At 38.8% G+C, this 55,897-nt stretch overlaps 5 protein-coding genes across 7 annotated transcripts; 1 reads left to right on the top strand and 4 right to left on the bottom strand.

The window, feature by feature from the left end:
• The first annotated feature begins 14,727 nt into the window (after positions 1-14,727).
• LOC115747935 (phosphatidate phosphatase PAH2-like) lies at positions 14,728-24,934 on the top strand. Of its 3 annotated transcripts, XM_048275179.1 has the most exons (15): positions 14,728-15,006; positions 15,105-15,127; positions 15,205-16,121; positions 16,370-16,542; positions 16,953-17,697; positions 18,098-18,390; positions 18,505-18,578; positions 19,472-19,556; positions 19,863-19,949; positions 20,102-20,174; positions 21,150-21,193; positions 21,662-21,790; positions 21,866-21,973; positions 24,181-24,588; positions 24,710-24,934. In XM_048275179.1, exons 3-14 carry the CDS (start codon positions 15,269-15,271, stop codon positions 24,235-24,237), a joined length of 2,721 nt encoding a protein of 906 aa, XP_048131136.1. In that variant the 5' UTR covers positions 14,728-15,006; positions 15,105-15,127; positions 15,205-15,268; the 3' UTR covers positions 24,238-24,588; positions 24,710-24,934. The 3 variants fall into 3 exon arrangements, with proteins under 3 accessions (XP_048131136.1, XP_048131137.1, XP_048131135.1); XM_048275180.1 differs by having other exon boundaries at positions 14,728-16,121; positions 16,965-17,697; XM_048275178.1 differs by having other exon boundaries at positions 14,728-16,121.
• On the bottom strand, positions 24,754-25,882 carry LOC125313657 (calmodulin-like protein 5). Its single transcript, XM_048273463.1, has 2 exons — positions 25,514-25,882; positions 24,754-24,873 (listed from the first exon to the last, which is right to left on the bottom strand). The coding sequence occupies exons 1-2, from the start codon at positions 25,880-25,882 to the stop codon at positions 24,754-24,756; spliced, it is 489 nt and encodes a 162-aa protein (XP_048129420.1).
• A 5,623-nt stretch (positions 25,883-31,505) lies between these two features.
• LOC125313656 (calmodulin-like protein 5) lies at positions 31,506-31,982 on the bottom strand. The gene has a single exon (XM_048273462.1). It carries the CDS (start codon positions 31,980-31,982, stop codon positions 31,506-31,508), a length of 477 nt encoding a protein of 158 aa, XP_048129419.1.
• A 5,529-nt stretch (positions 31,983-37,511) lies between these two features.
• On the bottom strand, positions 37,512-37,988 carry LOC125313655 (calmodulin-like protein 5). The gene has a single exon (XM_048273461.1). It carries the CDS (start codon positions 37,986-37,988, stop codon positions 37,512-37,514), a length of 477 nt encoding a protein of 158 aa, XP_048129418.1.
• Positions 37,989-43,498: 5,510 nt separating this feature from the next.
• Positions 43,499-44,023, bottom strand: LOC125313854 (calmodulin-like protein 5). The gene has a single exon (XM_048274605.1). The coding sequence runs from the start codon at positions 43,949-43,951 to the stop codon at positions 43,670-43,672; it is 282 nt and encodes a 93-aa protein (XP_048130562.1). The 5' UTR covers positions 43,952-44,023; the 3' UTR covers positions 43,499-43,669.
• Between the last annotated feature and the right edge of the window lie 11,874 nt (positions 44,024-55,897).

Raw genomic sequence — 55,897 nt, 5'->3', positions numbered from 1 at the left:
ATACATAATTCTTATAGACAGGCAGAATCAAGTAAATATTTTAATATCATCCCTAACATATACAAATCAATACATAAACTCCATTCGAATAATGAACTTTAAGCATTAGAAGTGCTAAGTTAAATAGAATTGAATTGCCTTGGCCTTTTTTTTTTCCCTAACTTTACAAGTGTTCTTCATAATAGTCATTTTCTTCGATTACCAGCAAAAGAAAAATAAGAAATTAATAAAATTATTTTTACTTACCTTTTTTAAAGTACTTTAGTTCTTGTACCCAAAAGAAAATTAATGTCTATGAATAAGCAAGAGAGACAACGGCCCATGAACTTTTGGCACGATATGATCCTGAACTTTTAATTTATTTAGTGAAGTCCTTAAATTTTATTTTAATGTGTATTATCATCCCCGAACATTTGATTGTTGAATATGATCCTTAAACTTCTGGTTTATGTTCAATCTAGTCATTGAACTACATGGAAATTTTGTTCAAGGACTAAACTAACATGAACCAAAAATTTGGGGACTACATTGAGCAATTTAAAGTTTAGGGACAAATTGCGCATTGGGCTATAATTTGGGAACCATATTGAATAAATTAAAAATTCAGTAACTACATTGAGCATTAAGGTAAAATTTAAGAACTATTTTAGCAATATATTCCTAAAATTAAATGAAAAGAAAATGACATCACCAGTTAACTTCATGACACGTACCTCCATTGTTTTGATTTGAAAAATGCACACAAAAACACGTTTATTTGGAAAAACAAAAAATATCAACAAAGTGATAAACTGAAAAAATAAAAATAAACATTCAAAAACTAAAAAGAAAATAAAAAGAATTAGGCTAGGCTTTGGACTCGAGTAAATGTAATCAATGTCAGCCTCTAGGGTTCGTCACATTAGGCACTCTTCTTCTCCTTCGACGCGGCAATCTTCTCCGACCTTCAGTCCTAAACGCACAATGAAGAAGACGATGACGATGACAAAAGGTAAGTATGAGAGATGAACGAACGAAAATTTCTCCATGGTTCTACCAATTTCGAGATAGCAACAAATTCGAGGAACAATAAGCGTGCATGTGTACGTTAGGTTGAGACTGCATCATCGAAGTAGCTCAGCGAAATGCCGTGGCTTGAGACCCTATTGTCGAATATGGTCCGACCCATATTGACCTCTGTAATCCATTTTGACCCATTTTCATTATGTACAATTTAACGGTCCATACTCGACCCAACTCATACCCGACCTATATTACTTAAACACTTCTATAGATAAACAAATCATGCAACATTTATTTACTATAATTTATTAGGAAAAAAATTATCAATAAAAATTTAGTGAATTTTTTAAATATTTTTCTAAAAAATATTTATTATTTTTAATAATAAATTTTAAATAAAATTTTAGAGAAAGTATATATTTATTTTTTTTGGCTATTGGCGACCAGCGGTGGACAGTGTTAGTGGCGGTTGGCTGCCGCGTTCCACCTCTTGAAAAAAAAAAAAAACTACTTTAACTTTTTGGACTCATTTTTGAGCCATCTGATTCAACTTTAATTGTTTGGATCCATTTTCACTTAGCCCTTTAAAAACTTCCAACCCATCCACAACTCATTTGTACAAAATATAACGTCAATTAATGGCTCTACAACCCCTGAGGAGACGGCGCGGAGGGTAAAGAGGGCAAGACATTTGACTCTCGGAGACGTCCTCTCTCTTCTCTTCGGGTTTGGAGTTTTCTTCGAATGGCTCAAACAACATAAAATCATACGGCCAAAAGGGTCAGACATTTTGAAGGGGCAAAAGTGGAATTAAGTTTTTTTTTCTTCCTCTTTTTTGGCTCACAAAATGGTGAGAAATAATCTTAAATCAAGGCGAGATAATGTAGTTGATTAAATGTGATAGAGAGTGTGGGGAACCGATAAGAGGTGAAAATAGTGTGAGCCTATGTTTTTATGTGATTTGAGTCCTCCAATATTTTTGATACGCCTAATCAAATTCCCTAATTTATTTGATTTGTGTAGTCGGGCCCTTCCTAATTCATAATTTTTGATGTTTGTAAACAAATTTTTAATTTATCCGATATGTGCAATCAATCCTTCCTAATTCATAATTTGTGATGTTTATAAACAAATACTTAATTTGTACCATTTCTGCAATCAATTCTTCTTAATTTACTAATTGGGGATAATCGAATTTCCTAATTTTAATCTTGTTTGTGCAATCTTATCCTTCCTAATTTATTAATTGGAATGTGGATAATCAAGTTTCCTGGATTTATATGATTAGTGTAATCAAATCCTTCCTAATTAGAATGTCCAAAAAAATTTCTTTTTCCATTTTCTTTTGTCAAAACGTTTTTAAATGATCTAAGCCCTCCAATTTACTTGATTGGCATAAATAATCAAATTTCCTACTTTTTACGATCGTGAAATCAGACCCTTCCTAATTTACTAATTAGAATGCCCAAACATTTTTTTTTTCCTTTTCCTTTGCTAAAAATGCTTTGACACGATCTAGGTCCTCCAACTTACTTGACTCGCATAATCAGGTTGTCTACTTATACATAATTGGGTGTATCAAATCCTTCCTAATTTATTAATATGAATGTGTACAATCAAATTTCCTAATTTATCCTATTTGTTCAATCCAATCCTTCCTAATTTATTAATTAGCATGTGTATCATCAAATTTCCTAAATTATTTTGATTTGTGCAATCCACTCCTTTCTAGTTTATCAACTAGCCTGTGTATAATCAGATTTCCTAATCCAATAATTAGAATGCCCAAGCAAATAGTGATACAGAATTCAAATGATTCACAAGAGGAAATAGATCGCACATTGTTTTCTTTTTGCGAACAATGACCGGCATAGAAGGCTTGATTTCGGGTCATCGGAACGGATTTAATGCGACTGTCATCCAGATGCTTAATTCCACAAAGCCAGCCGAAAAAGTTAAATAAAACCCTAACGGGAGAATTAGTACCAGTCGGATCATATCCTACTAATCAAAAAGAGGTCGGACGTCCGATATGCATAATGCTCCATTAGAATTGCGAACTTTCAGCATCATAAGTGCTAAGTTAAATAGAATTGAAAGAGTCTTGGCCTTTTCCCTTCAATTACTTTGCAGGCTTTCTGCATAAATAGTCTTCTATTACGGTTACCAGCAAAAGGAAACTCAGAAGCTAGTCAAATTATTTTTTGCTTTTCTTTTTTATGATTGCTTCTAGGGTTCGTCGCATCAAGCACCCCTCTGCTCCTCTTTCGCCGCAATCTTCACCGACCTTTGATCCCAAACACACAAAGAAGACGAGACGACAACAATAAGAAAAGTTAAAGATCAAAACCGAACAAACGAACATTTCACGATGGACCGACTAATTCCGAGAAAGCAACAAATTCGAGGAACAAGAAGTGTGCAGGTGTAGCTGAGGCTCAGGCTAAGACTGTGTTGTCGAAGCAGCCCCGCGAGATCCTGGTTCGGGGTGCGCGGTTGAAGAGACGGTGGCGAAGTAGACGGCGAAGAGGGCCAAGAAGGCAAGACATTTGACTTTGGAGACATCTTCTCTCTCTTCTTTGTGTTTCGAGGTTTCTTCAAAATTAAAAACTAATTTAATGGTACACTTTAAATTAATGTAAAGTGAAATTTCTCATGTTATCTAGAAATGTGTTAAAAGTAGAAACACAAATTATCATGAGAAACATGTTTTACGGTGCGTAATGTATATAAATTAATCTAATCTATATCTATAAACAGGTCAACCTATCGTGTTGTATCGATAGTCACTATGATGACTCATTTGATAATCGTGTTAATCATGTGACTTGCTTTATCGAGATTATTGTATTCATGTTGAGCGCTTATTGAACATGTTGTGTTTAGGTTAGACATATTCATGTTATATTCTTGTATGAACATTACTCGATTAACACGACATGGCACGATTTGCTAGTGTATGTTTATGGCAACAACTTATTGCTCTCGCTTATGAGAAAAAAAAAAAAAAACAGTGAAATAACGGGGTAATGTGTTGGTTGCAATTCTTCAATTAGGAAGAATTAACGATGGAAAGGTGAAAAAATCAATCGAATAGCGTCAACTATTAACGAAACTGTTTCGCCGGGGACTGACAGACAACAAAATACCTTCACCAAATATAGATCTTTGATTTTTCTTATTGAAATTGGGTGCAATGAACATCAAATAATTCGTGGAGCAGACAGTGATAACTAGATCTGGAGTAAAGTAAAGTGCAAGTACAAGGAATTGATAAACTGATAATTCGATAATCTAGAATCGAAAAGATAACATGGCTCTTATATAGCATATTACGAAGTGTAGCCGTTTACAAACTGTCAACACTCTCATTGTACAACCGCGCTTCATGGTTTTAGGTTTCACAATCGTTCTCTTGGATCATGCATTGTCCTTATTCACGTCTCTTGACCATCGACAACTCACCGATACTGATCTTGTGTCAGCATCGTATCGATTGCCAACAATCGTGTCTATCGATTTCGTCGTCAACGATTCAACATTGAGCTTCATATCAACGTCATGCCGATTTCGGGGACTTGGTTATTTTTTATTAACTACTTAATTATTTTTAATATCGATAAAGCGCAAGCTATCACCGTTTAATGGTTCAAATAAAATGCTAGTTACAACTTATATTTATGCTCTCAATGTGGTATCGATGGTCGATAGAACGTTTCAATGGCCTACCCAATTTAGGTGTCATCAAAATAAAATGGTTAGTTAAGTATTCCTTAACTCGATCGAAGGCAAAATGCTAATTTTCTCTCCAAATAATTTTTTTTCTTCATTTTTTAATTTAAGTAGAGGAGAAAACACTTCTCTTTTGCTAGCCAAGTTAGCAATTACGGGTCGGAAGCTATTAATCTTTCCTATCACCAATTGTAACTATTTTTTACTCGTCGGTGTTGGCTTTTCTAGAATGGCTTTGGTGTATCAATTTCAATTCCTCTTTGATTTATCAAAAACCCAAGAAAATTATCTGTTTTTTTACTCCAAAAACTCATTTAAGAGGATTTATCTTCAATTGATATCTTTCCATCCTAATAAATGCTAATTCAAGATAGTTAAGATGACTTACCTTATCATATTTGATGATGATTACATCGATGTAGACTCTCATAAACTTGCCGATCATCCTATGGAAGACAAAACTCATTGTCCTTTGATAGGTAGCTTCAGCATACTTCAATCCAAAATGCAACACTTGTTGAGGTTGATGTCTTGTATTATGTTATCCAAGAGATTATGAGGTGGTTCCAAAAGGCCCCCTAACGATTGGATAGCACGGGAGTCCCGCTACTCGATGAGCGGGCGGGGGTCCGGGGGGGCCGCCACGATGGTGGTCTCGGGGGCAGCGCGCCCGAGCCCCCAGATGCATTTTATGTTCAATCATAGAAGGATTTATATGAGAAAGTTAAATATTTTAGGCTATGTGGGCAATTCTGTAATTTGTGCCATGTAGGGTTTATTTGTATATATTTAAGGCGAAACAGGTCTCTAAAGATAGAGAGGGTGTGAGAAAGAGCGGCTGTACACTTTTCTACGTTATTAGTGAAACAGATCTCATCTCCTCGTGGACGTAGGTAGGCGGAACATCTCCCCTACTGAATCACGTAAATTCTTATATTGTGCGAATTTTCATTACTTTCTTGCATCGTTGATAGGATCGATTTCAGAAATTCGACAATACTATCCATTTGAACATATCAATTACTCCTAGGCACCTGAAAGTTGTCTTAGGCACATTTGACTCGGCTATGAAAATTTTGATTGTACCTTGAATGACCACTATTAAGGATAACATCTCATTTCCTAATGTTGAATCGACCAACATATTGGTTATCGGCATCTCATACTCGTTCTCTGGGGCTGCTGCATTAAAGCTTCTACGGTCGATGCAGACTCTCAAATTTTCTTTATTCTTTTTCACGTTGACTATTTTAGATAGCCATTCAACATGACGAGTAGTTTTTGTAAACCCTACGTCGAGCAGACACTCAATTTCTTCCTTCACCTTTGAAATCGACTCCGGATTAAAACATGTTGGATCTTGCTTATGCGGTTCGAATCCCTTTTTAATTGGGAGTTTTATGTTCCACGATATCCCTTCATAAACCTGGCATTTCATGATAATCCATGCAAGACAACATTTTATACCTTTATATTAAGTTAACTGAACTGGATTTGATGTCTTCATCCAACAATACGCTAACATAAATTGGTCAATGCTACTCTGTCGTTGATGTCGACTTCGATCAAAGGATCCTCAGCTTCGACTATTTTGTTGTTTTCGTTTAGAGGATATTCATCGAAATTGTTACATGGAACCAAGCGATCGAACAATAAATAGATAGAACAAGAAAATAAATCGGACACTAGATGTACGTGGTTCGGTTGTAGAGACCTACGTCTATGAAGAGAGCATCAACGAATTTCACTATAGAACGAGCGATACGCGGAGATTACAGATCACAGCCGAGTTACTCAAACGCTCACAGTGTTTCCCACGCCCCAATTACATCCAAGAACGCATACAATGTTTAGCCCCTAATTCCTAACGAAATATTCTCTCAATCTCGCAAAGGAATTACACAAATCTAACCTTAAAATTTAATCGGCTTCGACACTTAAATTATTGATGCAATTCTGCGAACAAAAACTTCACAAGTCGGATGAACAGCACGAAGACATGCACAAGCACTCACATACGCGGCACTTCAGCGATACTCAGTGACCAAGTTATCGCTTGCTATTATATATGCAACCTGGGCATATGTGGAAAAGAAAACCACTTCTGTAGGGATTAATTTGTGTCTTCAATTTGCTCTTATCTTTTATTGGCCAAGTCAACCAAGCAAGTCCAGCTAGGATTATCTCTTTTCCTGATCAACGCTATCATGAGAAAAGAAGTCCACGTCCAGCACGCAATGTAATTCTTCCAATCGCAATCCAAGCTTCCTCCCTTTTGTTTATAAGCCGACGATTACTCGGAAATTAGATTTCCGTAGTCTACAAAATCTGGACTTATCTTGAGTAATCAAACATAATCCAACTATTTACTTTGGCTTCTTGTGGAACAGAAAATATAATTCCTACATATATCATCCACACATATTTAATTCAAAATATTTACAATTTCGTTTCGAGCTCAAAACTCGAGACATATTTTAACAATCTCCACATTGACTCGACGTTTGAGCTAAATCATAATCGCTTCGCTAAAATCTGAACACCATTGCTACTACTCTCCCATCGCCCCCAATGGGCTCAACCGCCATAGATATCATCCAAGTCCAAGCTGCGGTTGAACTTCGCCATAACCGTGGACCTCATTAGAACACCAACTCCACATGTATTTTTAACTGCTCCACAAGAACTTTCTGATACAAGCTCCTTAATCGTAGATAAAGCAAAACCACCATTACATTCATATATGTCAAGAGATCGAACACGTACCTCATCAATATCAGCAGCTACAGCAACCGTTGACTCTATAGGCTCCACCTCGCTACAAGCACCATCTGTGTCGATTACTTCACTATTTCCCACTACCTCGGGAGTTTCTGTTTGCAACTCCACCTCAAGCTGAACACCGTCCGGATCCGTATGAACACCGCTACAATTACTCCTAGCCCGAAGTACTGGAGACTCGTCGAAGGTAACTTTTCTACTGCGAATAGGTGAATTTATATTCGAGCACCACAACCGATAACCCCACTTACCTTGTGCATAGCCATGGAATATGCACGTTGCCCTCATATCGAGCTTACTATCACTTACTCGATAATAACATGGGCAACCAAACATTCTAAAAATAGAATAATTAGCAACGTTACTCGACCACACTTCTTTGGGAATCCGAAATTCGATCGCGATCGATGGAGATCTGTTCATCAAGTAGCTCACCATACTAAGCGTATCCGCTAGAACTCTTCTAGCCATACCAGCACTAGAGATTATTTTACGGGCTGTCTCTAGTAATGTTCTACTCATTAATTCTGCAAACTGTTGTGATCTACCGGCACTAGTGCGGTATTTCACTATGCCCTTTGTCATGCAGAATTTATTTACCAGCTTCAAGCAGAACTCCATGTTACTGTCAATTTGCACATGCTTGATCGACTTACCGGTCTTTGTCTCAATAAAAGCTCTCGATCGCATATTCCCGACAATAACATCAACTTGTGCTTCGGCACAGATACCCAGGTCTTCCTCGAGCAGTCATTAGACTCTCGAACGGATGCTGATGTCTCCAGAGCGAAATCTCTCAATGTCTCACCTTGAAGTTTATACAGACCACCATGCTTGATTCTTTTCATCATCACAAGAGCACCTCGAACAACCTTCGGAACTCCACCTTGTGAAGAATACCCGCATCCAAATGAATCTAGGGCACCTAAGGAAATTAAGTTCTTTTTCAATTCTGGAACGTGTCTTACTCCGATCAATGTCCTCACAATACCATCATGCATCTTGATTTTAACATCACCAACACCCACAACATCGCATTCGGTGTTGTTCCCCAACTGCACTTTACTACTATCCGTGCACTGATAAGTAGCAAACCAGTTCCTGTTTGGTGTAGCATGAAAAGAACAACCATAATCCATAATCCATATGTCAAATGACGAATTCTCGGTGACGAAAAAAGCCCTATCGACATCATCGGAATCATCGGCTACAGCTGCAACATCATCTGCAGATTCAACTCTAATTCCTTTGCCTGTTTCCTTTTTCAACTTAAAACAATTCCTTTTAAGATGCCCCCTCTTGCCACGGTTCCAACAGACAAGACCGCTTGTCCTAGATTGACTGCGTCTATTCGAGTTCATACTACTTCTACTATCACGAGTATCGGTTCTTCCTCTATTTTCACCTACTAAAGCGGTAGATACATATTTACCGCATTCTTTTCTATGGATGTCCTCACTTAAAATTAAATCTCGAATCCCATCAAAAGTTAAACTGGTTGATCCAGAGGAATTACTAACAGCGAGTAATGTAGTATTTCAGCTATCAAGCAATGAGGATAATAGAATCAAAGCACATACCTCATCTTCAAAGTCAATATCAACTGAACTCAATTGACTAAACGATCACATTGAATTCATTGATATGATTAGTAACAGACGCACCTTCGCTCATCTTCAAATTAAACAAACGTCGCATCGGATGGACCTTGTTGATCGCAGAGGGCTTCTCGTACATATCCGACGGGGCTTTCATCAAACCCGCAGTGGTCTTCTCTTTGATGATATTAAACGGGTCGTTACGAGCCAACGTCGCTTCGAATAACACCCGGTGCTCGTCTATCTAGCAATTCCCAATCAGCTTGCTTTATCATCTCTGGTTTCTCCCCGGACGGGGGCAAGTGCAGCTTCATCCGATATAGATAGTCTTCAATCTACATCTTCCAGAAATCAAAGTCCTTCCCCTCAAATCTATCGATTTTCACTTTTGCTTCTTCTATCGCCATCGATTCGCTTCAACTTGACAAACCTGGCTCAGATACCAATTGTTGCGCGGAATCAAGTGATCGAACAATAAATAGACAGAACAAGAAAATAAATCGGACACCGGATGTACGTGGTTCGGTCGTAGAGACCTACGTCCACAGAGAGAGCAGCAACGAATTTTACTATAGAACAAGCGATACGCGGAGATTACAGATCACACTCTAGTTACTCAAACGCTCATAGTGTTTCCCAAGCCCCAATTACACCCAAGAACGCATACAGTGTTTAGCCCTCAATTCCTAACGAAATAATCTCTCAATCTCGCAAAGGAATTACACAAATCTAACCTTAAGATTTAATCGGCTTCGACACTTGAATTCTTGATGCAATTCTGCGAACAAAAACTTCACAAGTCGGATGAACAGCACGAAGCCACGCACAAGCACTCACATACGTGGCACTTCAGCGATACTCAACGACCAAGTTATCGCTTGCTATTATATATGCAACCTGGGCACATGTGGAAAAGAAAACCACTTCTGTAGGGATTAATTTGTGTCTTCAATTTGCTCTTATCTTTTATTGGCCAAGTCAACCAAGCAAGTCCAGCTAGGATTATCTCTTTTCCTGATCAACGCCATCATGAGAAAAGAAGTCCACGTCCAGCACGCAATGTAATTCTTCCAATTGCAATCCAAGCTTCCTCCCTTTTGTTTATAAGCCGACGACTACTCGGAAATTAGATTTCCGTAGTCTACAAAATATGGACTTATCTTGAGTAATCAAACATAATCCAAATATTTACTTTGGCTTCTTGTGGAATAGAAAATATAATTCCTACATATATCATCCACAAATATTTAATTCAGAATATTCACAATTTCGCTTCGGGCTCAAAATTCGAGACATATTTTAATAGAAATAGTCTATACAATTGCCAAACTCCAAGGATTGTCCCATTTCTTTTGCCAGATAGCAAGAATGCCTTTCAGCTATATCTTCCAATAATGTGTCGTATTTCGTACAAAAGATCAAATTACCGAGTCACTAGCCTTCTCTTTTTGAAAATCCATTCAACAGAAACTAATAATACTCAGCTGGCCCTAATGGTCTATATATGTACATGCGATGGCGTAACTGCACTGTGCTAATCATTTCTTTAATCAAGATGAGATGACTTTGTCAAGAGTGAGTTGAGGGGAAAATTACTAAAAAAATCCTAAACTTATTGAACTTATGCCAATTTAGTCCTAAATCTTTTGAGGATTTACCAATTATTTTCTTCACCTATTGTACCAATTTAGTCTAAACCTTTGTACGATTTACCAATTTAGTTCTAAATATTTTGATGATTTGCCAATTTGATCATTCTAATCAATTTTAGCCAAAAGTCCCCGACGAGGTATTCTAGTTAGTATCGACTACCTATGTGACAAGGCCAAGACCGACGTGAAATTTTTTTTTTTTATGCATTTTTTACTCTTTTGTACATTTTGAATTTTTTATTCTTTTTTTTTTCCAACTCTTGATTGTTGAGGTTGCTAACCGATACTCACCAGCCAGAGGCGAGGGTCGGCAACAGCTGCGCCCTCTGCCGCCAAGAGTTGGAAAAAAGGGGAAAGAAAAAAGAGAAAAAGAAAAAAAAAAGGAAAGGAAAAAAGAATAGAATTTCAGAAAATTTCAAAAAATACAAAATATTGTATGGTCAACATTTTACTGCAAAAATTGGTTGGAAGGATCAAATTGACAAATTGTCAAAAAGGCTTAGGACTACATTGATCAATCATCACAATGTTTAGAACTAAATTAGCATAATTATAAAGTTTGTGATTGAGCTTTTATTTTATTTATTTTTAGGTTCATCGACCGCTGATCCCAACTAGCTTGGGATAAAGGTGATGTTGATGTTGATAAAGTTTGTGATTGAATTGGAAAATTGTGAAAAAGATTTAGAGCTAAATTGGCCAAATTAAAAGGTTTGGAATTGAATTGGCACAAACACAATAGGTTTAAGTTTTTTTGGTAATTTTTCCATGAATTGATTCTATCATTTATTTAGCAGACCTGTTTAACCATAATGAAAAAGCACGCCAGATTAATGATACCCTTTTCTTTTTTTTTCCATGTAGTTAGTTTAAGCGAACTCAAAGTAAAAAGCAGTAAGTTTTCCAATTTTGGTTACATTTTGGATCGACAGAAGCCGAACAGAATCATTCTATACTCCAACTTTCCTTGCACGAAATGGAACCAACTAATGGAGAAATCAAGACATGTCAAATTTCTCTAGCTCGGTTTGGTCTGCGATTTCTGCGAACATCTATGCAGTAGGTACGCTGAGGTTTTGTTTGGCAAAATCGAAATGTAGCTGCTGAAATTTAAGTACGAAAAGTTGTCTAACTAGTTCTAAACATATTGTATGATTGTCGATTCAATCTTAAATTTTTTTATTTGGCCAATTTAATTCTAAACTTTTGCTTGGAATTCCAACGTAGTCCTTTCGTCCAAGTTTCGTCGAAATTGTTGACATGAGGGTTCCCACGTAGATGACCGGTGATGACCATTCTTACGCGGCACACCACCACATGAGTAATTTCCGGCGAAACTTGACCAAAAGGATTACGGTTGAATTTTGCGGAAAGGTTTAACACTAAATTGGCAAAACAAATAAGTTTATGACTAAATTGGCATCTGTACAATAGATTTAGGACTGATCGGTAATTTTTCAATTTAAGTACTAAGGCTAAAATGTTTTTCGGAATTCCGACATTCAGTCCACGAAAAATAAATTAGTCTATGAAAATATTTTCCGTCAATGGAAAAAACATCATAAAAATGGGAAAAATGATTTCCTCTTTTTGAAGAGATGAATCATTTTGCCTCATCTTTTCTCCCTCCACTTCTTTAGGGTGAGCAAATCGAATCGATCGAATCGGAAGCCTCCCGGATTGAACCAGACCGGCGGTACGGTTCTTGATTCTAGAGAATGGTGGTCTGGTTCCCAAACCTTAAAATTGGAATAGGTGGCTAGGTGGTCTGGTTCCCGGTTCCAAGATTACAAAACTGGATCGGATTGAACTGCCCGATCCGCATTGGTAGATTTTTTTTTTTTTGAATTTTATAAATAAAATATTAAATCTAATGTTTCCCTTCTTTCTTTCTAAACTTTCTTCCTGTGGCCTCTCACACGTCTCACGAGGTTACCGGTCCCACTGGACTCAAATGGCATAGTTCAATTTGTTTGAGTAGTTTGTCCTCTAGTTCTCATCCCATTTGCTATTTCACACCGGGCCGAGAAAATTCATCTGTTTTCTTCCTTTTCAGTTTCTTTGCTTCTTTTGACGGTCTGGATTGATGGGGTCTCACCCGAAAGAGACCGACGAGTCTTGTTTCGTACTGGGTTAGTTTCGTACCCGTTTATGTAGGGTGTGAGTTCGGTGTGAAGACGAGCTTCGTCTTGTTTTATGTTTTTGTGTTGGTGGATTCTTGGATGATAGATATGTTTTTGTAGATGTAGTTTGTTTGATTTTGAAGGGCTCTCTCGGTTGCATTAGCTTTGCTCTTTGCGGAGCGAATTTCTCTCTTTTGGATGATAGATATGTTCATTTTCTTTTTGGTTCTTTGCTTTGCAGTTTGATGAGTTCTTGCTTTGCCCTTAGTTGTATCTTTCGTGGGGACTTGCCAGTTGAGTTTGAGAATTTTTCTTAAGCATCGAGTTTCCGTTTCTGTGGATGTTTGTTTGAGTAATGAGGCTGCTTAAGTTATGGATCTAGAATGAATTTTCCTTAAGCATCGAGTTTCCATTGTTCACAGTATTTGATTGTCTCTTGAGATTACTGGTCCCATTGGACTTCCAGGGAACAAGACCGATCCAGTCCACAATTCCTAAAATTAGGAATAGGGACCACCGGTTATGTTCCGGATCTTGAGGAGAACCAGACCGGACCAGAAACCGATCACCTCTACACTTCTTCACCTTTCTTTTTCTTTTTAATTTAAAAAAATTCTAATTTTATTTATTTTTTAAATAATTTTAATTTTTCATAATTTTTTTTTATTTTTATTTTTATTTTAATTATTTTTTATTTGTCTTTTCTTTTTTTTTTTCTTCTTTTTTTCCTTCTTCCTCGACCAGGTGTTGGCTATAGCGAAGGCCAGTTCGGCAAACCTCGAGCTTGCCAACAACCATCGGTGGCCGATCACGGTGGAGGAAGGAGAAAAAAGAAATAGAAAGAAAGAAAAAAGAAAAGAGAAAAGGAAAAAGAAAAACATTTAAAATTTACTTTTTTTTAAAAATGACTAGAAAAATTAGAAAAAGGAAATAAAGAAAACAAAAAAGGAAAGAAAAAAAAAGAAATTATTAAAAGGAGTGCACGGATGAAAATCAAATTCGATTTTCATACCCATCGACGGAAAGTATTTTTCAGTTCATTTTCGGGTTTCAAATGAACACTAGAACATATTGTCATTTTCTTGAAAAATGATTCCCTAGAAAATATTTTCCAGAAATACCTCATTTTTCGCAAAATTGACGGAGCCTAAATTCTAAATCTTGATAATTTTAAGAGCTGAAAATAGAATTAGAAGTATCTGTAACCCTTTCGGTACTCGGAAGAAGAAGCGTCGTCCTTTTCTCTGTCACTGTGAGCAGATATGATGCTAGAGTTGGAAATTCATAGGTGGCGTTTCGATAGCATTTTGCCGCTATTGTAAGAAAAACACCTCGTGCAAAATTTTTTTTTTTTTGGGTCAAATTTTGGTGCTATGCTTTATCTTCTTCGTGTTTTTTCCCAATAGATGGACGGACACTTTTACCTTGCGATGAAAATTTTACTTATCCATATCTATTGTCATGCAATTTTTCTAGTCAAGTCTTTAAATTTGGCCAATTAAACTAATCATGTTCCTCCGGCTACAATTTTATTTAATTAGAGCTGCCTTAACTTTAAAATCTCGAGTGCAGCATTCATATCGGGGAATCTTATTGCTTGATGTTGGGTTACGATCTTCATCTTCGAGAATTTTTTCTGTTTGCATAGTGGCAAAAACGAAAAAGAAAAAAATTTGAGGCCAAACTCATTGTGGGCTCGGATGGACATCTCGGCTTCAATTAATAAGATTTGAAGCCGGATGCCGTAAATTAAAAGTTTAGGGACTTGATCGACGAAAGTTTCGTAAGTTTTGGGCCAAACACTACCGACCATTTTAGGATACGTGTGTCCCGTACACAAGTTTATCCCTGAAACCCCGCCATTTTCTAAGACCTTGAGCTCGCCGGGTCGCAAGAAAACCGTTAGAGAGGTGAACGGTCCAGCACGAATCGAATTCTCTCACTGCCTGCGTATGTGCTCGTGCACCTCCCAATGGTGTAGGCTGGTGAAGAACGCCCCCCTCTTTTCTGGGGAAAGTTTCTTCATCTCTCCCCCTGGATCAACCCGCAAAATTCATCCGGTGCCTCTCTTATCATCTTGATTCGAGCGTGTGATTTGTCTGGCTTTTTTAAATAGAGGTGCATTATCTGTTTGATTCCTTGTGGACGGTTTCCCGGTTCGGGGCTGACATTAGAAACTTACTCACGCGGGTTTCGCAAATCCTTTTGCCAATGGGGTGATGAAGAGTTTTGTTAGCTGTAGTCAGTGATTTGGATATGCATGCACAAGGCCATTGTCCTGAAGGAAATGAAGTCTCAGGGTCACCTATAGTTGGTTAGTTGGTACCGAGATTCGAAGTTCAATATGATCGATTGAATAGCAAGATATAAGAGCTTGGAGATGCAAGCCGTGGAGACGATAGGCAGGTACATATCGCAAGGTGTGTACATTGTTTCCGGCCCCTTCCATCCATTCGGTGGAGCAGTAGACATTATCGTAGTTGAACAGCCTGATGGTACTTTCAAATCCTCTCCTTGGTACGTCTGCTTCGGGAAATTCCAGGGGGTTTTGAAGACAAAAGAGAAGATTGTCAAAATATGCGTCAATGGGGTCAAGGCGGACTTCCACATGTATCTTAACCATAAAGGGCAAGCCTACTTCCTCAAGGAAGCGGATGAAGAAGAAGGGGAATCATACGAGAAATTTCCTTCGGGTGGAGAGAGAGGAGGGCATTCCTGGGTGATGTCGGGAAGTCGCAGTTTTGATTCTAAAGGGTCTACTCTGCGTGACGCAGGAAATGAGAACATTATGGCCAGAAGTCGTTCTTGCCAATCACGAGCTTCTGGGCTTGTTTCAGAATGCAGATCGATGGGGACTGATGGTCCCAGGCAACAAGAGGTTGGCGTTGGTGTCATAAGGAGAGGTCCATTAGAGAGCGCAGAGATTGCAGCTGAACTTCTGGAGTTGAATTGGTCCATCTCTTTCAAGTTCAGGAAAAGATTATCTCCTGCATTTGCTCCTGCTACTTTTGACAGTAAAATTGTTAATGTGGATGAGAAGCCAAGTTGCAAGGAGTCCCTCGTCCACAGTAACCCAGAAAGCAGTTTAACGGATGGCCCATCGCATGAGGAAGCTGCTTCCTGCAACATGAGTGTGCAGTCTGTTGAAAATACGGACTTCACTGTCCAGTGTGCTAATGGAAAACTTTCATATTTGAATGGCATTGCAGAGGGCATTGCTACATCCACTGGAGGTAAGACGAAAGACTGCGTACTTTGGATGAACGCTGTGATGTAATATTGAGAACTGGCTCAAAATGTCAAAGGACATTGGGTGGTTGGCGCTAATGCTGCAAGCATGGCTGTAACTGTTGAATCCTTTTCCCCTTTTTGCCTTTTTTGGTCTTATGTACTTAGTATTTGAAGTAAAGTTTAAACGCGAAGTAAGTGACTAGTAGAGTTTGGATCAAGTTGTCTTAAAGAAAGTATGTTAATCAACCAGGCAGTCATATATTGAAGGAGCAAACATATGGAGTTCATTCCTTCACTGTTGAAACTTCGGAGAACTTATGTGCCTCTAGCAAGCGATCCAATCAAATATTGCACCATGATAGCACAGAAACCAGGGATGTCCATCCGGAAGCAGTACTGATAAATAACAATAGCATTGCTGAGGTAACTTTCTTCTGAAGTTTTTTTATTTGTTATTTTTATAAACGGAGTTTAGTCCATAAATGATTCTTGGATACGATATTCTCCATAACGTCAATGAATGTAAGGATACTGCCGCGAGCTCCAGGGAAAACAATTTTGTGGTATTACTAGACTAATGATGCTTGTCTTCCAAATTCTGTCAGCTCCATTCTATAGTTTGGTTGATTTTGGCTGATCATATTTGAGATACTTGTTTTCTTTGAATTTAGTATCTGAAGCTGCAATCAGAACTTTTGTTAGACCAAGAACTCAACATAATTCTCACACATGCATAAGTGCAATTTTGAGTTCAATTTGAAATTAATCCACTGTATATTGCATGATTGGGTAGTTCAAGAGAACATCTAGAAAAATGCTCTAGCTGTGTCTAATCCTGTATGCAGGAATTTATGGAGATGCGCCACGGAGATACAATCACAATACTGGAAACTTTTGATCCAGTTGACACCAGCATCACATATGGTTCCGTCAAGCAAACAGAATCGCCAAGCATCTGTAGCGTCTCCATTTTCAGTGGCAGGATTAGCCAAGCAGGTCAAAACAGTTCTACTGATGAAACAAGCAAGTTCCAACTCAGTTCAGAGACTGACAATAACAATGGGTCATATTGTGGTTTTCTTCTGACAAAAAAACCCAGTTTTCCGACAGAAGATAATTCAACTGGAGAATTTCCTTTGGGTGGCCTTGATGAGTCCAAAGTCAGTGAGGTCACTCCAGGGGAAGATATAACATTGGTTCCTGTTGACAAAGAAAGAAATCTCTCATTGAATCCACAGTGCTTCTTTGAGACGGCAGGCATGTTAATTTATGTGAAGAATGAGTTGCTTGTTATATCAGACAACTTTGACCGATCAATTGATGCTGAATATGCAGACGAAAGGTCAAGAACCATTTCAGTTTCCACTGAGATTGCCAGAAGTGGTAAGACCGATGAGACGCAACTCGGACATGAAGCACAATCCTTGCCTAACATGAAGTCCGAATTCGACAATTTGGATGCACATGGCTGGCATTATCCCCTAAGCCACTCTTTGGATTTGGATTCTGAGTTTGAGAATCTGCCATTGCCGAACAGAGAGGACTCTGACATCAGGAATACTGGTGTCCGCAATGAAGATAAATTACCTTTAGAACTGTGTCATATTGAGGATTCCCAGGATTTAGGTGGGAGCACCAACGTAGCTGCTGTTCCTGAAGTTGGTAAGACAATTGGCATTACTCTCAAGTGTTGTCATAAGCCAGTAGTTTGTGAAACTACATTCAAAGTCAAAATTAAAGGAGGCCTTGTTACTTCTCTCTCTCAACACTGATTTAAATGGGTGTTCAGCCAATTATATCCGGTTTATTTCATCAAGTGTGGTTCTCCTGCTAATAAGTACTTCCTTGTGGATGTACTTGCTTTATTACTGCATGAGTTGCTTCTAAAATGTTGATCTGGCTATTCAAGAAAAGCATCTATCAAATTCCCCGTAACTTTAAAATTGGATGGAAGTCACCAATGATATGTTGTTTGCAGAAGCACCTGTTTCCAAGCAGATACAGGAACAGATGGGTGCTGATGCTGCTTCTCCTTTCCCTAATGGCCAATTAGCCGATGATGAATCTAGTTCACTTAGGCTTGATCCTGAGCATGCTTCAAAGAGTGTTGATGGTACGGATAGAGATCAAACTTCACCAAAGCCGAAGTATAGGAAAAAGATGTTCAGGGTGAATACCCCGACATCTGAACAGGTGGCATCACTGAACTTGAGGGAAGGGAGTAACACGATTACCTTCACCTTCTCCACAGCAATGCTGGGGGAGCAGCAGGTCACTTTTGCACCTTGACACTTCTGAACACGAGGCCTAGAGAATTCTTTCAATTCCTTATTCAGGAAGAAAGCAATATCACTCCATCAGAATTAACAATGGACAATTGAACAGGTTGATTGCAAAATCTATCTATGGAAATGGAGTGATCGTGTTATTATTTCCGATGTCGATGGCACCATTACCAAGTAAGGCCACTACAACGTTATATCAAGCAAGGGCTATGTGGGCTAATTATTTTTTCAGATTTCTTAGGTTCGTCTGCAATCATGAAACTAAGCCGAATATTCTGGTGCTGTTTCCTAGTTTTAGGGGACAATATAACTGTTAATTGAATTAATGTTGGACGAGTGATAAGACTATTTGCATAAATTCCACAATCACGCTTCCAAAGATATGTATTAAATTCTTGTGTTGTTAGTTTGGTTTGGGACTTGAACATACCCAGATGCAAGCCAACGCGCTTTTACAATTAGACCATTGTCTTATGTCCACCATTCACCATTTGGGTAGTATTGCTTATGCTCTTTACATTGTCTCCTGGACCAACAGGAACCTATATCATCTTGCTTTTCTGGAGAATGCATTTAGTCAGGTGTCATCACATAAGTCAGTCTCATTAGTTTGGCAACTAGCCTCTTTTGCCCGTCAAAAAGACGATCTCCGACTTATCGGTGCCATAATACTTGAGCAATAGAACATCTTTGATTATTGTCACCATAATTGTAGTTCCAAACTGTGATCAAAGTAAATGAGAGTGCTTTCGCCCGATTAATTTGTCTTGGAGCATGGACTGCCTTCTTAGAATGATTGAGATCACTTGACTAAAAGTTATATGTGCTGGAGCTTAAATATATTTGTCAATGCTTTTCTTGTTCATAACCAAGTTCGGCAGATTAAGTTTTGGGTCTTGACTTGTGGCCGATGCCTCAGCTCTCGCAACATTATAACATATTTTCGTACCAGTACTTATCTCAAAATTTTTGTTTCTTTCGATTTCCCCTCCAATCATCCCTTCTTGAAGTAGACATTTTTTCAAGGGTGATCTTATCTCACTGGTGGTAATTTTCAATTTTAACAGGTCTGACGTTTTAGGACAGTTCATGCCTTTGGTTGGGGTAGATTGGTCACATACAGGTGTTGCACGTCTCTTTTCGGCTATTAAGGTTTGCTGCATTTTTTACCCTTTCTTGTGAATTAGGTTTTACTTTCAGGAAGCTATGGAGTTGCTTCTATCTTATAATTTTGGAAGTCAAAATAGTTCTCAGAATGTCGGGCAGCATCTTTAGTCCAGAATTTTGACATGATGCCACTGTTCTTGAAAAGTTCATTTCAAAGCATAAGCTTGATCCCGTGAATAACTGATTATGACAGCAATCAGGCCTAGATACCAAGGATTAGACCTATATTTTGTATGGATTATAAGTCGTCCAATATTACCTTTCACGTACCAACCTTGTTCTTCCTTTCAGGAAAATGGATATCAATTGCTTTTCCTTAGTGCGCGTTCCATAACTCAGGCTTATCTGACTAGGCAATTTCTATTCAACCTTAAACAGGTATTTCAATGTAATTTTGTTCCTAACTTTCCACTCAAGGTTGATCTGTCGAACATATTTGTCACTAAGTTTCTCTTCCACCTGACCACTGTGGCACCTCTTCTTCTCTCGCTAGTTATGTCTTCCTTAAATTTGAGTTCTTTCTTTTTCAGGATGGCAATGCCTTGCCAGATGGACCTGTTGTAATATCTCCTGATGGAATTTTTCCTTCTTTATTTCGAGAAGGTATCTCACTCCTATGCATAATTATGGTTAATTGCTGAAATAGATGTGCGCTCTCGAGGTTGCTTTATGGCGTATGGCAAAACTTGCGTTACATGCAAAACCAGTGAAACAGAAAGAGGCAAGACAAGTTAAGATTTGTGGAAAGTAGAGAAACGACATACCAATTTTTGTGTTTCGACCACCAGAAGACGTCCACATCCAAAGGAGGATAAAAATTCATTGTACCAAATTGAATCACATGAAGTAAAAGAACTCTTTTCGACCAAAAAAAAAAAAGTAATAGAATTCTCGCAAAAACTTGGCTTTGAAAATGCAGCCTTTTGCTCGTGCTTCATATAACAGAAACAGTTAAAGAGAGACCTCTAACAAAGACCTAACTAGAGCATTCAAATAACCTAACTAAGATAAATGTCAAACTATGCAACAATTTGGGCGGAGGTCCACCAATTATCAAGTCATAACATAAACATCTCCACTTCAACTTGAACTTCATCAAATTCCCAAAAAAACGAACTCACTCGACCTTCTCCACACACCATAAAGGCATTACGCAGCACAGCACAAGCCAATCAAGTCCAAGACATGCTTGAGCTTAGGCGAGAGGAAGAGGATTCATTCCCATGGATTATTTGCAGTACCAATTTTTCTTCTTTGGTTATCTCTTTTAAGAAATAATTCCACAAACACAATGTCATCTGATGTTGATTTGCTTTGATCTCTCTTATGGAACCACCTGATTCTTTGATGCATAGCATTCTAGCTATCACCAGCACAATTGTTTATTAACAATCCAAGCAAAGACAGTCCTGCAACATGGCCTTCCAGATGTGCGACTGTTAACAATGAACACATTCCCAGTTATCTCCTCCTGTCGAGATCACGAGCATAACTGATCTGAATGATGCTCACCTGTCATTATCATATTTACTATCTGCTTCCTGTTTCCTAATTCACCTGATTTCACTGTTTTTTCAGTTGTGAGGAGATGTCCTCATGAATTTAAGATAGCATGCTTAGAGGTTAGTTCCTCCCAGTCTCATGTTGAAATATACAATTTACTTGTCCAAAATGCTTTGATGCTATACTCTGTTCTATGCATTTGAAACTGTTCTGTCACTAGCCCGTTCAGAAGTTCGACACGTTATCATGCTTCCTCTCTCTGTGCATTTGGCATGTGCATGTGCGCACGTGCAAGCATGTGATATCTCGTAATTATGGTTCTTTTTGTGAACTTTATGTGGCGTAAAAACAATGTACACACTCAGGAGGGTCTTTCTTCATTCTTCCTTCAGCATACAAAATGAGTTCTATGAGGAATCTTTCTTCATTCTTCCTTTAACATGTAGTTATCCGAACACTTATCTGTGACTTCCCATAAACCAGTAACTAGAAAAAGGCAGATCCTTTGCTTGAGCGAGAAAAGAGCTGATTTTCTATCAGTCTATTCTGACTCTGTGCTTCATTGCTTTTCTTCCAATACTTTCTAGGATATCAAGTCATTGTTTCCCTCAGATTGCAATCCATTCTATGCTGGTTTTGGAAACAGAGACACAGATGAAATCAGCTACCTCAAAGTTGGAATACCAAAAGGAAAAATTTTCATAATCAACCCCAAGGTGATTTAATGACTTCGCTTAATTGGAATCTCATGGCAGTACAGCATTAATTTCTTCGATGAATCTGATTTGCAGGGTGAGGTTGCCGTGAACCATCATGTTAACACAAAGTCATATACATCTATTCATGCTCTCGTTAATGACATGTTTCCGGCGATGACTTCACGGTCCTCACCGGAGCAGGTTTGCTTCTGTAACTTAAATATCTTTACTTATAATTTCAGACTCTATAAACCAGCAGCTGAAAGGAGAAGAGCTTCAGTTAGCTTACCCTTTCGAGCACTACGTAAACACAGCTTCACCATAGATAGTTATCCACAGTTTTTTCCTGTTTAACTTATATATGTTACAATTTGCAAAGTTAAGTGCATAAGGAAAAGATTTTGGGCACAAAACATACATAGATGTAGAATATTAGATTGATTGCCCTTTGATGTCCAACCAGAACACATTTGCACTTCTTGTTTCAATTGAACACTGAAACTCTGACTGAAGGAAAATGAGATCGACCATTGCCTGGTTAGTCAACTGGAGTTCAAAATTTAGTAAAGAGATCCATGCTTTGAAAACACAGACATGATTTTGGTGAAATACCACAAGGCTACATCCCACGAGGAATCTTTAAAGATGGAGAAGACAAACAGTTTAGCCTCCAAAACCTTTTTGTGAACCAAGAATTTCCTATCTTTGGCCAAAAAGACCAAATTACTGGTATGAATATTCCTCTTAATTCGTACTTTGGTTCCAATTATTAAAGTGAACCGAGCCTACAATCTGTACATTCTATGTAATTAAATTTTCCTTTGCCCAACTTTCTCCTTTCATAAGTTAATTTATTTTCCTATTTGGTAATAAATTTTATTTATACCCTGGAGAGGGAAAACAACATCCCTTCCAATCCCAGGCCAACAAAGACAACTTTGTTCTGCTCAACCAGTTATAAGGCCTAAAGAAACATTGCACAAAATTACCGGTCCAGCTTCTGAGACCAGCAGAAGTGAAATTTGAAAATCTAGACTAACTTCTAATGACTGAGATGAATCCCACAGAGCTCAATGCATAACAACTCTCCAAGTTGTACAGATGTCCACTACTTCAGTAGACAGCTGCTCCTGCTTCTTGCCATCATGCAACAAAATTCAAGATTATTTCAAACTGCGAAAAGTGAAATCCACCATGACTTGATCAAAACAGGGATTAACTTGCTCATGCAAAGCTCGATTCCTCTCCATCCAAACATTGTAGATTGAAGCCTTCCATTCCAATTTGAGAAGTATCACCTTCAGATGTCTTCCTTTTATTTCCTTCAAAGGCCAAGGGTACTCCACATTCCAATTAGCTGATGCCTATTTTATTCAACAGTTTCAAAACTTGCTCCCAAACTTGACTAGAAATTGAACACTGGAAAAACCAACATTACCTGGACTCTGCCTTTCTTTTGGCATTAGACACATACTCTTATCAATATCACACTTCTTCAACCTATCAAATGTTTGAAGTCTATTCAACAGAGTGAACCATACTGTAAAGCCATGCTTAGGTATGCTTGATTTAAACCAAACAAGCCTGTGCCAATGTACTTTACTTCCAAGTTGCCTAATTAGATTCCAAGCCTCAAGATTATTGAATTTCCCATCTTTAGATCCCAGGAAAAGAACTTTATTTGAAGCATCAGGGTTTGGGAACAACACTCCGCATATAGCAACTTGCATACCAATAAGTGCCTCCCTTCTTGCAGCTGGCCAACGCAGCTCTCTTCCATTTACAACATCCGCAACTTTAGCTGACTTTTGGAGGGAAGGATCACAGATAGTTCTAGCTGAGTATATATCCATTAGAGCTCCAAATGGATACCATCTATCAAACCAGAAAGAGATAGATTTCCCATCTCACACAATATATTTCATATGAGATTTAAGGATACTCTCGGTTATCGTATCTTTCTCCAGGCATAGCTGCAATTAGGTTGAGCCTCCCCTTGCTATATACTTCCTTTAATCAGGAGATGACTATGTATCCAAGCAATCCATTGGGAACCTGATTTAAGCAGCAAGCTGCAAAGCATCTCAAGACTGCATGCTTGATTCCAAAAAATGAAGATTTCGAAGCCCCAACCCCCCCTTGCACTCAGGAGTACACAGAACAGACCAAGCAACCTTTGCACCACGCAGATTAGCATCCTTCCCTTTCCACGATATAACAGAGCATTTACTCTCAACACCTTTAATGTGTTTTTTTAGGAAGAATGACCATTTGACACCAAAACTTGACTAGACTTATACTCCACAGATCCTATTGGCTTAAGTCTGCGAAGGTAGTTAACCATTTAATATAATCTTTGTTGTTCCTCTGGTGTGACTCGTCATATTTCCATTTTGTTTTGCTTCCAGGAAGACTATAACTCATGGAACTTTTGGAAACTGCCTTCTCCTGCTATTGACATATGAAGTGGTGTTCCATGCATTTTAGAGGCAGACCCATTTGATGTTAGCCATCTCATTGTTGAAATCTAGCAATTGTTATCTCAGATACTACGGTGGAAGTTCAGGTTGTTCTCTGACGTTTAACCCTGTGATATATGGAATCATGGATGATACTGGTTCTTATTCAGTCTGAACATTTTCAACAATTTCAGTATCATAAGAAATGGGAAATCAAGAATCAACCAGGAATGTCAGTTAGAAGATGAATCACCAGAGAAGATCAGTTTAAAGGAAGATGGGGCACCCTATCTGGCAGTTAACTGTATTGTATACTCGAGTCTCAGAGCCTTCGGCTTCGCTCATGTAAATAATCATGTAAGTTTTTTCACGCCCCTCTCTAGACACAGACTTAAGACGGTGGAGTGGGTTTTAACTCTGAATTTGGATTGGTATATTAGCAATAGTCACGTTTCGGTTTGTATTTTGAGATCTGCAGGATACACGCTTCAAAAGCTGCTGGAAAAGAGCTGCAGGTCTCTGTTACATGCAGCCATTCACGGATTTATCATCTTGATCAATAGCTGCTTTCGCCTGCCTGAGATTCATTTCTTCTGGTGAAGATATCTTCTCTTCATTGTCATAGACTTTTATATGACGTACCTGTTGTAATCATGTACAAGAAATTAAGTCTTTTTGAGATTCTCAGCATTCCATTCCAGCACGCTCGGGATGACCTTCTGTCAGAAGGTAAGCCTCATCTGGTTTAACATCCACGTTTCGCCCAATCGTTTTTGAGATCTGCAAATATGAGCACTTAAAAGTTGTAAGTTCTGCGTAAGACAATTTCTTCTATGTGCAAGAGCATTGATATCGTACTGCTTTCGATTTAAACAATCCAAGAATGCCTTTCGAACTTTACTGGGGTTGAACGCTGACTGAACGAGCCAAGAATTTCTAATGGCTAGTTTTGTTCAAGGCTATCAATCTTTCGGCTGGCTTCTCGTGACTCAAATTTAATCAGTTCCGCCAAAATTTTGGGATCTGAATTGGATGGGGCGGTTAAAATGTTAAGAACATAGTTAGTCTTCTCTTTGCTTTATTCCAAACTTTTCGCAACCATAGTGGTTACTCATAAAGGATGTCTCATTAGAGTTGGTACAGACACAAGTACAACTGCCATATACTCAAAGTAACTAGACTTAAGCATACAAGCTTCTATATCAAACAAGAGAGCTCAACCCTTTCAGATATTATTGCATCAGCCTTCAAGCAGAGGACTTAGAGGCTACACAATTTTCACGTTAAGATGTTTCTCTGCATAGTCCACAAGGGTGTTCATCTCATTCTCGTCGATGAAACCATCACCGTTGGTGTCTGCTGCATGCACTGCCTTGTGGGCCTTCAACCAAGGGAACCATGCACCGGTGGCCCGGATGGCATGCCGGAGCTCCTCCTTGCTAAATCTCCCGTCCTTGTTGGCGTCAAATGTTGCCAGCCACTTCTTGAACTCTTCGTTGCTCATCTTACGCCCATGTGTGATCGCCATTGTCGAAGCAGCAAAGTGTTTCTGGTCTTTGTGAGCTGCGTTCGAGGGATGACAAAGTGTTACAGTGTGAAGGAGCTGCGCAGGCTTCTTATAGTCGTATTGCCAGTCGCGTTCAACCACCATAAGCAAAAGCATAGGAATCTCTTTCAAAGTGGAACGTGTTTGGGTTGATGGGCTTGAATGTAGCATAAAGCCAATGAAATTATCTCGCTTCATGATCAACAAATGAAAAGGCTAACCCTTAAAAGGAAAAAAAAAAAAAAAACCTTTTCTGATGGAAGGTGGTTGGCATCAAAATCATAATCAATCGATTTGTCCGTAATTTGATCCACAGGGAATTAATTCAGTCATTGTTCGAACTGTGTCCGGATTCTTCCTTACTTGTGACGACTCTTTTCATGAGAATCACAAGTAGGTATTTTATCCATAGTGAATTTGATATGCCGAGAATATATATCAAGGATGTATATCAAAGTTTTAACTGTTGATTCATAAATATGTCCTTGTTTCCTCAAGAATATAGGCAATTGGTCAGATTGTGAGAACGCCTGTCTGAGTTCGATGCGTTCTGATTCGGTTCAATGGGTCATGACCAACTTGTTTTAGATGGGTCGAGATTTGATCTACCAATCCTTGACGATGGCCCTACCGCTCACGTGAAGTGTGTTAGGGCAGGCTGAAAGCACCCAATAAAAGCTCCTAGCTAACCTAGTTACTGACCTTCTTTACCGGTTATTTTCGATGAATTAAGGATTCTTCCATTTACAGTATGCAGAGTTTTCTTACAACAAATACACTCCTCCGGACGAATAAATAAAAGAATCACTCATGTCAAGTGTGATAGCTCTTGAATAACTTCAAATACTTCAACCATCACAACAAGTCAATATTTTAGCGACAGAAGTAAGCGAAAAAACGGTTCAAAAATGTGGAAGGGAACAGAATCAAGCCATTTTTGTAACATTTGCCTTATTTTGACTTGGTCAAAAGTGGCCACTTTAAAAAAGAGAACCGCCGAGATAAAAGGGAAGAAAGAGGAAGGTGCACTTCGTCCCATGAACGTGGAGAAAAGAGAGGAAAGAAGAAGAAGAAGAAAGGAAGAAAGAAAAGAGGAATCGCATCATAGCCCTCGCCAAGTCGGATTTACTTCGATTCGCGAAGTCCGGTAAGTGTTCGCACTCTTGGCTCTTCTAATTGGAGTAATTTTTGAAATTAGATCTCAAATTCAAAAGCATGTGAAATTTAAGTTGCGAAGTTCGATTTTGGAATTGTTAAGTTGTGGAATTTCATGGAAATGAAGGATTACGGCGTTGTGGAGCCGTGGGGCTTGGCGGGAGTCGATGTGAGGTAACAATTTAGTCGGATTGAAATTTTAGAGTTTCGCGTGCGAGCTCCGCGTCCGGACAACTTTGAATAATCGCTTTGGATGAGCGATTTGATAGTGCATATGAATTGTTTCATTAAAAAGTGAGCTAGGTTTAGCCGATTCATATTTTAGGTAGCTTAGTACTCGATTTGGACGCTGTTTCTCACTTATTTGATAGGATTGCGAGTTCGGTTGTTCTAATAATGTTCATTGTTTGGATTTGGGCATTTTCAGGTGAGTAGTGTTATCTCTTCCATGGGTTGTGTTTTGGATTTACTATATTATGAGTTATGACATAACATTTTTATTCCATAAAATCTGGACCGGACATTTAATGTTGTTTAGTTATTTGAGAATTGTTTGAGAAACGTATTATAGAAGGTGTTGTAAAAGTTATATACATATTTCTTCCTTTGCGAACTAACTGACGAAATGAGTTCTGAAATGACTTCAGAAATGCCTTGCGAAATGTATTATGTTTGATGAACGGAGTTGAGAAAGATTATGCCTTTTGTTTTGTGAAATTAATTGGTGATATTGATTTTGTATTCGAATTCTGGTATAGGATGACGTTGGTGTGTTGCTCAATATAGCTGTGAATAGGGTTATGGAGTTTATGGGTATTCATATTGATATAAGGATATTTTGTAGGCCCGTCGGCAACAAATAGGTGGAGATCTAGCCAAGAGAGGAATCTTGATCACCTTGTCTCGGGACGTGCGATCATAGCTAGATATTTGATCAGGAGTTTGGTCTTTGGTCAATGGTATGGACCATTGACGTCTAATATTTTTATTATGAATATTGTTGGGAGCACGTAGCGAAAGTCTGATACCTTTTGTCTTGGGAGATCGCCAAAAGGGGGCCCAAGTTCAAGTCTGTCAACATATCCAGTTGGATCCACCTACACTCAAAAGAGAGCTCAAGTTCGAGCCTGTCAACATATTCGATTGAATTCACCTAAACTCAAAAGCTTGAGCAATATCCGAGAAGATCGCTAAGAGGGAGCTCAAGTTCGAGCATGTCAACATATTTAGTTGGATTCACCTATACTCAAAAGCGTGAGCAATATTCGGGACGATCGCTAAGAGGGAGTTCAAGTTCGAGCCTCTCAACATATCCTGTTGAATTCACCTATACTCAAAAGCTTGATTAACTAGGATGTATTAGCTGATCAACACCATATCAATTCTCTGCAATTATGATATATTAATTGCTTAATGCCACACCAATTCTTCACTCTAGTATTAATTTGTCACCAACTTCCAGATCAACTACCATGGCAATTTCCATAGTTTGTCAAGCGTCGAAACCACGATAGCAATTTCCATAGTTTGTCACGCAATTTCCATACGAACCGTGATAACAATTTTCACCTAAAACAAGCGTCGATCATCGGTTCCGATATGATTTATTGGGAGCACATAACAGAAGTCCGGGGAGCTCAAGTCCGAGCCTATCAATATATTCAGTTGGACTCACCTCCATTTAAAAGCTTAAGCGTATGAGTTATGGGTCAAGTAAGATATATTAACTGTTCAAGATCATACCAATCATCCAATGTGGAACTTCTCTTGCGCATCCCAACAAATATAGTTATGTTGAAATATATATAACTCATTCTCTTCTTGTAAGTTTATTATGGTAGATGCTCGATCTATTTAGAAAAGATATTCTACTTATTGAGTTGTAGTTGCTGATCCTATTCCTAATGCCAATGGAGCAAGAGCGATGTCTTCGGGGACTTTTGAGAGTTGGATTTTGGGTGGTTTGAGGCTGCATCCTTCGCGTGGAAAGACGGCCATGTCATGCCCTTTTCTACTAGGAAATCGGCGTGTGACATTTTTCAAGGAGTGTTTCGAACTAATTTTATAGGCTACCATAGCGAGCTTTCTTTGCCATAGATTCGTCGCCTTTGCCCCGCCGCGCTAGACCAGCGTGACGTGGATTGGCAACTTCGTTTTTCATTGACATATCTACTACGATGAAAGTAGTTCGATAGGTTAGGATCTCGTGAAAATGTAAATCTTGTCCCAGCATGCCGGTTTCCTGTGATGAAAATGCCGTCGTGTAAAGTTGTCGGCGTTTCTGAAAGTGGAACCGTGAGACCAAAGTTTGGTCGTCATAGTACATAGAAAGTTTCATTAACTTGAAGTACCCTTGGAAGATGAACACTCTGTGGTTGCAGCTACTCTATGTGATAATTGTCTTAAAAAATTATAAAGATATCGTACGAAGACTAATATGTTCTAAACTTCTCGATTGTGATAATTCAATTCAAAACATTTTAACAATTTGCTAATATAATCTTTCCGTTCAATTTTGGCGCAAATCTTTGACATGGTCGTTGCTGGTCTATGTGTGGGCGGTAGCTTACGTGGATGATTTTTGAAGTGACCGGCGAGGGCTTGCCTTGTTTGGGCGAGGGTTGATCTCACCCGATCTATCCCTCGCTCTTGCTAGACATGGCCCTCGTTGGCCCTTGCCCTCGCCAAACCTGGCAAGGCCCAGCATGACAAAGAAGACCCTCGACGGCCATTGCTTGTTGCTGGTGACCATCGATTGATATTGAAAACTAGTGAAAAGAAAGGGGAAATAAAAGAATGAAACAGAATTTAAAAAAAAAAATTAAAAAGATTCCAACGTCATCCATGTCGGCTTTGGCCATGCCACGCAGTTGATCGGCGTCCACATCAACGATTTCTAGCCAAAATTGATCAGAAGTACTAAATTGGCAATTGTTAAAAGATTTTGGACTAATTTAACATAATTGAAGGGTTTAGAATTGTATTGACCATCATACAATTGGTTGATAATTTTTTGGATGACTTTTTCATATTATTTTGCTCGCAATAGGGTGCTCAAATTGCGGTAAAGGTTTATACCTTTTATTAGAGTGAATGACGAACTCTGGCGATCAAAACTTTGTCCCAGTGCACCGTAAAACTCAAAAGTGAATGTTGGTAGGCAAAAAGAGAAACATTTCCAGAAGACGTTGTATCCGCCAGGCTCTCGGTTCCGAGAGCCTGGCAAACTTAAAAAAACAGTCAAAAAATTTAAGAATAAATTAGTAAATTGTCAAAAATTTAAAATTAAATTGACAAATCTTCAAAAGATTTTGGACTGAATTGGCAAAATGAAAGGTTTAGAACTGAATTGACCGCTGTATAATAGGCATATGATTCTTTAGAGAATTTTTCCGAGGAAAGCGTGATACCCGTAATGTGTGGTGGTGAACTTTACCATATTCGTGTTCCAGCCGTATAAATCCGAAGTTATTCAATCCCATTAGATCCCTGGACCAGATGCATGCTTATCATGGTAAGCATGATAGGATTCTTCACGAGGGTTACGAATTGTTCAAACTCATGGGTCTAAAAAAAAAAAAAAAGTAAAAAGGACGAAATGTTCCCTGAAATATTCGAGATTATGAATCTTTTGACTTGGTTTTCTTGGACGAAGTCACACTGTGTTCCTAAATATCGTCTTCCTCTTTCAGTTATTTTAATGGATGGAATCAATGGCTAAACGCTACACAAACTTTCTGAAAGGTTCGAACCTTATTTTGGAAGCTAAGAAACAGAACTATTCGCCACCAGGTCGAACTAACTTTGATCAGATTCGATTTGATCGTATGATGTGGATGGATTGATTCCACGACTATGGAATGAATCCCATTTGTGGTCATTGCCATTGCAGCGGGTCGGTGCAACATTAACGCTTGTTCCAATCGTCATCAGTCAAAGCTCCATTTGTTTCACGAAAAATGAATAAGTTGAAAAATCTTTTGAGATTCTCAGCATTCCATTCCTGCACGCTCCGGATGACCTTCTGTCAGAAGGTAAGCCTCATCTGGTTTAACATCCACGTTTCGCCCAATCGTTTTTGAGATCTGCAAATATGAGCACTTAAAAAGTTGTAAGTTCTGCGTAAGACAATTTCTTCTCTGTGCAAGAGCATTGATATCGTAGTGCTTTCGATTTAAACAATCCAAGAATGCCTTCCGAACTTTACTGGTGTTGAAAGCTGACCGAACGAGCCAAGAATTTCTAATGGCTAGTTTTGTTCAAGGCTATCAATCTTTCGGCTGGCTTCTCGTGACTCAAATTTAATCCGTTCCGCCAAAATTTTGGGATCTGAATTGGATGGGGCGGTTCAAATGTTAAGAACATAGTTAGTCTTCTCTTTGCTTTATTCCAAACTTTTCGCAACCATAGTGGTTACTCATAAAGGATGTCTCATTAGAGTTGGTACAGACACAAGTACAACTGCCATATACTCAAAGTGACTAGACTTAAGCATACAAGCTTCTATATCAAACAAGAGAGCTCAACCCTTTCAGATATTATTGCATCAGCCTTCAAGCAGAGGACTTAAAGGCTACACAATTTTCACGTTAAGATGTTTCTTTGCATAGTCCACAAGGTTGTTCATCTCATTCTCATCGATGAAACCATCACCGTTGGTGTCCACTGCATGCACCGCATTGTGGGTCTTCAACCAAGGGAACCATGCACCGGTGGCCCGGATGGCATGCCGGAGCTCCTCCTTGCTAAATCTCCCGTCCTTGTTGGCGTCAAATGTTGCCAACCACTTCTTGAACTCTTCGTTGCTCATCTCACGCAGGTATGTGCTCGCCATTGTGGATGCAGCAAACTGTTTCTGGTCTTTGTGTGCTGTGTTCGAGGGATGACAAAGTGTTACAGTGTGAAGGAGCTGCGCAGGCTTCTTATACTCGTATTGCCAGTCCCATTCAACCACCATAAGCAAAAGCATAGGAATCTCTTTCAAAGTGGAACGAGTTTGGGTTGATGGGCTTGAATGTAGCATAAAGCCAATGAAATTATCTCGCTTCATGATCAACAAATGAAAAGGCTAACCCTTAAAACGAAAAAAAAAAAAAAACCTTCTCTGATGGAAGGTGGTTGGCATCAAAACCATAATCAATCAATTTGTCTGTAATTTGATCCACAAGGAATTAATTCAGTTATTGTTCGAACTGTGTTCGGATTCTTCCTTATTTGTCACGACTCTTTTCATGAGAATCACAAGTAGGCATTTTATCTATAGCGAATTTGATACGCTGAGAATATATATCAAGAACATCATATCAAAGTTTTAACTGTTGATTCATAAATATGTCCTTGTTTCCTCAAGAATATAGGCAATTGGTCAGATTGTGAGAACGCCTGTCTGAGTTCGATGCGTTCTGATTCGGTTCAATGGGTCATGACCAACTTGTTTTAGATGGGTCGAGATTTGATCTACCAATCCTTGACGATGGCCCTACCGCTCACGTGAAGTGTGTTAGGGCAGGCGGAAAGCACCCAATAAAAGCTCCTAGCTAACCTAGCTACTGACCTTCTTTACCGGTTATTTTCGAAGAATTAAGGATTCTTCCTTTTACAGTATGCAGAGTTTTCTTACAACAAATACACTCCTCCGGACGAATAAATAAAAGAATCACTCATGTCAAGTGTGATAGCTCTTGAATAACTTCAAATACTTCAACCATCACAACAAGTCAATATTTTAGCGACAGAAGTAAGCGAAAAAACGGTTCAAAAATGTGGAAGGGAACAGAATCAAGCCATTTTTGTAACATTTGCCTTATTTTGACTTGGTCAAAAGTGGCCACTTTAAAAAAGAGAACCGCCGAGATAAAAGGGAAGAAAGAGGAAGGTGCACTTCGTCCCATGAACGCGGAGAAAAGAGAGGAAAGAAGAAGAAGAAGAAGAAAGGAAGAAAGAAAAGAGGAATCGCATCAGAGCCCTCGCCAAGTCGGATTTACTTCGATTCGCGAAGTCCGGTAAGTGTTCGCACTCTTGGCTCTTCTAATTGGAGTAATTTTTGAAATTAGATCTCAAATTCAAAAGCATGTGAAATTTAAGTTGCGAAGTTCGATTTTGGAATTGTTAAGTTGTGGAATTTCATGGAAATGAAGGATTACGGCGTTGTGGAGCCGTGGGGCTTGGCGGGAGTCGATGTGAGGTAACAATTTAGTCGGATTGAAATTTTAGAGTTTCGCGTGCGAGCTCCGCGTCCGGACAACTTTGAATAATCGCTTTGGATGAGCGATTTGATAGTGCATATGAATTGTTTCATTAAAAAGTGAGCTAGGTTTAGCCGATTCATATTTTAGGTAGCTTAGTACTCGATTTGGACGCTGTTGCTCACTTATTTGATAGGATTGCATGTTCGGTTGTTCTAATAATGTTCATTGTTTGGATTTGGGCATTTTCAGGTGAGTAGTGTTATCTCTTCCATGGGTTGTGTTTTGGATTTACTATATTATGAGTTATGACATAACATTTTTATTCCATAAAATCTGGACCGGACATTTAATGTTGTTTAGTTATTTGAGAATTGTTTGAGAAACGTATTATAGAAGGTGTTGTAAAAGTTATATACATATTTCTTCCTTTGCGAACTAAGCGACGAAATGAGTTCTGAAATGACTTGAAAATGCCTTGCGAAATGTATTATGTTTGATGAACGGAGTTGAGAAAGATTATGCCTTTTGTTTTGTGAAATTAATTGGTGATATTGATTTTGTATTCGAATTCTGGTATAGGAGGACGTTGGTGTGTTGCTCAATATAGCTGTGAATAGGGTTATGGAGTTTATGGGTATTCATATTGATATAAGGATATTTTGTAGGCCCGTCGGCAACAAATAGGTGGAGATCTAGCCAAGAGAGGAATCTTGATCACCTTGTCTCGGGACGTGCGATCATAGCTAGATATTTGATCAGGAGTTTGGTCTTTGGTCAATGGTATGGACCATTGACGTCTAATATTTTTATTATGAATATTGTTGGGAGCACGTAGCAGAAGTCTGATACCTTTTGTCTTGGGAGATCGCCAAGAGGGGGCCCAAGTTCAAGTCTGTCAACATATCCAGTTGGATCCACCTACACTCAAAAGAGAGCTCAAGTTCGAGCCCGTCAACATATTCAGTTGAATTCACCTAAACTCAAAAGCTTGAGCAATATCCGGGAAGATCGCTAAGAGGGAGCTGAAGTTCGAGCATGTCAACATATTTAGTTGGATTTACCTATACTCAAAAGCTTGAGCAATATTCGGGAAGATCGCTAAGAGGGAGCTCAAGTTCGAGCCTTTCAACATATTCTGTTGAATTCACCTATACTCAAAAGCTTGATTAACTAGGATGTATTAGCTGATCAACACCATATCAATTCTCTGCAACTATGATATATTAATTGCTTAATGCCACACCAATTCTTCACTCTAGTATTAATTTGTCACCAACTTCCAGATCAACTACCATGGCAATTTCCATAGTTTGTCAAGCGTCGAAACCGCGATAGCAATTTCCATAGTTTGTCACGCAATTTCCATACGAACCGTGATAACAATTTTCACCTAAAACAAGCGTCGATCATCAGCTCTAATATGATTTATTGGGAGCACATAACATAAGTCTGGGGAGCTCAAGTCCGAGCCCATCATTATATTCAGTTGGACTCACCTCCATTTAAAAGCTTAAGCGTATGAGTTATGGGTCAAGTAAGATATATTAACTGTTCAAGATCATACCAATCATCCAATGTGGAACTTCTCTTGCGCATCCCAACAAATATAGTTATGTTGAAATATATATAACTCATTCTCTTCTTGTAAGTTTATTATGGTAGATGCTCGATCTATTTAGAAAAGATATACTACTTATTGAGTTGTAGTTGCTGATCCTATTCCTAATGCCAATGGAGCAAGAGCGATGTCTTCGGGGACTTTTGAGAGTTGGATTTTGGGTGGTTTGAGGCTGCATCCTTCGCGTGGAAAGACGGCCATGTCATGCCCTTTTCTGCTAGGAAATCGGCGTGTGACATTTTTCAAGGAGTGTTTCGAACTAATTTTATAGGCTACCATAGCGAGCTTTCTTTGCCATAGATTCGTCGCCTTTGCCCCGCCGCGCTAGACCAGTGTGACGTGGATTGGCAACTTCGTTTTTCATTGACATATCTACTACGATGAAAGTAGTTCGATAGGTTAGGATCTCGTGAAAATGTAAATCTTGTCCCAGCATGCCGGTTTCCTGTGATGAAAATGCCGTCGTGTAAAGTTGTCGGCGTTTCTGAAAGTGGAACCGTGAGAACAAAGTTTGGTCGTCATAGTACATAGAAAATTTCATTAACTTAAAGTACCCTTGGAAGATGAACACTCTGTGGTTGCAGCTACTCTATGTGATAATTGTCTTAAAAAATTATAAAGATATTGTACGAAGACTAATCTGTTCTAAACTTCTCGACTGTGATAATTTAATTCAAAACATTTTAACAATTTGCTAATATAATCTTTCCGTTCAATTTTGGCGCAAATCTTTGACATGGTCGTTGCTGGTCTATGTGTGGGCAGTAGCTTACGTGGATGATTTTTGAAGCGACTGGCGAGGGCTTGCCTTGTTTGGGCGAGGGTTGATCTCACCCGATCTATCCCTCGCTCTTGCTAGACATGGCCCTCGTTGGCCCTTGCCCTCGCCAAACCTGGCAAGGCCCAGCATGACAAAGAAGACCCTCGACGGCCATTGTTTGTTGCTGGTGACCATCGATTGATATTGAAAACTAGTGAAAAGAAAGGGGAAATAAAAGAATGAAATAGAATTTAAAAAAAAAAATTAAAAAGATTCCAACGTCATCCATGTCAGCTTTGGCCATGCCACGCAGTTGATCGGCGTCCACATCAACGATTTCTAGCCAAATTGATTAGAAGTACTAAATTGGCAATTGTTAAAAGATTTTGGACTAATTTAACATAATTGAAGGGTTTAGAATTGTATTGACCATCGTACAATTGGTTGATAATTTTTTGGATGACTTTTTCATATTAGTTTGCTCGCAATAGGGTGCTCAAATTGCGGTAAAGGTTTATACCTTTTATTAGAGTGAATGACGAACTACGGCGATCAAAACTTTGTCCCAGTGCACCGTAAAACTCAAAAGTGAATGTTGGTAGGCAAAAAGAGAAACATTTCCAGAAGACGTTGTATCCGCCAGGCTCTCGGTTCCGAGAGCCTGGCAAACTTAAAAAACAGTCAAAAGATTTAAGAATAAATTAGTAAATTGTCAAAAATTTAAAATTAAATTGACAAATCTTCAAAAGATTTTGGACTGAATTGGCAAAATGAAAGGTTTAGAACTGAATTGACCGCTGTATAATAGACATATGATTCTTTAGAGAATTTTTCCGAGAAAAGCGTGATACCCGTAATGTGTGGTGGTGAACTTTACCATATTCGTGTTCCAGCCGTATAAATCCGAAGTTATTCAATCCCATTAGATCCCTGGACCAGATGCATGCTTATCATGGTAAGCATGATAGGATTCTTCACGAGGGTTACGAATTGTTCAAACTCATGGGGCAAAAAAAAAAAAAAAGTAAAATGGACGAAATGTTCCCTGAAATATTCGAGATTATGAATCTTTTGACTTGGTTTTCTTGGACGAAGTCACACTGTGTTCCTAAATATCGTCTTCCTCTTTCAGTTATTTTAATGGATGGAATCAATGGCTAAACGCTACACAAACTTTCTGAAAGGTTCGAACCTTATTTTGGAAGCTAAGAAACAGAACTATTCGCCACCAGGTCGAACTAACTTTGATCAGATTCGATTTGATCGTATGATGTGGATGGATTGATTCCACGACTATGGAATGAATCCCATTTGTGGTCATTGCCATTGCAGCGGGTCGGTGCAACATTAACGCTTGTTCCAATCGTCATCAGTCAAAGCTCCATTTGTTTCACGAAAAATGAATAAGTTGAAAAATCTTTTGAGATTCTCAGCATTCCATTCCTGCACGCTCCGGATGACCTTCTGTCAGAAGGTAAGCCTCATCTGGTTTAACATCCACGTTTCGCCCAATCGTTTTTGAGATCTGCAAATATGAGCACTTAAAAAGTTGTAAGTTCTGCGTAAGACAATTTTTTCTCTGTGCAAGAGCATTGATATGGTAGTGCTTTCGATTTAAACAATCCAAGAATGCCTTTCGAACTTTACTGGGGTTGAAAGCTGACCGAACGAGCCAAGAATTTCTAATGGCTAGTTTTGTTCAAGGCTATCAATCTTTCGGCTGGCTTCTCGTGACTCAAATTTAATCAGTTCCGCCAAAATTTTGGGATCTGAATTGGATGGGGCGGTTCAAATGTTAAGAACATAGTTAGTCTTCTCTTTGCTTTATTCCAAACTTTTCGCAACCATAGTGGTTACTCATAAAGGATGTCTCATTAGAGTTGGTACAGACACAAGTACAACTGCCATATACTCAAAGTGACTAGACTTAAGCATACAAGCTTCTATATCAAACAAGAGAGCTCAACCCTTTCAGATATTATTGCATCAGCCTTCAAGCAGAGGACTTAAAGGCTACACAATTTTCACGTTAAGATGTTTCTTTGCATAGTCCACAAGGTTGTTCATCTCATTCTCATCGATGAAACCATCACCGTTGGTGTCCACTGCATGCACCGCATTGTGGGTCTTCAACCAAGGGAACCATGCACCGGTGGCCCGGATGGCATGCCGGAGCTCCTCCTTGCTAAATCTCCCGTCCTTGTTGGCATCAAATGTTGCCAACCACTTCTTGAACTCTTCGTTGCTCATCTCACGCAGGTATGTGCTCGCCATTGTCGATGCAGCAAAGTGTTTCTGGTCTTTGTGTGCTGTGTTCGAGGAATGACAAAGTGTTACAGTGTGAAGGAGCTGCGCAGGCTTCTTATACTCGTATTGCCAGTCACATTCAACCACCATAAGCAAAAGCATAGGAATCTCTTTCAAAGTGGAACGAGTTTGGGTTGATGGGCTTGAATGTAGCATAAAGCCAATGAAATTATCTCGCTTCATGATCAACAAATGAAAAGGCTAACCCTTAAAACGAAAAAAAAAAAAAAACCTTCTCTGATGGAAGGTGGTTGGCATCAAAACCATAATCAATCGATTTGTCCGTAATTTGATCCACAAGGAATTAATTCAGTCATTGTTCGAACTGTGTTCGGATTCTTCCTTATTTGTCACGACTCTTTTCATGAGAATCACAAGTAGGCATTTTATCTATAGCGAATTTGATACGCTGAGAATATATATCAAGAACGTCATATCAAAGTTTTAACTGTTGATTCATAAATATGTCCTTGTTTCCTCAAGAATATAGGCAATTGGTCAGATTGTGAGAACACCTGTCTGAGTTCGATGTGTTCCGATTTGGTTTAGTGGGTCACGACCAACTTGTTTTAGATGGGTCGAGATTTGATCTACCAATCCTTGACGACAGCCCTACCGCTCACGTGAAGTGTGTTAGGGCAGGCGGAAAGCACCCAATAAAAGCTCCTAGCTAACCTGGCTACTGACCTTCTTTACCAGTTATTTTCGATGAATTAAGGATTCTTCCTTTTGCAGTATGCAGAGTTTTCTTACAGCAAATACACTCCTCCGGACGAATAAATAAAAGAATCACTCATGTCAATTGTGATCGCTCCTGAATAACTTCAAATACTTCAACTATCTCAACAAGTCATTACTTTAGCGACAGAAGTAAGTGAAAAACGGTTCAAAAATGTGGAAGGGAACAGAATCAAGCCATTTTTGTAACATTTGCCTTATTTTAACTTGGTCAAAAGTGGCCGCTTTAAAAAAGAGAACCACCGAGATAAAAGGGAAAAAAGAGGAAGGTGCACTTCGTCCCATGAACGCGGAGAAAAGAGAGGAAAGAAGAAGAAGAAGAAGAAAGGAAGAAAGAAAAGAGGAATCGCATCAGAGCCCTCGCCAAGTCGGATTTACTTCGATTCGCGAAGTCCGGTAAGTGTTCGCACTCTTGGCTCTTCTAATTGGAGTAATTTTTGAAATTAGATCTCAAATTCAAAAGCATGTGAAATTTAAGTTGCGAAGTTCGATTTTGGAATTGTTAAGTTGTGGAATTTCATGGAAATGAAGGATTACGGCGTTGTGGAGCCGTGGGGCTTGGCGGGAGTCGATGTGTGGTAACAATTTAGTCGGATTGAAATTTCAGAGTTTTGCGTGCGAGCTCCGCGTTCGGACAACTTTGAATAATCGCTTTGGATGAGCGATTTGGTAGTGCATATGAATTGTTTCCTTAAAGAGTAAGCTAGGTTTAGCTGATTCGTATTTTAGGTAGCTTAGTACTCGATTTGGACGCTGTTTCTCACTTATTTGATAGGATTGCAAGTTCGGCTATTCAAATAATGTTCATTGTTTGGATTTGGGCATTTTCAGGTGAGTAGTGTTATCCCTTCCATGGGTTGTGATATGGATTTACTATATTATGAGTTATGAAATAACATTTTTATTCCACAAAATCTAAACTGGACATTTAATATTGTTTAGTTATTTGAGAATTGTTTGAAAAACGTATTATAAAAGGTGTTGTAAAAGTTATATACATATTTCTTCCTTTACGAACTAATTGACAAAATGAGTTCTGAAATGACTTCAGAAATGCCTTGCGAAATGTATTATATTGGATGAACGGAGTTGAGAAAGATTATGCCTTTTGTTTTGTGAAATTAATTGGTGATATTGATTTTGTATTCGAATTTTGGTATTGGAGGATGTTGGTGTGTTGCTCGATATAGCAGTGAATAGGGTTATGGAGTTTATGGGTATTCATATTGATATAAGGATATCTTTGTAGGCCCATCGGCCACCTATCTTTGTAGGCCCATCGGCAACAAATAGGTGGAGATCTAGCCAAGAGAGGAATCTTGATCACCTTGTCTCGGGACGTGTGATGATAGCTAGATATTTGATCGGGAGTTTGGTCTTTGGTCAATGGTATGGACCACCGACGTCTAAAATTTTTATTATGAATATTGTTGGGAGCGCGTAGCAGAAGTCCGATACCTTTGTCTTGGAAGATCGCCAAGAGGGAGCCCAAGTTCAAGTCTGTCAACATATCTAGTTGGAACCACCTACACTCAAGAGGGAGCTCAAGTTCAAGCCTGTCAACATATTCGGTTGAATTCATCTAAACTCAAAAGCTTGAGCAATATCCGGGAAGATCGCTAAGAGGGAGCTCAAGTTCGAGCATGTCAACATATCTAGTTGGATTCAGCTATACTGACATATCTAGTTGAATTCACATACACTCAAAAGCTTGAGCAATATCCGGGAAGATTGCTAAGAGGGAGCTCAAGTTCGAGCATGTCAACATATCTAGTTGGATTCACCTATACTCAAAAGCTTGAGCAATATTCGGGAAGATCACTAAGAGGGAACTCAAGTTCGAGCCTCTCGGCATATCCAGTTGAATTCACTTGCACTCAAAAGCTTGATTAACTAGGATATATTAGCTGATCAACACCATATCAATTCTCTGCAACTATGATATATTAATTGCTTAATGCCACACCAATTCCTCGCTCTAGTATTAATTTGTTACCAGCTTCCCGATCAACTACCAAAGCAATTTCCATAGTTTGTCACGCAATTTCCAGACGAACCGTGATAACAATTTTCACCCAAAACAAGCGTCGATAATCAGTTTTGATATGATTATTGGGAGCACACAACAGAAGCCTGGGGAGCTCAAGTCCGAGCTCATCAATATATTCAGTTGGACTCACATCCACTTAAAAGCTTAAGCGTATGAGTTATGGGTTAACTAATATATATTAACTGCTCAACACCATACCAATCATCCAATGTGGAACTTCTCTTGCGCATCCTAACAAATATAGTTATGTTGAAATATATCTAACTCATTCTCTTCTTGTAAGTTTATTATGGTTGATACTTGATCTATTTAGAAAAGATATACTATTTGTTGAGTTGTAGTTGCCAATCCTATTCCTAATGCCACCGGAGGAAGAGCGATGTCTTCAAGGACTTTTGAGAGTTGGATTTTGGGTGGTTTGAGGCTGCGTCCTTCGCGTGGAAAGACGGCTGTGTCATCCCCTTTTTACTTGGGAAATCCGGGTGGGACAATTTTCAAGGACTGTTTCGAACTAATGTTATTGGCTGCTATAGCGAGCTTTCTTCGCCATAGATTCGTCGCCTTTGCCCTGCCGAGCTAGACCAGCGTGACGTGGATTGGCAGCTTTGTTTTTCATTGACATATCTACTGCGATGAAGGTAGTTCGATAGGTTAGGATCCCGTGAAAATGTAAATCTTGTCGCAATATGCAAGTTTCCTGCGATGAAAATGCTGTCGTGTAAAGTTGTCGGCGTTTCTGAAAGTGGAACCGTGAGACCAAAGTTTGGTCGTCATAGTACATAGAAAGTTTCATTAACTCGAAGTACCCTTGGAAGATGAACACATTGTAGTTGCAGCTACTCTATGTCATAATTGTCTTAAAAAATTATAAACATATTGTACGAAGACTAATTCAATTCTAAACTTCTTGATTGTGATAATTTAATTCAAAACATTTTAACAATTTGCTAATATAATCTTTCCGTTCAATTTTGATGCAAATCGTTGACATGAACGTCGTTGGTCTATGTGTGGGCAGTCGCTTACGTGGATGATTTTTGAAGCAACGGGCGAGGGCTTGCCTTGTTTGGGCGAGGGTTGATCTCACCGGATCTATCCCTCGCCCTTGCTAGACATGGCCCTTGTTGGCCCTTGCCCTCTCCAAACCTGGTAAGGCCCAACATGACAAAGGCGACCCTCGACAGCCATTGCCTTTTGCTGGTGACCATCGATTGATATTGAAAACTAGCGAAAAGAAAGGGGAAATAAAAGAAAGAAACAGAATTTTTTAAAAAGATTCCAACATCATCCATGTCATCTTTGGCCATGTCACGTAGCTGATGGGCGTCCATATCAACGATTTCTAGCCAAAATTGAACGGAAGCACTAAATTAGCAATTGTTAAAAGATTTTGGACTAATTTAACATAATTGAAGGATTTAGAATTGTATTGACCATCGTACAATTGGTTGATAATTTTTTGGACAACTTTTTCATATTATTTTGCTCGCAATAGGTGCACAAATTGCGGTAAAGGTTTATACCTTTTATCAGAGTGAATGACGAACTTTGGCGATCAAAACTTTGTCCCAGTGCACCGCAAAACTCAAAAGTGAATGTTGGTAGGCAAAAAGAGAAACATTTCCAGAAGATGTTGCATCCGCCTGGCTCTCGGTTGCAAGACGTGGCAAACTTAAAAAACCGTCAAAAGATTTAAGAATAAATTAGTAAATTATCAAAAATTTAAAATTAAATTGACAAATCTTCAAAAGATTTTGGACTGAAGTGGCGAAATGAAATATTTAGAACTGAATTGACCGCTGTATAATAGGCATATGATTCTTTAGACAATTTTTCCGAGAAAAGCATGGTACCCGTAATGTGTGGTGGTTAACCTAACCATATCGTGTTCTAACTGTATAAATGCGGAATTAGGAATTTTAAGAATAAACAAAAAGAAATAAAAGGGGACAATATCTGAGAAGAAAATCCGAATTTATTCAATCCCATTAGATCCCCGGACCAGATGCATGCTTATCATGGTAAGCATGATAGGATTCTTCACGAGGGTTAGGAATTGTTCAAACTTATGGGGCCAAAAAAAAAAAGTAAAAAGGACGAAATGTTCCCTGAAATATTCGAGATTATGAATCACTCGACTCGGTTTTCTTGGACTAAGTCACACTGTGTTCCCAAATATCGTCTTCCTCTTCCAGTTATTTTAATGGATGGAATCAATGGCTAAACGCTACACAAACTTTCTGAAAGGTTCGAACCTTATTTTGGAAGCTAAGAAACAGAACTATTCGCCACCAGGTCGAACTAACTTTGATCTGATTCGATTTGATCGTATGATGTGGATGGATTGATTCCGCGAATATGGAATGAATCCCACTTGTGGTCATTGCCATTGCAGCGGGTCGATGCAACATTAATGCTTGTTCCGATCATCCTCAGTCAAAGCTCCATTTGTTTCACGAAAAATGAATAAGTTGAAAAATCTTTTGAGATTCTCAGCATTCCATTCCTGCACGCTCGGGATGACCTTCTGTCAGAAGGTAAGCCTCATCTGGTTTAACATCCACGTTTCGCCCAATCGTTTTTGAGATCTGCAAATATGAGCACCTAAAAAGTTGTAAGTTCTGCGTAAGACAATTTCTTCTATGTGCAAGAGCATTGATATCGTACTGCTTTCGATTTAAACAATCCAAGAATGCTTTTCGAACTTTACTGGGGTTGAACGCTGACCGAACGAGCCAAGAATTTCTAATGGCTAGTTTTGTTCAAGGCTATCAATCTTTCGGCTGGCTTCTCGGGACTCAAATTTAATCAGTTCCGCCAAAATTTTGGGATCTGAATTGGATGGGGCAGTTCAAATGTTAAGAACATAGTTAGTCTTCTCTTTGCTTTATGCCAAATTTTTCACAACCATAGTGGTTACTCATAAGGGATGTCTCATTAGGGTTGGTACAGACACAAGTACAACTCCCATATACTCAAAGTAACTAGACTTAAGCATACAAGCTTCTATATCAAACAAGAGAGCTCAACCCTTTCAGATATTATTGCATCAGCCTTCAAGCAGAGGACTTAAAGGCTACGCAATTTTCACGTTAAGATGTTTCTCTGCATAGTCCACAAGGTTGTTCATCTCATTCTCGTCGATGAAACCATCGCCGTTGGTGTCTGCTGCATGCACCGCCTTGTTGGCCTTCAACCAAGGGAACCATGCACCGGTGGCCCGGATGGCATGCCGGAGCTCCTCCTTGCTAATTCTCCCGTCCTTGTTGGTGTCAAATGTTGCTAACCACTTCTTGAACTCTTCCTTGGTCATCACACCCTTGAAATTAACGGTTGGGGCGTGGTGTGTGATCGCCATTGTCGATGCAGCAAAGTGTTTCTGGTCTTTGTGTGTTGTGTTCGAGGGATGACAAAATGTTACAATGTGAAGGAGCTGCGCAGGCTTCTTATATTAGTATTGCTAGTCACATTCATCCGCCATAAGCAAAAGAATAGGAATCTCTTTCAAAGTGGAACGTGTTTGGGGTGATGGGCTTGAATGTAGCATAAAGCCAATGAAATTATCTCGCTTTATGATCAACAAATGAAAAGGCTAACCCTTAAAAGGAAAAAAAAAAAAAAATTCTGGTGGAAGGTGGTTAGCATCAAAACCATAATCAATCGATTTGTCCATAATTTGATCCACAAGGAATTAATTCAGTCATTGTTCGAACTGTGTTCGGACTCTTCCTTATTTGTCACGACTCTTTTCATGAGAATCACAAGTAGGTATTTTATCTATAGCGAATTTGATACGCTGAGAATATATATCAAGAACGTCATATCAAAGTTTTAACTGTTGATTCATAAATATGTCCTTGTTTCCTCAAGAATATAGGCAACTGGTCAGATTGTGAGAACACTTGTCACGACCCAAACTCTACGAGCTCGCCAACAACCCCTCCGGCCATGCTTAAGTACAGTTCTCCAGGATCCAAGGCCAACAAATTCAGGCGGAAGCAGAAACCAATCCCGTACGTAAACAAACAACAACACGATGACTTGGGACGGTAAAAGAAAAACTTATATACATATACACATATCTGTTACAACTTTTAAACCTAAGGCTTCAGAGGCCACTGTACAAGCCTATGACCACTTATAACAAAAAGATCTAGTGGTCGAAGCCTAACTTCCATCTAAAAAGTACTCATCAAAAAGTCAAGAGGCCAACTACCCTAGGCCCCATCCTCACTATCATCAATCTCAGACCCTAAGGCTTCCTCCTCCTCCTCATCTATCTCGGGTGGCAGCTTCACATCTGATGGCTCTATGATCTCCACATCCTCTTCTGGCACCAAGACCTCCGGATCGGACTCTGAGTCTTCGGGACCAGCAACGGGGTTCATCACCACGCCGTGCGGGGGGGCAGCCCGAGTGGGGTTCCATTCCCTAACTCCGCCGTAGGGGATATCAAAGCCTCTCAGCAGTCCCACTAACATATCCCCATGACGATACGTCCAAGCCAAGTAGGTATGGGGCTTCCAAAAGGACTCTCCTACGTCTACTCATATAGTCGTAGTATGTCTATAATACACACTATCTACCCCCACCGGATACTCCGTGATCACTGTCTCCATATCCCGGAGAATCCCAAATCTCTACGGTGGGTCGTTCATTGTCGAGGCGGAGGGTCTGAAAAAAATAACCCCACGACGGGGTGAGAATAAATCTCAGTAAGAAAGTTTCTAATCCTAGATTAGGGCGCTAGTGCCTCCGGACACGTCCTAGGCGAGTAGTTCTCAATAAATATCCATGCTCAGTCAATAAATCACCCAACATAATTTCAAGAAATAGATATCACTCTTTCTTCCAACTCACCATGCCTTTAATAAGGCCACGTTACTCAAAAGTCCGCGTTTAACACATCAGGCTACAATATAAATGGACAAATCCGCTTAATAACTCCTCAGGCCATTATATAGTCCGGACCCGCGTAATAACGCCTCAGGTTAGTATCTCGCGTTTAACGCCTCTGGATAATATAATAAACAGAACCCCGCGTTTAACGCCACGGGGTAAAATATGGCCTTATAAATACAAACCCCGCGTAATAACACTTCAGGGTAAAATTTTCGCACTCACGCTCGATTATTCCTCATAAAGACTATATAATGATAATAATCCCTCAATCGCTCGACTGGTACCGCCCAATCATATAAAACCTCCCAATCCACCAGTCTAACCCACACGATCTCGCAAATTTTCTCTAATAAAAGATCGGGACCACACGATCTTTCTAATTTTTCCCAACTGCTCAATCGAGATCACTTGATCTAATTATAGTGAAGAAATATTCGATTGGGACAACGTGATTCACTCACGTTGAATAATTAATTAATCGGGACCACCCGATTAAATCACACTAATGCAATAATTAATTTACACCACCTCATCAATTTATGCTAAAATAATAATCATTCTATACCATACGATTACAATTATGCTCACGTAGCAATTAATATATACCGTATGATTAAATTACGCTAACGTAGCAATTAATATACACCATACGATTAAATTATACTAACGTACAATTATTACGTACCACACGATCAAATCATGCTAACGTAGTAAATAATCAGGACCGTAGGATTAAATTATCATAATGTGCATTTAATCTAAACCACACGATTTATCTTCATAAAGCAAGATGCAATATAAGCCGCACGATCAATCTTGATAAAGTGACTTTCAATCGTAGCCGTACGATTATTTTAAATAAAGCAACTTTCAATCATGGCCATCCAATTCCAATCATGGAATACTATTCACCTCAAGAACACAAAATTTCTCTCTCTCCTCCCTCAAATTTTCGGCCAAGCTTCCTCTCAAGCACAATCCAACAATTTTTTTTTTACCAAAACTACTCCAATCTAATTCCTCTAGCATCCTAACTACCTAATCAAGGTTTAGGAACTAGTTTACCTCAAAATCTAGCAATTTCTTCGGTGAAAATGTTGAGAGAAATTTGATCCAAGCGGCGGCTCCGGCGGTCCTCTCTCGACTGGCTTTAACCCACGGGAATCCGGCGGCTCACGGTGGTAGCTCGGCTTCGGTGGTTCAAGGGTGGCCGGTGGTGACTTGGTGGAATGTCGGTGGTGATGGTGGTGGTGAAGAGGAAATTCAGCATATCTCAAACTAATGGGTGGCTTTTAGGAGTTACGTGTATCGACCCGTGATTAATACCACGTTTAAGAATTTCTCGAGCCCTAGCGACCTTGGTTGTCACGTAATTGCGAGGGTCAATCACTAGTCCCGATGGACACGATCGTTAGAAAATAATTTAAAGACGTTCGGAACCCACACGACGTTAAACGGAATCACCCGTGATCCAAGCATAGGGTATCACCCAAATCGGTCCTTAATCGTTCTAGGATCAGCCTATATTAGTTCAAAATATTCCATCGTCAATTTTCATAGCCAAAGAGTCGATCCAGGATCAAGTTCTTAGGTCCACGTACTTGATTTTCTTAGCTAGTCATTCCCCTTTGGTTAGCCCTCTCAAGAGGGATCAGTTCTGAGTGAGATTTAACTAAAATACATCAATGAGACATCTCACTCATTCTGAGCTTCGAAAGTGAGTCGGAATACATGATGTCACAATGCTTGTCTGAGTTCGATGCGTTCCGATTCGGTTCAATGGGTCACGACCAACTTGTTTTAGATGGGTCGAGATTTGATCTACCAATCCTTGACGACGGCCCTACTGCTCACGTGAAGTGTGTTAGGGCAGGCCGAAAGCACCCAATAAAAGCTCCTAGCTAAGCCGGCTACTTACCTTCTTTACCTGTTATTTTCGATGAATTAAGGATTCTTCCTTTTACAGTATGCAGAGTTTTCTTACAACAAATACACTCCTCCGGACGAATAAATAAAACAATCACTCATGTCAATTGTGATAGCTCTTGAATAACTTCAAATACTTCAACCATCTCAACAAGCCAATATTTTAGCGACAGAAGTAAGTGAAAAGCGGTTCAAAAATGTGGAAGGAAACAGAATCAAGCCATTTTTGTAACATTTGCCTTATTTTGACTGGGTCAAAAGTGGCCTCTTTAAAAAAGAGAACCACCGAGACAGAAAGGAAGAAAGAGGAAGGTGCACTTCCTCCCATGAACGTGGAGAAAAGAGAGGAAAGAAGAAGAAGAAGACAGGAAGAAAGAAAAGAGGAATCGCATCAGAGCCCTCGCCATGTCGGATTTACTTCGATTCGTGAAGTCCGGTAAGTGTTCGCACTCATGGCTGTTCTAATTGGAGTAATATTTTAAATTAGATCTCAAATTCAAAAGCATGTGAAATTTAAGTTGCGAAGTTCGATTTTGGAATTGTTAAGTTGTGGAATTTCATGGAAATGAAGGATTACGGCGTTGTGGAGCCGTGGGGCTTGGCGGGAGTCGATGTGAGGTAACAATTTAGTCGGATTGAAATTTTAGAGTTTCGCGTGCGAGCTCCGCATCCGGACAACTTTGAATAATCGCTTTGGATGAGCGATTTGAAAGTGCATATGAATTGTTTCGTTAAAAAGTGAGCTAGGTTTAGCTGATTCGTATTTTAGGTAGCTTAGTACTCGATTTGGACGTTGTTTCTCACTTATTTGATAGGAATATAAGTTCGGCTATTCGAATAATGTTCTTTGTTTGGATTTGGGCATTTCCAAGTGAGTAATGCCATCTCTTCCATGGGTTGTGATATGGATTTACTATATTATGAGTTATGAAATAACATTTTTATTCCATAAAATTTGGACCGGACATTTAATATTGTTTAGTTATTTGAGAATTGTTTGAGAAACGTATTATAAAAGGTGTTGTAAAAGTTATATACATATTTCTTGCTTTACGAACTAATTTGCGAAATGAGTTCTGAAATGACTTTAGAAATGCCTTGCAAAATGTATTATGTTTCATGAATGGAGTTGAGAAAAATTATGCCTTTTGTTTTGTGAAATTAATTGGTGATATGGATTTTGTATTCGAATTCTGGTATTGGAGGACGTTGGTGTGTTGTTCAATATAGCTATGAACACGGTTATGGAGTTTATGGGTATTCATACTGACATAAGGATATCTTGTAGACCCGTCAACAACAAATAGGTAGAGACCTAGCCAAGGGAGGAATCTTGATCACCTTGTCTTGAGACGTGTGATCATAGCTACATATTTGATCACGAGTTTGGTCTTGATCAATGGTATGGACCACTAATGTCTAATATTTCTGTTTTGAATATTGTTGGGAGCGCGCAGTAGAAGCTTGATACCTTTATATTGGGAGATTGCTAAGAGGGAGCCCAAGTTCAAGCCTGTCAACATGTCCAGTTGGATCCACTTATACTTAAGAGGGAGCCCAAGTTCGAGCCTGTCAACATATCCAATTGGATCCACCTACACTTCAAAAAAACTTGAGCAACTATGATATATTAACTGCTCAAAACCACACCAATTCTTCGCTCTAGTGTTAATTTGTCACCGGTTTCCAGATCAACTACCATAGCAATTTCCATAGTTTGTCAATTCTTCGCTCTAGTGTTAATTTGTCACCAATTTCCAGATCAACTACCATAGCAATTTCCATAGTTTCTCAAGTGTCGAAACCGCGATAGCAATTTCCATAGTTTGTCACTAGTTTCCAGACCAACCGTGATAGCAATTTTCACCCAAGAGAAGGGTCGATCATCGACTCTGATATGATTTATTAGGAGCACACAACAGAAGCCTAGGGAGCTCAAGTCCGAGCCTGTCAACATATCCAATTGGACCCACCTCCACTTAAAAGCTTAAGTTTATGAGTTATGAGTCAACTAAGATATATTAACAGCTCAACACCATACCAATCCTCTAATGTGGGACTTCTCTCATGCATCCTAACAAATATAGTTATGTTGAAGTATATATAACTCATTCTCTTCTTGTAAGTTTGTTATGGTAGATACTCGATCTATTTAGAAAAGATGTACTACTTATTGAGTTGTAGTTGCTAATCCTATTCCTAATGCCAATGGAGCAAGAGCGATGTCTTCAGGGACTTTTGAGAGTTGGATTTTGGGTGGTTTGAGGCTGTGTCCTTTGCGTGGAAAGACGGCCATGTCATCCCCTTTTCTACTGGGAAATCCGGGTGTGACAATTTTCAAGGATTGTTTCGAACTAATTTTATAGGCCACCATATCGAGCTTTCTTTGCCATAGATTCGTCGCCTTTGCCCCGCCGAGCTAGACCAGCGTGACGTGGATTGGCAACTTCATTTTTCATTGACATGTCTACTACGATGAAACTAGTTCGACAAGTTAGGATCCCGTGAAAATGTAAATCTTGCCGCAATATCCAAGTTTCCTGCGATGAAAATGCTGTCGTGTGAAGTTGTCGGCGTTTCCGAAAGTGGAACCGTGAGACCAAAGTTTGGTCGTCAAAGTACATAGAAAGTTTCATTAACTCGAAGTACCCTCGGAAGATGAACACTCTGTGGTTGCAGCTACTATACGTGATAATTGTCTTAAAAAATTCTAAACATATTGTATGAAGACTAATTAAGTTCTAAACTTCTCGATTGTGATAATTTAATTCAAAACATTTTAACAAATTGCTATTATAATCTTTCCAATCAATTTTGGCGCAAATCGTTGACATGGACGCCGCTGGTCTATGTGTGGGCGGTTGCTTACGTGGATGATTTTTGAAGCGACTGGAAAGGGCTTGCCTTGTTTGGGTGAGGGTTGATCTCACCAAATATATCCCTCGCCCTTGCTAGATATGGTCCTCGTTGGCCCTTGCCCTTGCCAAACCCGGCAAGGCCCAGCCTGACAAAGGAGACCCTCGACGGCCATTGCCTATTGCTGGTGACCATCGACTGATATTGAAAACTAGAGAAAAGAAAGGGGAAATAAAAGAAAGAAACAGAATTTTAAAAAAAATTAAAAGGATTCCGACATCATCCATGTCATCTTTGGCCATGCCACGTAGGCTAATAGGCGTCCACATCAACGATTTCCGGCCAAAATTAACCGGAAGCACTAAATTGGCAAATTGTCAAAAGATTTTGGACTAATTTAACACAATTGAAGAGTTTAGAATTGTATTGACCATCGTACAATAAGTTGATAATTTTTTGGATAATTTTTCCACGCTATTTTGCTCGCAATAGGGTGCGCGAATTGCGGTAAAGGGTTATACCTTTTATCAGGGTGAATGTCGAACTCTGGCAATCAAAACTTTGTCCCAGTGCACCACGAAACTCAAAAGTGAATGTTGGTAGGCAAAAAGAGAAACATTTCCAGAAGATGTTGCATCCACCAGGCTCTCGGTTCTGAGACGTGGCAAACTTAAAAAACCATCAAAAGATTTAAGAATAAATTAGTAAATTGTCAAAAATTTAAAATTAAATTGACAAATCTTTAAAAGGTTTTGGACTAAATTGGCGAAATGAAAGGTTTAGAACTGAATTGACCGTTGTATAATAGGCATATGATTCTTTAGACAATTTTTCCGAGAAAAGCGTGGTACCCGTAATGTGTGGTGGTTAACTTAACCATATTCGTGTTCCAGCCGCATAAATGCGGAATTAGGAATTTTAAGAATAACAAAAAAAATTAAAAGGGGACAATATCTGAGAAGAAAATCCGAAGTTATTCAATCCCATTAGATCCCTGGACAAGATGCATGCTTATCATGGTAAGCATGATAGGATTCTTCACGAGGGTTACGAATTGTCCAAACTTACGGGGCAAAAAAAAAAAAAAAACAAAAATAAAAAAGACGAAATGTTCCCTGAAATATTCGAGATTATGCAATCTTTTGACTTGGTTTTCTTGGACTAAGTCACACTGTGTTCCTAAATATCGTCTTCCTCTTCCAGTTATTTTAATGGATGGAATCAATGGCTAAACGCTACACAAACTTTCTGAAAGGTTCAAACCTTCTTTTGGAAGCTAAGAAACAGAACTATTCGCCACCAAGTCGAACTAACTTTGATCTGATTCGATTTGATTGTATGAGGTGGATGGATTGATTCCACGGCTATCGAATGAATCCCACTTGTGGTCATTGCCATTGCAGCAGGTCGGTGCAACATTAACGCTTGTTCCAATCATCATTAGTTAAAGCTCCGTTTGTTTCACGAAAAATTAATAAGTTACAAAATCTTTACCTATAAATGACTTCTTATGTCGCTTAAAATAGTTATTTAATGAAAAATACTTTCATTATCTTTAGCAATTTATGCCCAAATTTTTTTGTGGATTATGATTCTTTATTTCAATTCATTCATTTTTGTGAGCGATGTAAGTGATCATTTTAAGAGAATATTTTTCAAATCATTCATTTTTTGAGAAATAAACGAACTTTTTTTTTTAAAGAAGAAACAAACTAACCTAAAAGAATCATTTTCCTGTTATTTCAAAGCAGTGAGGTATAGACTTGGCTACTTGGAGACATATAAAATACAATGTAACTATCATGAATTGGTTAAGTTCAACTAGCATAAAGTTGGTAAAATTCATACAGGTGACCTCTAATTTCTGATCAGGAAATGCCCCGATTGTAAAGACCCAGTTCGATTAGGGCACGAAGTGATTGTCGAGGCTAGATAGCTTGGACAAGGAGTGACTTCTAGTAGGCTTCTAGGATGGCGAATGGGGCATGAATGAACCCGAATTGTGCACTAAACAAGGGGAGAGTAATTCTGATATATATATATATATATATATATATATTTAAACTGAAATTAATTCACAGAGTTATCTTTTGACATAACTCCAAAGTTAAGCTTGCTAAGGTGGGTGACCTCCTGAAAAGTTGCCCACCTATACGCTAAAGGACAAAACCATAAGGCTTGTTTTGGACGGGCTAAAGCGGACAATACCTCGGTGAGTTAAATCCAGGGTATCACAATATGGTTTTAGAGCGGGAGCCCCTCTAGAAGGTGTATGGTTAGGGGATGAACCAGACATAAGCTGGTGGGCCTACAACGACCGGGTCGGATGAGAGTGGGGAGTCACCACCGAGGCTAGATGGCCTGGACAAAGAGTGGCTCCTAACAAGCTTCTAGGATGGCGAAGGGATGAAAGAACCAAACTGTGCATTCAACAAGAGGATAACGATCCTAAAATACATATGTGAAAAGTGAAATTAACTTACAGAGATGCCTTTTGACGTAACGAAAATGCTTAGTTTTGGAATTTCAAAGTTAAGCGTGCTTAGTAGGAGCACTCTTGGGTAGGGGTGTCAATGGGCCGGGTCGGGTCGGGTCGGGTCTCATATAGACCCGACCCAACCCAAAACCAAACAATACCAAGCTCGACTCGGCTCAGGCCGACCCGACACCCGAATCATATACGTTCAATATATTCGGGTTAGGTCGGGTCGGGCCGATTTCTTTTTTTTTTTTTTAAATCAAACTCCAAAATCAAGCTGATGGCGACTCAGCCGGCTTGCAATTCCGGCGGCAGAGATTAGGTCCATTAGCAGGCAGAAACATAGAGGTGTCCATTTTCCAAGTTGGCTTACTAAATTTAGTATCTTATTAGTTATTTTTTGTGTGTTTTGATTACTTTCTTGTCCCAAAAATAATGTTTGGACAATAAAGTCGCTATAATTTCAATCAACGTATAGGCATGGAGATGCAAATGCCTAATAATCCATGAAATACCCTTTAAGTTTATGAATTATACATTTGGTTTGTGCAGGTGGCCTTCACCTAGCAGCTTGACCCCGACAGCTTGCTGACACGGAAATTTAACAGCGTAAACATAACAGTTTTCCATTCCGTGAAATAAAAAACTTCATGGAGTATAAATTTCTATTAACTTATCTTAATCCTATGAAAATATAAATTCATTAAATAAATTAATGCGAATCAAATAGGCAAGTCGAGTGGAAGAAATTTATGCACCAACCTGCTTACAATCACTCTTGATTTTAGTGGAATCATATGAATGACGAATCGTGATACTGTTTGTTAGAAAGCTTGTTTGGGACTTCCCTGTTGTCATGAATTGAGATAAAAAAAAAAAAAAAGTACTATAACAACGAAAAAGAATGAATCCATTATCCCAAAATCCTATACAAGTCGAAAATAATCACAAAACCAATATATGAAACGAAAAAAAAAATTGAACAAAAATCATTGAATTCCGGTCAACTCTTTCATGCGGCCCATAGGATTATTCCATACGTCACGAAATAACTTAGATCTCCGTGCTCGTGCTCCTGAATTATCTAAATATAAATTGAAATTAAATAAAAGCCTAAAAGAGCCAAATATGTGCTATAACATATGTTGCAAGATTGACTTCTTGTCATTCTTAATTTTAAAATATATTTTTTAGAAAATTTCTCTAGCATGAGATGGAGGAAACTGTCACGAGAATCCACTAACAATGGGGATGTTGTCATCAGCTAGAAAATGGAGGAAAATGGTGCGTAGGAGGACGAACCACCCTATACATATATAGTTCTGCTAGATCCAACAAAAAGGAAATTTCGACAAAATAAAAACAAAAAGGAAAGAAGCATAAATTGTATTAAAAATAGAAAAGGTCAAGGTCACGAATTGGAGCTATTAGCCATTCAATGCTTCTCAAATTTGCATGCATGCAAGCCTTCAACCATAACAAAAATTGAAAAAGAAAAAAGGACGCGTTTCAATGCATGAATGGAGGGGATTAGTGCCAGCCCATTATTGAAATAGTACGGGCCCTTATTGAAACAGTACCAAGGTCCGGGCCGACTCGGGCTTTTTTGACAGCCCTACACTTAGAATGGATGACCTCTTAGGAAGGTGCCCACCTATATGCCAAAAGATGAGTTAAATCCAGGGCGTTAAACCAGTGCCCCAACCAACAACCTAACCTTGGGTGTTGAGTAATAGATTTCTACCTATCTGTTTCATAACGTCAAACGAATTAAAATCGATGTAATAGCCAGCTCAGCTCCAGCAAAAATTATATTTTCTAGCATGAAGTTAATTGTCAATATGAATAATCCGGATGTTATGATTTTGTTGATCCCCACAAAAGGTGCATACTCATACATATTATATTTGTGTGTACAATGAGGAAAATGTCACGGATTGCTCTCGTGGCACCAATAAACATATTGTTCATGAGCTTAGGAACTACACTTAAGTACCCATTGTGGTTATTCTGGAAAATTATTTGATCATCAAATTATTATATGGATGCCAATTCCACCATAATCTTTCTAATTTTGAGGGAAAAATTGTCCAAAAAGTCTTATATCTACTGAACGTTTGCCAATTCAAATTTAAACCTTTTAATTTTGTTAATTGAGTACTAAACATTTTCATGTTTTATCAATTATGTTCATCTAGCCATTATTGGCCAGAAATCGCTAAGATAGACGCCAGCCGTCCTACATGGCACAACCGGCGCTGATGCAAACAATTTTCAAATTAATATATTAATATTCTTTAATTTTTTATTAATTTATTTGTTTTTTCTTTTGTTATTCTTTTTTTTTTTTCTTGGGTTCTTCTTTTTTTCTTATTGTGCTAGCAAGGATCTCTAGGGTCTGGCCAGTTGCGGGCAATGGCCTAGCGATCCTTGCCAACCACAATCAGAGAAAAAAAGGCAAAGAAAAGAATGGAAAAAATAAATAAAAAACTTAAAAATGTTAAAATACTATTAAAATTATCCACGTTAGTGCTGACCGAGCCATGTAGGATGGCCATCATCCACGTTTACGATTTTCAGCCAAAATTTGTCGGATGGACTCAATTGACAAAATTTAAAGAGGTTTATGACTCAATTGACAAAATCAAAATATTTAGGACTGAATTGGCAAAAATACAATTGGTTTATGACCTTTCAACAAATTTTCCAATTTGAGATTTTGGACATAAACCTTTGCACGAAGTTCCAATATAGTTATTCTAGTCAATTTTTACTGAAAATCACTAACGTAGCAATGTACTACGAATTTGATTCGTTTTCCTACTCTAATTCCATGTTGATCTTTAGAGTCAGAAAAATAAACATCGAGTGTCGCTTGATTCAAAGTAAGATTGCCTGATGTGTATCAATAACAAGTATTAATTACAATCAGAGTACAGATGAAAACTTAATTATGGGAAAACCCCATAATACATTATACTATTCCCTCGAATTATGCTTCGGATTTTTCTTTCCGTCTCTGATCACCTTCCACTACACTTGCATCCGCATTTCTGACTGGTTTTGATATTGTTGATAAAAAAAATCTCAAATTTGAGAGATTTTCAAGTTTGAGTAGTTTTCCTGACAATGAATTTCCCA

Source organism: Rhodamnia argentea, chromosome 2 (assembly GCF_020921035.1).
Source record: "Rhodamnia argentea isolate NSW1041297 chromosome 2, ASM2092103v1, whole genome shotgun sequence".
NCBI classification, from domain to species: Eukaryota; Viridiplantae; Streptophyta; class Magnoliopsida; order Myrtales; family Myrtaceae; genus Rhodamnia; species Rhodamnia argentea.
Note: the sequence above shows the minus strand (reverse complement) of the source record. Positions and strands in the feature narration are given on the sequence as shown.

What these genes read in the sequence shown, in the direction of transcription:
- LOC125313854 (XM_048274605.1), bottom strand. Translation starts at nt 43,951, where the DNA reads ATGGCGATCACACACCACGCCCCAACCGTTAATTTCAAGGGTGTGATG.
- LOC115747935 (XM_048275179.1), top strand. Translation starts at nt 15,269, where the DNA reads ATGCAAGCCGTGGAGACGATAGGCAGGTACATATCGCAAGGTGTGTAC. An exon ending in TACTGGTGTCCGCAATGAAG is followed by an intron (nt 17,698 to 18,097) that starts ATAAATTACCTT and finishes TGTTGTTTGCAG; the next exon opens with AAGCACCTGTTTCCAAGCAG. An exon ending in TTCTATTCAACCTTAAACAG is followed by an intron (nt 19,950 to 20,101) that starts GTATTTCAATGT and finishes TTTCTTTTTCAG; the next exon opens with GATGGCAATGCCTTGCCAGA.
- LOC125313655 (XM_048273461.1), bottom strand. Translation starts at nt 37,988, where the DNA reads ATGAAGCGAGATAATTTCATTGGCTTTATGCTACATTCAAGCCCATCA.
- LOC125313657 (XM_048273463.1), bottom strand. Translation starts at nt 25,882, where the DNA reads ATGGTGGTTGAACGCGACTGGCAATACGACTATAAGAAGCCTGCGCAG. An exon ending in ATGCAGAGAAACATCTTAAC is followed by an intron (nt 24,874 to 25,513) that starts GTGAAAATTGTG and finishes TGATTACAACAG; the next exon opens with GTACGTCATATAAAAGTCTA.
- LOC125313656 (XM_048273462.1), bottom strand. Translation starts at nt 31,982, where the DNA reads ATGAAGCGAGATAATTTCATTGGCTTTATGCTACATTCAAGCCCATCA.